General features: G+C 33.3%; 5 protein-coding genes across 8 annotated transcripts; 2 read left to right on the top strand and 3 right to left on the bottom strand.

The window, feature by feature from the left end:
* Positions 1-4,131: 4,131 nt before the first annotated feature.
* Positions 4,132-8,087, bottom strand: LOC148206750 (putative disease resistance protein At5g66900). The gene is made up of 5 exons (XM_088104670.1): positions 7,099-8,087; positions 6,141-6,541; positions 5,612-5,970; positions 5,162-5,370; positions 4,132-5,071 (listed from the first exon to the last, which is right to left on the bottom strand). Exons 1-5 carry the CDS (start codon positions 7,715-7,717, stop codon positions 4,245-4,247), a joined length of 2,415 nt encoding a protein of 804 aa, XP_087960796.1. The 5' UTR covers positions 7,718-8,087; the 3' UTR covers positions 4,132-4,244.
* A 20,864-nt stretch (positions 8,088-28,951) lies between these two features.
* Positions 28,952-32,885, bottom strand: LOC148206749 (putative disease resistance protein At5g66900). 3 transcript variants are annotated; one of them, XM_088104668.1, is made up of 6 exons: positions 32,639-32,885; positions 31,926-32,534; positions 30,965-31,365; positions 30,437-30,795; positions 29,989-30,197; positions 28,952-29,898 (listed from the first exon to the last, which is right to left on the bottom strand). In XM_088104668.1, the coding sequence occupies exons 2-6, from the start codon at positions 32,530-32,532 to the stop codon at positions 29,072-29,074; spliced, it is 2,403 nt and encodes an 800-aa protein (XP_087960794.1). In that variant the 5' UTR covers positions 32,533-32,534; positions 32,639-32,885; the 3' UTR covers positions 28,952-29,071. The 3 variants fall into 3 exon arrangements, with proteins under 3 accessions (XP_087960794.1, XP_087960795.1, XP_087960793.1); XM_088104669.1 differs by having other exon boundaries at positions 31,926-32,537; positions 32,713-32,885; XM_088104667.1 differs by having other exon boundaries at positions 32,713-32,885.
* Positions 32,886-43,893: 11,008 nt separating this feature from the next.
* On the top strand, positions 43,894-47,082 carry LOC148206748 (protein SKU5 SIMILAR 14-like). 2 transcript variants are annotated; one of them, XM_088104666.1, is made up of 9 exons: positions 43,894-44,051; positions 44,181-44,332; positions 44,424-44,533; positions 44,817-45,087; positions 45,187-45,283; positions 45,399-45,744; positions 45,995-46,363; positions 46,470-46,548; positions 46,654-47,082. In XM_088104666.1, the coding sequence occupies exons 2-9, from the start codon at positions 44,186-44,188 to the stop codon at positions 46,861-46,863; spliced, it is 1,629 nt and encodes a 542-aa protein (XP_087960792.1). In that variant the 5' UTR covers positions 43,894-44,051; positions 44,181-44,185; the 3' UTR covers positions 46,864-47,082. The 2 variants fall into 2 exon arrangements, with proteins under 2 accessions (XP_087960792.1, XP_087960791.1); XM_088104665.1 differs by lacking the exon at positions 43,894-44,051 and having other exon boundaries at positions 44,067-44,332.
* Positions 47,083-59,590: 12,508 nt separating this feature from the next.
* On the top strand, positions 59,591-63,678 carry LOC148206747 (L-ascorbate oxidase homolog). Its single transcript, XM_088114636.1, has 9 exons — positions 59,591-59,721; positions 59,944-60,094; positions 60,190-60,299; positions 60,390-60,660; positions 61,758-61,857; positions 62,000-62,351; positions 62,623-62,994; positions 63,075-63,153; positions 63,241-63,678. Exons 2-9 carry the CDS (start codon positions 59,951-59,953, stop codon positions 63,445-63,447), a joined length of 1,635 nt encoding a protein of 544 aa, XP_087970762.1. The 5' UTR covers positions 59,591-59,721; positions 59,944-59,950; the 3' UTR covers positions 63,448-63,678.
* Positions 63,679-67,925: 4,247 nt separating this feature from the next.
* On the bottom strand, positions 67,926-69,366 carry LOC148206746 (uncharacterized). The gene has a single exon (XM_088104664.1). The coding sequence runs from the start codon at positions 69,118-69,120 to the stop codon at positions 68,092-68,094; it is 1,029 nt and encodes a 342-aa protein (XP_087960790.1). The 5' UTR covers positions 69,121-69,366; the 3' UTR covers positions 67,926-68,091.
* Between the last annotated feature and the right edge of the window lie 2,723 nt (positions 69,367-72,089).

Below are 72,089 nucleotides of genomic sequence, written 5' to 3'. Positions count from 1 at the left end.
TTATTCTTTAGTTTATGAAGTCTTTTTATAATCCTTAAAGTAGCAGTTATTTGGATGATAAGAGATCATAATAGATTTCAGAATCCAATTGTATTTACTTATGTTATTTTTCAAATTAAGAAGTTAATGTGTATGATTGAGAATAAATCTAAGAAGCAAATATAAGTAATATTGTATCTAATTTCTTGTGCTGAAATTTTTCAATATTCAAATTAAGAAAAATAGGGTCGTTTCAATTATGGAGATAATATGACAAGTTCCATATGTCAATTGGCTTAAGGTGAATATTAATGGTGTAGACATGGGTTGTCTTGGTTTGACTTCATGGTATACTTAGAGGAAGTTGGAGTGAATGTGAGGATAGTTTTTCAGTTATTTTTAAGGTACAAACTTCTATTTATACTAAATTTATGGGGACCATTTTTTATTTGAAGCATGCTTGGAGGGATGATTTTCAAATGTTTTGGTAGGAGAATAATTCTTCTTTAGTATGACATGTTTTTTTTGTAAATATGCGAATTTCAAAGTTTTCATATAATTTGTTTATATTTCATTAAATGTAATTTTTATCATGGGTTTTGTATGGTTCCATGCTTTCTATTCTTTTATTTTACTTTCTTTTCAATAAATTTTCATATGATGATATGTCAAAGTTTATGGCTATGTCTAACATCTATTTTGAAGTAATATAAAATCTTGTCTTTTTTATTATCTTTGATTCTTACTTTTTGTTTCATATAGGATTTTTTTTTTCGCTAAGGGTGTGTTTAGTTGGAGGTAATTGGGGGAGAGTGATTGGGGGAGAGTGATTGAGTGGATTTGAGGGGATTTGAGGGTGATTTTTTTGTGTGTTTATTTGAGTGGATTTAAAGGTAATTGAGAGTGAATTTTGGGTTGAAGTTTGTGAGAATTAGTGTAGGATTTGATTGATATGACGATTTTAAAAAATTAGTTTAATTGGTAGAAATTGAAGATTACCAAAATGTCCCTAGGTATTAAAGTAATATAAAATTATATTTGTTAATGTTATATTTAATTGTAAAAATGTTTATTAAAAGTTAAAAATTTGGAATAATTATTAAAAATAATTTAAAAAATATAATTAAATTATACTTGATTGAAATTAATTTTTTATTAATATAATCGTGTTACAATTTTTTGTTTTATTTTATTTTGTTGAATATTTTAGATTATTTAAAGAATAAATGTGTACACTTTTTTATGGAAATTTTGAATCATGCAACAGTGGTTATGGAAAAATTTAAAATGTCAGGGGCACATGAGTAATTGATCCTACTGTCCCTCCAAATCTTCTCAGCCGGGCGGGTGATCAAAAAGAACTCCATCCCGCAAATCAGTCACGTTCCTTCCGCGCAAATACAGTTAAGTGAACACCCAATACATTGCTTTTCATCGCTTTCCAATATTAGTAAACAGTAAATACCCTCCAAGTGAACACACCCTAAAACAATTTCCATCATATTTTAATCGTTTCACTAGTTTGATATTTGAAAAAAATATATATATTTTTGAGGTATTTTTCATTTTATCATACTCTTAATCATGTACTTTTCTTCTTTGTACGATTTTATTTAATGAAATATCAAATGGTTTTTAAAACACACATCTTGTCACTTATATATTTTTTAATATTTTTATTTGTTGTACAGTGTTTTGATGATTTTTTATATAACTATTTTATTTTATAACTCATTCTCATAAGACTAATTATACTACTACAATTATAAAATGATATTTTATTTGCTATAATATAATAATTTATAATGTGATGTTATTATCATGAATTTTGTTCATCGTCATCAAAAGATTATAATTCAAAAGACAAAACAATATGTCCAAATTTTAAATATTATTAGTTTAATATTTTTTTCATAGGATTTCTTTCAAGTAGTATTATAATATTTGTTAGTGTAAAAAAAGATTTCATTAAAATTTAGAAAAAATAAATAAATAGACGTTTAAAATATTTTTAAATTTAAATATTTGTTCTAAATATATTTATAACTTCATCATTTTTATTTTATTAATAATGGTAAAATTAATAGATATTTTAATTGTCATGAAATTTTAATTATGTGTAATTATATAATTTATTTTATATAATTGTTTGACTCTTATTTAATTGTTATTTGATATTCTGTCTTAAAATTTACATAATTATAATTTTTAAAAAATTTTAATATTAAAGAAATGAAAATATACCTTTTAACATTTAATCTATTGTAATATTATATTTTATTTGCTATAATATTTTTAAAAGTAATTAATTGATATTAAAACATAAAGTAGAATATGGATATAGTGATAATGGTGATAAGACAAAAAGAAATTTGTACATATAAAATATAAATGAAAATAAATATTTACATGAGGAATAGGATGAGATATTGAAAATAAAGAATTCACAAGTTGAGAGTGAAAGAGATAATTAAAAAATTAGACGTTATTTGTAATAAAGTCTTGTTTTAATAAAAATCATATTAATTTATATTTAATTAATTAATTTTGAACAATTATTTTCATTTGAAAGCAAAACAATATTAATTTTAACACAAGAAAATAAAATATGTATGAAATTTCAACGGAAAAATTGTTTTAAAATATTCATAAATTACAATTTAAAAAAAAAACAGTATATCTTTTAAGATTAATTTTTTCAAATTTATTCTATTATATACATCTAAAATTGCAATTACTTTGTATCAGAAAAAAAAAGTGTAAATAATTTTTATTTTCAAACATGCTTTTAATATAAATATGAAAATAACATAATCAGACAAAACTGTATTAAAAATGAATAAATCATACTAGAACATCAGCAGTAATATATTCAAAAGAATAAAACTTATCTAAAATCAGTTCCAAGTTAATATATTTTATAAATGAACAATTTAAAGATTTATTTAATTTTAATTAGTTTTAAGATTAAGTTATTGGTAAGATTTTTGGCAAATAACCATTAAATTATTAATATTATGATAATCTTAAAATTTATGTAATTATTATTTAATTTTTCTAAAAATAAAGACAACAAACACAAAATTAAAATATTAGAAGGGATCAATTTAAGGAAGTGTTTTGTCAGACTTAAATGCTCAATTATCAATCTTACTTTAAGTGCTTATGATGACTCTAAACTACAAATATAACATATCTTACTTTAAGTGTATATTGTCAGCAAAAAAAATCAAAGATGCATTTTTTTTCAAAATTATCGAAATAGAATGATTTTAAAAAATATATGAAAATAAACAAGTTGTGTTAGTTTAATTTTATTGTGAAGAAGTCATATAAGTTTGATACCAATATGTGGTGATATAAATGGAGTGAAAAATTATGTCAAACTGGCATAATTTTTTTAAATTGAAATTATATCACTTGTTTATTTTCATTTTTTTTTAAATTTGACCATTTTTTTAATGTTAAGAAAAATATTACACAATTTTAATACTTTTACCGTATATTGTTGTATATTGTTTTATTAGCCATGACATAGTCTCCTATTTACTTAAACGCTTTCATCATACTTTACTTAAATGAGACAATATTATTTTTGGTTAAAGTATATTGTCTTGCTTAAATAAGACATTACAAATTTAATGTACTAAAAGGGCCACAATATAAGTTTATTCACAACTCATATTATTATCCAATTATATTGAAGTCTTTTATTTCGGTAAAGTTGTCCAACAAAGTTGATATCTCACTATAAAATGAAGATAAATCATTTAGATACTCATGTTCAATAAATATTTTTCTTTGATAAAGACCACTATAAAAAGGAAAGGTCATGGCTAACATACTTGTTCTAAAAAAATGTTTTTGTTCGAGATAGAAATATTCCAATAAAAAAGATTACTTAAAAGTGATAAATATTTGTTGAAATATTTTATATATTTATAAAATATTTATGACTGCTATTTGATATTTTGATATACATATTTTTTTTTACGGAATTAAAGAGTTTATACCAATTTGTTATCATTACTATTAATTAAGAAAGAAAATTTTCCTACAAATATTTTTTGACATCTAATTCTGTAGCATTTTGTTATAGATTCCATCACAAATATATAAGGGACTAATGCTTTTCACACACAAAAAAGGATAATGAGAGAATAAATGACATTTCCAATATTACAACAATAAAAGAAAATTAATTATAATCACTCCAAAATGGGAGAAAACCAGAATGCTTGTAAAACAAAGTATTGAAATGCAAGTTATAAAAGAGGATCTAGTTTGAAATCAGTTAGGACTACCTCTAGCTTTAGATCACTAAACATGGATCTGATAGGTTCCCATAATGCAGCCCTCTCTTCATCGCATACTACCACTCTTAAGCTCTCAAGGTCCTTCACTGAGTATGGCAATTCAGACAATCTGTTGCAACCTCTGCAATTCAACCTTTCTAAACTACCCAGCTCCCCTATGTTTTCTGGTAACATCCTAAGACTTACACAGTCAGAAATGTCAAGAAAGTTCAGTTTATGAAGGCTTGTGATGCTGTCTGGCAACTCTTCTAATTTCGTACAAGAAGTAAGCCTCAATGATTCCAAATTCACCAACTTTCCAATTCCTGTAGGAAGTTTTGAAAGTTTATGGCAGTTTGTGATGCTTAGCTTCTTTAGGGAAACAGTATCGGAGAGTCCAGCCGGCAATTCCTCCATATCACAGTAATCAATGTTCATCTCCTTCAAATTTGGAAGCACATCAGAAACTTTGATGGTGCTGTTTTTGAAGGCTTCGTTCACATTGCACATAAAGAAAGAGAACTTGTGCAGATTCTTCAGTGGCACTCCAGTCTTGCTAAGGAAAGGAATTGAAACCTTCTCTAACCTGATTCTTTTGAGATCAGAAAGATAATCAAGCAGCTCTAAATTCTCCAACTCAGCACGATTGACGTCATAATTCGTTATTGTCAGGACTTTTAATTTATTCATTTTCTTCATGAACGGTGGTAGAGAGCGCTTTTTTTCTCTAAGGTTCATCACTAGAACCTTGACCTCATTTGGCTGCAAGTTGCACCACTCTGAAGTGAATTCTTCATCTGCAAAATCAGACTCAATAATTAGTGTTTGAGAACTCTGTCAGCATGTGTGCATACCATATGTGCACCGAGATAGAAAGATGAACATACCAGTTGATATGGATAATGAGTGGGCTGCAATGTGATACTCATTCTGTGTAGTCCACCATTTGGGGATATTGTTCCCTCTGAGGTCAATTATTAGCCTATGCTTCTTCTCAGTCGGCAAATTTCTTGTTTGATGGATGGCTAGGTCCCGAAGAAGACCATGCTGCGTAACATAGTGGTAATTGTAGTCAACTGTTCCACTCGTAGTATTCCTGATCAATGAAAATAAATCAATCTCTCATTAGTCAATGCACAGCAAACAGCACAAACAATATTCTATTCATCTAGTAGAAGTAAATTTTGTAACAGTTTATAGGAGAAAGCGCCAATAGGATCATGGTTTCTATCTAGAGAATAACTCAAATATCAAATATTTTTTCAAGATGACTTGGAATGACTTTGTATGGTTTAATGCATGGATGTTCTCCAATGAGAAGCAGTAATTCGCCATACCTTGTGACAACAAGATCAGCCACGTTCCTTTTGACGAGGTCATGGATATTCTCCATTGCAATGTCATCGTCTTCATCACGCTGTTCTGCATAAATATCAACAAGTGCTGCTGCGGGTATCTTCTGTGCTTCAGGAAATAAGCTCAGGTCCATAAAACTCTCAGCAAGCTTAGCATCCAAGTCATCAAAGCTTTTTTGGAGGCAAGTAAGAAGCCCATCGCTATTAGAACTATAAGAAAGAACAGATTGACCCCTCGACAATGTCCTCGCCCTGTTGTGCCAAACCACTGGTTCTTCAAGACTTAAAGATTTTCCGGTTACTATAAGTGCCAAGGGAGAACCACTGCACCCTTTTGCTATCTGCAATTTATTTGATATGTTCAATGAAATCAGAAATTGCTCCTAAAACATTTAGCATTGTTTTGCTATTACCATTACTGGAAGGTGAAAACTTTTTTAGACAAGCATTCCGTAGTTACTATTTCACACACCACATTTGTAATACCATAATTGAGCAACAAAGAGTATACCTTCTTCACAATAGTATCCGGAATCTTAAAGCTGGTCTGGTCCAGGGATGCATGGTGGCGAAATAAGTTTAAAGCATCAGCTTCATTCAGTGATTTCAACACGTATGGCTGCCCAAATCCTTTAATTGTGAATCTTGATGTCACTAAAATCTTGTAGTTTGGGATCTGAAACACGAATTTCTCAACTAGAGATGCTGACTCTGGCAAAACACCGTCCAAGACCAACAATATGGGGTTTTTTCCAATCTGTTTTAGCAAATTTTCCAATCGATCAACTGCACCCTCATCACTTTGAAACTGTGGCTTCTCGTAACCATTGTGTTCAAACAGTCTCTCCACTATGGTGCTCAACTTGGGCACTTCCGCTAAGGAGATGAAGAATATGTTGTCCTTGAATTCACCTAAACAAATTTCAACATGTTTAGAGCTCTGGATAATCATTCTGAAGTTACTATTCCTTAGACATGTTTACAAGTGAAAATATGACCTTCACAGAAAATAAGATCTAGCTTCTTAGGCCAATTATTTTGGACATCATCAAGAACATATAAAGTACTTTCATTTCTCAACTACTTAAATCATTTTATTCTCTCCACATTCACACAGATATTCCCCTAATGGATTAAGTGTTCTTGTATTTTCATCAAGTTCAATGTTTCTGCCTCAAAATGGGTAAAATGTCCCTTAGATGAAACTGTAACGGCTTTCCAAATACAGCCTAAAACCCATTTGTTGCATTCTGACATCAAAACATTTACTTGAAGCTAATAGATTGCGTACTATGACTAAAAGTGGCAACCTCACTAGATTCGGTAGTCAATAGTATCCAGTAACTAGTAATGAAGTTAAATAACCACCTAATGGTTTGAGATCAATAGAACCAAAAAGACCATCAAACTACCTTTTCAAATAATACGAATACGAGAAGTGAAAGATGATGAGATAGACACATTCATACCTTTAACTTCCTCATCAGAACAAAACTTCTTGGCCAACGTTGACTTTCCCGAACCTCCTGTTCCAGTTACTGTGAGCACTGACCCCACATGATGATTATTCAGCAACTTGAACTTCAACGCCCTCAAATGAACATCCAGCCCAACAGTGAAAGCTGGGGGTTCAGGTGGAGAGCACAAGCCTGCAATCCTTCTCGGAACATTCTCCACAAGCTTCTCGTGAATCTGATGCAGCAGCATCTGGTTCTCCAGCACAATGACATTTATATTTCCTTGCATATCCAATTGAAAGTACAGAGTAATAGAATCGATCAAGTCTTGAAGTTTCTCTTGGGAACTGGCCTTATAACAGCAATTCCACCAATCAACTTTGGAGCACTCAATAACAAGCTCCTTCCCCTTCTCCATCTCATCGATCAGCTTCTGCGTTTCTGTAGCTGGTTTATCCAATCGCTTGTTAAGACCATCTATCTCCCTAGCCATCGGTTCTACTTTTTTGAGGATAGAATGCAAATTTTCCAGGGTGGCTCTGAACTTCACTGCCCTGTCTTTCATTGCAATAACAGTGCTCAGCAGTTCATCAAGCACTCGTCCAACAACAGCATCCAGAATCATAGCCATGACTACTGCACACAGAAACTAATTAACTAAAAACACCCAAAACCTGAAACTTTGATCTAAGTTCTAACACTGGTATGTAAGCCAAACAAACTCAATAATAAGGTACCGGAATTAAGAAAATAGAAAAAGTGTGGTGAAATAATAAAGAATGCCAACAATAATGCTCCGAAGTTTTTTTTTTCTTTCTTTCTAAGACGCTGTTACGTTGGAGAACCCGGTACCAGATATTTTTGTTCACATCAAAATTCTCTTGGATTTATAGGATTTATGTTTTCTTTCTTTTGACGAGGCCCTTTCCCTCTAAACCGTGTTTCGTGTTGACATGGCTTTGACATCAGTGAGATCAAGAATCTATAACTTGAGCAAGTTGAGGTTCACGCACTCTTGAATGTTCACATTGATATAAGGTAGTCAAGAAATTGTTTAAATAGTCGTGCTTCTTATAAATAAATAATTAGAGAAATGGTGGTATTATTGTAGTAAAATTTAGTGAGAACATTGAAGACAATTTGGCACAGGCAAAGACTTTTATGAATCCTGACTTCGACTAAGTTGACAAAATCACTCCCTCAATTACTAAGTCAAGTATTCTAGAGACAACTCGCTTAATAATGAAAGGATTTCGTTTTGTTCGACAGTTCAAAACTAATAACATCTCACCTTTCATTCTTTTCAATTTAACCATTTTTAATATATTATTCTTTTCAATTAAGCATCCTTTTTCTTGAATAGGTCTCACCGAAATATCACATGTTTATATTTTGTCAATAATATATTTTATTAAGTAAAAAAAAATAAATAAAATGTAAAAACCAAGAGATTTTTTTTTTTTATATATTTTATGTGACATCAGTTGACATAAAAAATAAGATTATTTGTAGTGACTAATTAATAATATAAAGATAACCAGTTAATCTTATTTGTAGTGACTAATTAGTTTACATAAGCATTTACATGTCGTCAGTGTTTATGTGATATGAAAACTTGTGTATCTTGACCCAATCCCATTATGGGTGTAAGTAGCTACGAGTATACAGATTGAATTGTTTCCACCATGGAAATACCAAAATATTATAGTTTTATAAACTCGAGAATTTTGCATGATTTAATTAAGAATTTTGCATCACTTTATTGAGAATGTTGATACCCACACGTTCAAACAGGAAGCACGTATTTGGAACGAGGATAATTTGAAAAAAAGAAGATAAAATGAAGTTGAAGGGAAAAAAAAAATTGGAGAAGTGGTTGTTTGGATTAAAAAAAAGGATAAAACTCGATAAAAAAAATTTATGAAATTTTGTAAATAATTTATATATATATATATATATATATATATATATATATATATATATTATTTGTGTGATTTTCTTTTTTTTTTACTCTTTTTGTTTAAATTGTTATTAAAGAATTTATGTTTTACGAAAAAATTATTAAAGGTATTATTTAAAATCAATTCATCTTTTTGATTTGTTAAGGACAGTAACCACCTCTGACAATTTTATTTTATTTTCTTTTTAATAAATTTTTATATAATGACAAATTATTTATGAATGTTTAGGTATAAACATAACGAGGTGTCATGATGATGCCTAACATTAGGTTATTTGGAAGTAATATAAAACCTGCCTTTTTTTACTGTCTTTGATTCTTTCTTTTTCTTTCATTTGAGATTTTTTTTTTTCGCTAAAACCATTTCCATCATATTTTAATTGATTCACTAGTTTGATATTTGAAAAAAAAAATTCAAGATATTTTCCATTCTATCATACACATTTTTTTTTTCTTTATACGATTTTATTTAATAATGTACCAAATAGTTTGTAAAGCACACATCTTATCATTTATACTTTTTTTAATATTTTTATTTATTGTATAGTGTTTTGATGATTTTTTATATAATTTTTTTTATTTTATAACTCATTCTCAAACTAATTATACTATTACAATTGTAGAATGATATTTCATTTACTATAATATAATAATGTAACGTTATTATCATGAATTTTGTTTATCACCACTCAAGATAGATGGTATTTCAAAGGATGAAAAATATGTCTAAATCTGAATTATTATTAGTTTAATATTTTTTTCTGTATATGATTTTGTTCAAGTAATATTATAATATTTGTTAGTGTAAGAAAAAGAGATTTCATTAAAATTTAGACAAAGAAAGAAAGGAAATAAACATTTAAAATATTTTTAAGCTTGAATATTTGTTTCAAATATATTTTATAAATTTATATTTTTATTTTATTAATGTTTGTAAAATTAATAGATATTTTAGTTGTCATAAAACTTTATTTATATATAATTATATAATATTTTATATAATTGTTTGACTCTTATTATTGTTATTTGTTATTCTGTCTTAAAACTTACACAATTATAATTTTTTTAATTGATTAATATTAAAGAAATGAAATACACCTTTTAACATTTAATCTATGATAATATTATATTTTATTTGCTATAACTTTTTCAAAAATAATTAATTGATATTAAAATCTAGAGGAGAATATGGATATAGTGATAATGGAGATAAGACAAAAAGAAATTTGTGCACATAAAATATAAATGAAAATAAATATTTACATGAGGAATGTGAGGAGATATTGAAAATAAATAATTCACAAGTTGAGAGTGAAAGATATACTGGATGTTTGGGATAATTATAAAATTAGACGATATTTTTAATGAAATTGTTGGATTTAGTTATGAAATACCAACAGCATTAAATTTTGAGTGATTTAGCTATTGTTGTGTCACGTTTGATGACATATGTACTGTACTGTAGGATACTTAATTCCCCACAGGTCAATCAACAGCCCGACAACAGTCGATCACCAATAGCCCGACAACAGTCGATCACTGTACTATGGGACACCCAATCCCCCAAAGGTCGACCAATAGCCCGACGACAGTCGATCACAGAGCAAGGTCGACCGCTTGGTCCTCGACAACCAACATCGCGACAATTAACAATCACACGACACACGACATGTCGCCTAGCCATGTCGACACACAGTATGTCCGACATACAGGACGCAATGTCATAGAAGGCAGCTACAAATAAGCAGTTACACATGTTACACATAATTAGCTAACCAACACCATGAATCACGGAGGTAGTTGACTCGGTATCAATACACAATCTGGCAGTTATAACTCCTAGGCAGTCAGTTTCGATAACTGACCGGATTGCCAGGTAACGGTTTATTATTACTGTTTTAAATACACAGAGCATCTAGGAAAAAAAGGTACGTTTTTCCCCTAAGAAGAGAGATATTCTTATTTTCAGATAGATATTCTCATTTTTCAGACAACACCCTTGTTGACTTGAGCGTCGGAGTACTTTTGCAGGTACCCAGCCCACCTTGTTCAAAGGAGACAGAAAAAAGGTAACACAGTGAAAGCAGCACAGAGAAACAGCGCAGAGCAAGTTTGTTAGGTTCGTATCTCGTTCTCCACATCCCTACAGAAACATTTTGGCGCCCACCGTGGGGCCGAGATTACTATCCCAACAACGACCACCGGAGCTATGGAAAATTCAGATACGCACGATTTGATCAGGCAACTGCAAGCGCAAGTTGAGGCACAGGCACAAACCATGCAGGAGATTCAGCGCAAGCATGCAGAGGAAATGGCGGCATTGAGGGCGCAGATCCCAACACCAGAGTTATCTGCTTCAAACAGGCAGGAGGATAACGAAGCGAGCCATCATGGGGGACCCTCCGAACGTGTTGTTGGAGGAAGGAGGGGGCCTACTCCTGCGCGCCTCACCAACCTGCTTCCATTCACGGAAGCCATCATGCAAGCGAATATGCCGGACAAGCCTCCCCCAACTCTGGAACGCTATAATGGATCTGAAGATCCTGATGACCATCTACGCAATTTTATCGATACCATGGCATTCTACACAGACAGCGATCCGGTTATATGCAGAGCTTTCTCTTTATCCCTTAAGGGTGAAGCTTTGGAATGGTTCCATAAACTTCCCCGCAATTCCGTAGATTGCTTCGCAACCATAGAATCCTTATTCCGAAAACAGTACGCAGCCAATCAAAAGCCGGCAATGACTGCTACGGAGCTCGTCCATACCAGGCAGGAGAAGGATGAGACTTTGAAAGCTTTTATGCAGCGATATATAGAAACGGCCAGGCGAGTGCCGGATATTACTCCCACTTTCATCATCAGCAATTTGTCATCCTGCTTAAGGCCGGGGGAGTTCTCGGAACAGTTATATGCTGATCCCCCATCATCCATGGAAGAATTGCAATCCACTGTGGCCAAATTCATTCGCATTGAAGACCACCGTAATGCCAATTCCAGAAAGAAGCACCACCAAGATATCCCCAACCAGGAAACTAAAACAACGAAGCGACCCCCCCAACGACTACAGACCGGACCGAGCACCTCGGAAGGAGTCGGGGTGGATATCTAAATATGATCACTACACGACCCTCAACGCCCCCAGGGCGAGGGTACTGGAAGAGGCCTTACACACCGAACTTCTCACAGCGCGGCGAAAGACCACCCCAAAGAACGCCGATAGGAGCAAATCTTGTCGGTTCCACATGAACCAGGGTCACGACACGGAAGAGTGCAATACGGTAAAAGACGAGTTAGAACGGCTCGTCCGTGCGGGTTATCTCCAGAGTTACATCAAGGAGAGAGTTACCGCAAGAGCAACAACTCCTCGTCGAAGGGACCCTCCCAGGCGAAGTCCCCGGCGATCTCCCCCTAGAGATGATCGACACCGCAGGCGATCACGCAGTCCGCCTCGACGCATAGAGAGGGAACGCTCAGTCCGGGGCCGCATCGACACTATATCTGGTGGTTTCGCTGGAGGAGGCGTGTCGTCTTCAGCGAGGAAACGACATTTGAGACAGCTGAAATCGGTCCATATGGTCGAACGACAGGCTCGGTCGATCCCGGACATCACGTTCACGAATGCTGACTTCCACGCTCCAGACCCTGATCTTGATGATCCTATGGTCATCACGGCTAACATAGCTCGGTATGATGTCAGCAAGGTCCTCGTTGATCAAGGAAGCTCGGTCAACATTTTATATTGGTCCACTTTTTCAGAAAATGGACCTATCCGAGGATCTCATCGCCCCATTTAATGAGCAGATTGTCGGATTCTCAGGAGAGCGAGTAGACACCAGGGGATACCTTGATTTGCGAACTCGACTCGGAACCAGTCGGGAGGCACCTGAACTTCGAGTTCGATTCTTGCTGGTCGAGGCGAACGCATCATAACAACGCCTTGCTAGGGCGTCCCTGTCTGAACGCATTTGGAGCAATTGTGTCTACTCCCCACCTCGCCATGAAGTTCCCAACAAATCATGGTACTATTTGTACGGTGAGGGCCGACCAGCGAACGGCCCGACAGTGTTATGTGGCGGGGTTAAAGGTCACCCCTTTTATTCCAACAAAGAGAACAAAAGTAATCGACACAGCAGTAGTCGACCTAGACCCCCGAACCAATGTGGACGAGCGCCTTCATCCGCAAGGCGAAGTCAAGCTCCTATCCCTGACGAGTGACACGTCTAAAACCACCAGCATCGGCAAGGATCTCACCTCAAACGAGGAGCAGGCCCTAAGTCAGATACTGCGAAACAATGCAGACTTATTTGCATGGACAGCCGCCGACATGCCAGGAATTCACCCAGGAGTTATGTCCCACAAATTGTCCATCTTCAGGGAGGCGCGACCAGTCGCCCAGAAGAAGCGTAGGTTCGGAGAAGAAAAGCGTCAAGCCATTCAAGTTGAGATCGACAAGCTGATAAATGCCCGATTCATCAGAGAGTTAACATATACCACATGGCTGTCGAATGTGGTTATGGTCAAGAAGTCAAACGGTCAGTGGCGGATGTGTGTCGATTTCACTGATCTCAACAAGGCATGCCCCAAAGACTCATACCCCTTGCCCAGCATCGACCGCCTTGTAGATGGAGCTTCTGGTCATGTCATTTTCAGTTTTCTGGACGCTTACTCGGGGTACAACCAGATCCCAATGTACCACCCCGATCAAAGCAAGACAGCCTTTATCACTGAACGCGCCAATTACTGCTATGAAGTAATGCCGTTTGGATTAAAAAATGCCGGAGCCACTTATCAACGCCTCATGGATAAGGTCTTCCATCATCAGATAGGGCGTTGCATGGATGTGTATGTGGACGACATGGTAATTCGCAGCAATTCTATAGACCAGCACCTGCAAGATTTGAAGGAGGTCTTCGGGCAACTCAGACGATACAGCATGCGCCTCAACCCTTCCAAATGTACTTTCGGCGTCCCAGCCGGAAAATTCTTAGGATTCTTGCTCACACGTCGAGGCATTGAAGCCAACCCCGACAAATGCAGGGCGGTACTCGACATGACGGCTCCGAAGACCCTAAGAGAGGTACAGCGTCTTGTGGGTCGCCTAACCGCCCTGTCACGGTTTATTCCAAAGCTGGCCGAAACACATCAAACCCATCCTGAAGAATTTGAAGAAGGGTTCCACTCAACATTGGGACGAGGATTGTGAGACTGCATTCAACACTGTCAAGCGCATCCTCACTAGTCCTCCAATTATGGCTCGACCAGACGAGGGATTCGACTTACAGCTATATATCTCAGCTTCCCAGCATGCTGTCAGTGCTGCCCTGATACAAGAAGCACCCTCCTTCAAGTTGATCTACTTCATCAGCCGTACACTGCAGGGGGCGGAGGAACGATATTCTCGAATCGAGAAGCTCGCCTTGGCCCTTCTCAACGCCTCTCGACGACTTCGCCCGTACCTCCAGAGCCATCAGGTGGTAGTCCGTACGGATCATCCCATAGCCAAGATCCTCCGCAAGCCAGATTTGGCAGGGAGAATGGTTGCCTGGTCCGTGGAACTATCCGAATTCGGACTCCGTTACGAGCCACGCGGATCCATCAAGGGTCAGCATCTGGCAGATTTCGCAGCTGACCTCACATCTACACCGGCCGCCTCCCCTACCACATGGCTACTCAGTGTCGATGGTTCCTCCGACAAGAGGGGAGGTGGAGCCGGGATCGTTCTAGAAGGCCCCGACGGTGTGGTCGTAGAGCAAGCCATCATATTTAAATTCCCTGCCAGCAACAACCAAGCCGAATACGAAGCCTTGGTTGCAGGCTTATCTTTAGCCCGAGAATTCTCAGTCGATCATTTAGAGTGTCGGATGGACTCAAAGTTAGTAGTCAGCCACGTCAACGGCACCTATCAAGTCAAGGATAACCAACTGCTGCGATACTTCCACAAGGTTCAAACCTTACTACAGGGCTTCGTCACAGTTAATATCATCCATGTACCCAGGGAACAAAACGCAAGGGCTGATCTATTGTCTAAGTTAACTCATTCTAAGGAGCGAGCACAGCTATCATCTGTTATTAGAATGACCCTCGACCATCCTGGGGTGGAAACTTTAGCCACCGATGTGTCGGCGCCCGTAACCGACTGGCGACAGAAAGTCAAAGATCTTATGGAGCAGCAGGACAAAGGAGGTAGCATTACGGCAGCCGACTCCAAGAGAATCGCGCGTTTTGTATGTATAGGCGACGACCTATACCGTCGTGGTTTTAGCTATCCTCTATTGAAGTGTATATCTGCGGAAGAGGCAGACTATGTGATACGTGAACTACACACCGGGATATGTGGATTTCACTCTGGCAAGCGGACCTTGAGAGGCCGTGTTCTCCGTGCTGGATATTACTGGCCCACTCTCGACCACGACTGTGAGACATTCGTCAAGAAATGCATCTCCTGTCAAGCACATGGCCACGATATCCGTGCACCTCCCGAAGACTTGCACAATATTGTCTCTCCTTGGCCATTCGCCCAGTGGGGTCTCGACATAGTGGGACCACTGCCAGTCGCCAAAGCACAAAACAAATTTCTCCTCGTGGCGGTCGACTACTTCACAAAATGGATCGAGGCGGAGCCATTATCCATCATCAGTGCACAACGAGTGCAGAAATTCATTTGGCGCCTGATCTGTCGGTTCGGTCTCCCTAAAAAGATCATTACCGACAACGGTCGCCAATTTATTGAACGCAAGTTAGAGGATTTTCTCAGCAGTTTGGGCATTAAGCATGTCACGTCATCAGTCGAACACCCTCAAACAAACGGCCAAGCCGAGGCCGCGAATAAAGCCATCCTGACAGAATTAAAGAAGCGACTCGGCGAAGCCAAGAGTTTATGGGTATAGGAGCTGCCAGAGGTCCTGTGGGCATACAGATGCACACCCCACGGATCTACAGGTGACACGCCATTCAACTTAACATACGGCACCGATGCCATGCTCCCGGTCGAGATAGGCGAACCCTCATTAAGACGACAAATCACTGATATGTCACTTAATGAAGAGCAATTACGGACAAACCTCGACGTACTTCCTGAACGTCGAGAGGTTGCCACCATCCGCGCAGAGGCCCAGAAACGCATACTATCTCGACGATACAACACAAAAGTCAAGCCCAGAGCCTTCAAAAGCGGCGATCTGGTATGGCGAAAGCGGGGAGAGGCTCGGAAAAATCGAGCCCATGGCAAGCTTGCAGCTAACTGGGAAGGACCCTTTCGGGTCACAGAAGACATGTCGAACGGTGCATATCGCCTCCAACAGCTTGATGGACACCCAGTTCCCAATACCTGGAACGCCACTCATCTTAAATATTATTTTAGCTAATATCCGTTTATTGTTCATTTCTTTTCACAACTCTATCAAGTTCAGTTATCAAATAAAGATTACATTCCATCATGCTTATTGTCTTAATTCATTTATCAATGTTATGATGTCGAGTCCCAAGGCTGTCGTACAGGACACTTCCACCTACAAAGGATTTAAGAGCAGACCCATTAATCGATGTTCGCCCTTGAACATCCAACACATGTGGAACACACTCCCATTAATCGATGTTCGCCCTTGAACATCCAACACATGTGGAACACACTCCCATTAATCGATGTTCGCCCTTGAACATCCAACACACGTGGAATACACTCCCATTACTCGATGTTCGCCCTTGAACATCCCAACACACGTGGAATACACTCCCATTACTCGATGTTCGCCCTTGAACATTCAACACATGTGGAATACACTCCCATTAATCGATGTTCGCCCTTTGAACATCCCACACACGTGGAATACACTCCCATTAGTCGATGTTCATCCTTGAACATCCAATATCTGGTAGAGGTTCACCCTCGATACACCCAGTATTTTCTTCACTCAACCATCGTTCTCAACTGTCACACGACATGCTATCAACACACTCGACACTCACACTTAGCCATCACTACAGCAAATACATTGCAGAATCAGCTAAGTTAAAAAGCAAACCGCAAAGTCACCAAACATACAAGTCGAGCATTCATAAAATTATCAAAGTTTAGCATTCATAGTCGTCAACCAAATATTCAAGTATGTATCTACAGACCTTTCCTACATCCTAATCTATTACAATCTTAGACGAGTCGCCTTCAGCTAGCATCAGCATTCTCCTTGGCGGGCTCGTCTAATTCCATCGCTCCTTCGGGCTCGTTGTTGACGGCCACCTCTTCATCCTCTTCCCCCCTCCAGGACAGCATCCTCTGGTATTTCTTTCAAAGGCTTCAGGTGGCCTTCATGCACGTCCTTACGGACGTCAAATTGAACCTCCTTTGGTGGATACTTGAAGCAAGTGCCCGACTTGCCTCAAGGCTTTCCTGAAGCCCTTCTTATGTTCATCCATAACCGCATCTTCAGCTCCTCAATCAACTCCTTATGATCAAAGACTTCTACCTTCAGCGCGTTCCTCTCTCGGGCCACTATCAGCATGGAATTCTTTGCTTGATTCCAGGTCCCGCGCCATCTGCTCGCGTTCTTGTTGGAAGGCCACATCAGCTTCCTTCAAACGTACCTCGCCCTCCTTCAAACGTTCTTCCATACGCTTCTGCCTGGCCTCACAGCCAGCATGGACCTCGCCCTAGCTCTTTCAGTTGGGCACGCACCTTTTTCTAACTCAGACCGCATCTGACCCCTATCCGAAGCATACGCCAGATGCCCAAGCCAGCGCTTGGGCTCGTGTATTCATCTCCAGCAAGCTGTCAGCAATTTGTTGCTCGCTCATGTTCTCGATCACCTTCTTCTCTGAAGCGTCCAGGTTGAGGTCCCACTCTATGACCCGGCATGAAGGCGCGATCCCATATACCCAGCGGAAGGGGACGTTCAGTATCTTCAACCACCTCCTTACTTTTCTTTGACGCCTCGCGATTAGGGTCGACTGTCTTGGCTTTCCTTTTGCGCACAAGGGGCACCTCAGCTGTGTTGTCTCCCCAACCGACGCCACTGCGACTGGAGGTGGACCAGATGGTGGTACCTGGGAGCGTTGTTGCTCAACAGACGACCCTGGCCGATTACCTTCATCCCTCTCCGCTATCAATGCTCTGAAACCAAACTGATACCCCTACCTTTCCTTCCCATTATCTCTGCAAACACAAACATCCACCCTACACTGGTCAGCAACAACATAATAATTTACAAAGTAGTGGGTAAAGACACATACCAAACACCCTCGCCCCCGCGTCATCGAACTCGAGGCAATCTATAATCTGACGTGAAGAGAAGGGGCGGGGGCAACGAGGTCAACACACTCAAAGCCTCCAACTCTTCAATCGTCATCTTATCCTCCGGCCACGAGGTAAATTTCAGAGGCTCCTGTGTCCAATATAAGGGAAATCTGGGATTCCCCTCACCATCAAAAAAGAACCGTCGACCAGCATCGGTGATCGACACCTTAAAAAATTTTTCCTTAAAACCCCTATACGATTGCAGGTAAAGCTCTAAAATTGCGTTACCTGGTTCTGAAATCAGTGATACCCACCCCTTCGTCGCAAGCGGGCGACATCTAAAGAAGTACAAAAACAAGCCTACAGTAGGCCTAATTCCTAACACCCCACAAACACTCCGAAGGCCTGTACATATCCCCAACTATTGGGATGCAGTTGGCTAGGTGCAACATTCAAGGTTCGCAAAACATCTATTTGGAAAGTGCGTGAACGACAATCTTACATACAAATCGTAGAATAACGCAGCATAACAGTAAAAAAATTCATCAGCAGCATTCTCCCTCCCATGACAAACCCTCTCATCCTCCCGACACGCTACCAACTTCACACAAGTCTGATATCCTAGGGTCCTCAACACACAACTATCCTCAATCCAATCCATAAGGATGGCCCTACTCCCAAATTGACTCCTCAGTTCCTTTACCTCACGCGCCGCCCAGGCGTATTCATCTCCGCTAATCAGAGATATCAGGCGTCCCCCTGGACCCTCACCACATACGTTTCCATATACGAAGGCTCTCTCCCCATACGGTACTGTAGTAATTGCGGCACATTCCACCGTAGATGACGGCCCCGGCGTTTCACCCCCAGTATCCCGCCCCCTCCCTTCCATGATCAATAGTAAGTACACTAAGACGAAAGAGATTCTAGGGTTACCTGGTTGTTTCTCGTAGTAGCGAAGGCAACGAAATTGACGAAGAAACAATCTCGTTCGCAGTATACACTCTCAGTATTTGCTCTTCTGCCAAAGTGAATAAACCTCTTTTGAGTCGTGTTGAAGAAGCCAAACCGTTTAATTATCAGATGCCGTAGGATTATTTTTAATCTAACGGCTCCTAGTTGGCGTCCCCTCCTTTCCCTAAAGGAGCGGGAAAACCCTAAATTTCGTAACGCCGCGCACAGCTGTCATCCACATCTCCTCGTTTCTTCCACGTCTCCTCGTTTCCTCCACGTCACCTAGATTCTTCCGACAATACTCAAAAGCCCTTCGTAACTCGGTCCCCCCATTTACTCGGACTTGGGGGGCATGTACTGTAGGATACTTAATTCCCCACAGGTCAATCAACAGCCCGACAACAGTCGATCACCAATAGCCCGACAACAGTCGATCACTGTACTATGGGACACCCAATCCCCCAAAGGTCGACCAATAGCCCGACGACAGTCGATCACAGAGCAAGGTCGACCGCTTGGTCCTCGACAACCAACATCGCGACAATTAACAATCACACGACACACGACATGTCGCCTAGCCATGTCGACACACAGTATGTCCGACATACAGGACGCAATGTCATAGAAGGCAGCTACAAATAAGCAGTTACACATGTTACACATAATTAGCTAACCAACACCATGAATCACGGAGGTAGTTGACTCGGTATCAATACACAATCTGGCAGTTATAACTCCTAGGCAGTCAGTTTCGATAACTGACCGGATTGCCAGGTAACGGTTTATTATTACTGTTTTAAATACACAGAGCATCTAGGAAAAAAGGTACGTTTTTCCCCTAAGAAGAGAGATATTCTTATTTTCAGATAGATATTCTCATTTTTCAGACAACACCCTTGTTGACTTGAGCGTCGGAGTACTTTTGCAGGTACCCAGCCCACCTTGTTCAAAGGAGACAGAAAAAAGGTAACACAGTGAAAGCAGCACAGAGAAACAGCGCAGAGCAAGTTTGTTAGGTTCGTATCTCGTTCTCCACATCCCTACAGAAACATGTACATTTTGAAATTAAAATTTTTCTTGAAGCTCAGATCAAGGGTTACTCAGAAAATTAGGGTTTTCTATGAAGAATATTTATGATTACTTTAATCTAATTAATGAAATCACGATTAGGATTATTTACTTCCAAAAAAGTGGTGTGGTTGCGGTGAAGTTTCTAAAACTGGACCAAAATGGCCAGTTTGATTGGATTGGCTAGTTTATATATAATGCTTTGATTAGTGTTTACTTCTCTGTTAAAAGAGTTGATAATGTCATTGAAGATGCCAACAAGGTCTACCTTCCCTGGTTTGGAGACATTTTCTCTGAATGCATAGTCTAAATCCTTTCATTTATAGGCATTAAATATAGTATTTGGTTATATTTTCTGGGTTCAGATTGCTGTTGAATGCGCTACATATTTGATTCTTTACTATTGTTAAATCAAACATGCAATACTTTACGATTAAAGTATTTAAATTAAAAATAGGGACTGCAGCCAAATTAAAAACATGATAGAATAAACTAAAAATAGTGCAATAATAGCAACTGCATAGGTGGCGATCAAGTACTGATACAATTTAAGGAATCATAACATAAAAAAACACCATTGAAATAAAACCTAAACATTTTTTTCTTTCTCTCCCCATGCAGGTACTGTAGTAAAAATAATAATCAAAACTCAAACCGCAATTTCCTGAGGCGTGTAGATCACTGTCCTTAAGGACTTATCCGCGGTGTATTGCGCAAGCCCCCCAGGATACAACAGGAACTTCTCAGAATTTCTGAGGATCTCAGAACTAGCAAGGAACTCTAAACAGAGTATAAGAATAAACCCAGAATAATTTTAGAAAAGGAAAAGAAGAAAAGAAAAGGAGAGAAGACTGACTTGGGATGGATTTGGAATGGGAAAAAACTCTCTATTTATAGAGTTAGGAAAGAATAAAATCAATAAAAAGCTATTAAATATTTTACCGTTGGAGCACTTAATAAAATGAATATGAACGTTGTTGGCAATTAAAGTTTTGACCGTTGTAATCCAACGTTTTCTTTTGCAATAATCTAATATTATTACAACAATCCCCCACTTATTGCAAAAGAAAAAAGATAAGAAACTTTTATTCTGGGTATCATAGGATGTAATGCATCAGAGGGTATAGCAAGCTATATGAACCAGTCTTAGATTTAGAAACTTAACACACAATGTAGTTGGTATAGCAAGCTATATGAACCAAAGACATTTGACGTGTGTTAGAGGTTTATCAATCACAATATACCCCCACAATCCTTGCTGTTATCGCTGTGTTGCGCTTAATAGGCCATGCGCGTGCCCGGTATTCATGAGTGCTCTAGAGATCATGCCAAGATCTCATACAAGCGGCCCCACTCGACACTCATATAGGTGATTTCATCAAGTGTATGCTGCAAATCATACACCACCCATAAGGGATATGAAAATCATTAAAACTTTGTTTAAGACAAAATTCTATCACCGTATAGAATTTTAATGACAAAGTTTAACCTCTCAATAATGCAGTCTCTAGCACTTTCACACACACAATAGGAATGGACATAATTGATTAAAATCAATTTAGTGCTATCAGAACTAACAAGTGACTTGTTTTTACCCATATGAACCTTATTCATGGGATCTCCAATCACAAAGGTTGGGTTACCATCACTTGTTTGTTTGCTAGTGGCTTAAGTCCCATTCCCCTCGATGTTTCTAATATCATTTGTCTTACCAAGGGTTTTGTCATAGGATCTGTTAGATTCCGTTCTGACTTCACATAGTCAATGGAAATAATTCCACTCTTTAGCAGCTACTTCACCAAATTGTGTCTCAATTGAATATGTCTATTCTTTCCATTGTAATTTTTGTTTTTTAGTTATAGCTATTGCCGATTGACAATCACAGTGTATTGACACAGATGGGGTTGGTTTCATTCCTAGTGGAATGTTTGCTAAGAAGTTTTTCAACCACTCAGCCTCACTACCAGCCATCTCAAGAGCGACAAACTCAGATTCCATTGTTAATCTTGCAATAATTGTTTGTCTGGCCGATCTCCATGTAATCGTACCACCCCCAAGTGTGAATAAATAACCACTAGTGGATTTTGTCTCATCTGAATCAGAGATCCAGTTAGCATCATTGTACCCTTCTAGTACAGCGGGAAATCCACTATATTCAATGGCATAATCCATTGAACCTCTTAAGTATCTCATAAGCCTAGCAAGTGCATCCCAATGTTCCTGATTTGGACATTGAGTGTACCTACTTAGTCTACCTACTGCATAAGCAATATCAGGTCTAGAAAAGCTCATCAAGTGCAGTAAGCTCCCAATTATCTGGGCATACTAAGGCTGAGATAATGATTCTCCTCTATTTTTTTTTTCATTAACTTAGAATTAGCATAATAAGGGGTACTCACTGGTGAGGTCATAAAACCTAAACTTCTTAAGAAGTTTCTCAATATATTATTCTTGGGATAGTAATATACTATCTCCCTTCCTTATGATTCTAATACCTAAAATCACATTGGCTTCACCCATGTCTTTCATTTCAAATTTTGATCCTAGAAACAATTTAGTTCTAGCGACAATTTCATTCTCAATATGAGACTATTCAATCATCGTTCATCGACATCTAAAGTCTCATTCAAAATTCAAAAATACTATATGCTCAATGGGTTCTACTCAAACAATAAATAACAAATAATAAATATCATTCCAAAATAATAGATCATTTATTACTATAACCCATCATTAAAATCAAATTCCCATTTAATTTAAAACCCATTAATTTTCTTTTTGAATCAAATTAATTTCTCTTTTAAATTAATTTGATTTTCAAACAATTACTAAATAATTAATAATAATTTTTCTTCTCTCACTTTACAATTTATTTTCATTAATTAAAACAATAGATTATGAGTTCTCCAGACCCAAACCTGCACCCAAGCCCAACTAGACACTCTGGGTTTGCAGTTCAAGTATTTGAACCAATCACAGTCCTCCGTGCCAGACTCTGGGCCTACAGCCCAATTAAAATTCTTATTATAAATTTTGGAATTAATTTCCAAATCTGTTCCTCAAAGATTTTTACGGTCCAATTAACCCAGCCCAGATCAAGTCAGGCCCATGAAAGATTCCTCGGCCAACCACCGTAACATCCATGCCGCACCGACCAGCACTTCCATTGCCGTCGCTCGTGCAACCACCACCACGGGATAATCCAAAACTTCGAGAACCAGAACTTCAAGGCGAGAATCAAACTCAACAAAGGACCACAAAATGCTACGAACAGAGGTAGAAGAAAGCCCCAAATCACAGCTCGGAATCCTAATCCCCAAACACGAGATCTAAAATTCTCAAAAATGGAACCCAAAACTCGATGTTGTCGCTGTTTTCACCCACATCGCAGCGCCATCAATAATCCCTCCAGGTTGGTTGCTCGCGAGAAAGAGAGAGAAAGAAGTTGGAGTTTTAAACGCTCGTGGAAACACCACCGTTGCAGGACACCCTTGCCGCGACCTCGCCGCCAACGTTGAGTTGCCGCGGTGAAGAAAAAGAACATAAGCCTCGAGCTTCTAGGTTTCGCGTGATGAAGAAAAATGAAAGAACAGGATGATGGCATCTCTGTGGCCCTTCGAAGGAGATAAGGGCTGGACCCTTAATTGGGTCCCATAGGTTCAGGCCCAATTGGAAACAGAACGAGAAAGGAAAGAAAACTCTGGCTTTATGAAACAATTTAGGGTGTTGCTCCCTCCACCTCCACAGCCTTCTCCCTCCACCTCCCCAATTATCTTTAATTCCAATTATATCCTTAAAGTTAAATTTTTTTATTTTTATTATTTTATTATTTTAATATTTTAATATTTAAATATAAACTAATATAAATATACATTATTAAAATACATTAAAAAGATATTCAAAAATAATAAATCAAAATATTAAAATATCTAATAAAATAATAACATAAACATAAAATTAAAACAAAGCTTAAACGGATGACATCCTTCAACGGATGTCAACATCCGTTTAAGGCGAAACGGATTCGTTTTCATTTTACGTTTTAGGGTTAAAGGATTATTGGAAGGATTATTGGAAGGGTTTAGGGTTTAGGGTTTAGGATTATTGGAAGGATTATGACTACGTACCTGGAGAGGAACCACGACAAGCACATTACACCACAAACGCACTGCACCACGTACTGCATCGAAAGCAAGAGGAAGATTGCTTGATAATTCTTTTCACGATCACTGAGCTTTGCAGAAAAATATTTTACTCATACAAGGAACTACGTAGGTTATCAGTGAAATATGTTATAAATGAGTAAAATTAAAAAACAATAATTCTAAAAATAAAATTTTACTGAGGGGCAAAATAGTAAAGGGGAGATGGAGGGAGAAGGTTGTGGTGGTGGAGGGAGCAACACCCAACAATTTATTTGGTCATTGATTAGGGATTTTGAAAGCTCTAATTCCAATTAATCCCTCATTAAAGAATCTCCAAAACCCTAATTTTAATTTTAATTGCAATTAAACGAAACCTTACTGTTACTATATTTCTAAAACACAAACTTTTAATCTCTCTTGATATAGAATTCAATTACGTGAATTCTTATAGCATTTCATTCTGTGATTTATTATAGAATTCTATTATGTAGAATTCAATTACTTAGAATTCAATTGCTTGAATTTCAAATGGATGATAACGCATGGATGATAACGCACAAGAAACAATACAATTTATTTATAATTACATGATCAACCCAAAAATTCATAAATCATTCTACCACACCAAAATATTCAATCATGATATTAAACATTCAATTAAATTAATCACCATTTAAATGCAAAGATAGTTTTTCATAATCATAAGAAGATACTCAAGAAAATGTTCACATTCATCATAAAGTAAAGAAAAGTAAGCTTCCCATACCTTTTTTTACTTTTCACAGTAACGAGATTGAAATATAAGTCCTTAAGATTGTAGTAAAAATAATAATCAAAACTCAAACCGCAATTTCCTGAGGCGTGTAGATCACTGTCCTTAAGGACTTATCCGCGGTGTATTGCGCAAGCCTCCCAGGATACAACAGGAACTTCTCAGAATTTATGAGGATCTCAGAACTAGCAAGGAACTCTAAACAGAGTATAAGAATAAACCCAGAATAATTTTAGAAAAGGAAAAGAAGAAAAGAAAAGGAGAGAAGACTGACTTGGGATGGATTTGGAATGGGGAAAAACTCTCTATTTAAAGAGTTAGGAAAGAATAAAATCAATAAAAAGCCATTAAATATTTTACCGTTGGAACACTTAATAAAATGAATATGAACGTTGTTGGCAATTAAAGTTTTGACCGTTATAATCCAACGTTTTCTTTTGCAATAATCTAACATTATTACAACAGGTACAGGTCCTGTGAGGATGTTTCCAATTAAATGTATAAATTACATTAGAATAAACTATTATTATCGAGCCAATTAACAAGGCTAAGGTCACTTCCTCCGAAAGCAAAACGCAAAGAAAGATAATGCATTATGTACTCATACAAAAGTAGAAGTTTTCCAACTCCTCGCCAGTTTCGTACCATCTAACATCAGAGCAACCATAGGCTTTTCAAACCATTCGTTCCAGCACTTAAAACTGACATTTCATGTTCAATCACTTAAGAAAATATAACCAAAAGCACATGAGATCATTTCTGGTCTGCACAGTTTATATGACGTCTTTGACAGCAAGCACACCAAGTCCCACAACCACACCAATTTGATGGAAATAAAGAATCCTAATCATAATTTCGTTAATTCGGTTGAAGTAACTGTAAAGATTAAAGTAAAAAACCCATTTCATTAATTCGATTGAAGTACAAAGCATAAAAGATTGAAATAAAGATCCGCAAAGATTGAAATAAGGAACTCTAATCACGATTTCCTTCATTTCGATTGAAGTAAATAACCCTTTAAAATCCTAATTTGAGTTTAGTTAAAACAAATTAACTTTCAATTTCAGAAAAACATATAAAAGATTTACACACGTCATCACATATAGCACACTTTAACCAGATCATACAAAAATTAAGTTGGTACTTGATAACTAAATCTAACCGTTTATTGATTAAAATGAAGCAAAAGTGAAACTAAAACAAAAAAACGCATGATAGTTTACGGACAAAAAATATAATTAACCCAAAAATATTAATTTTAACACAAGAAAATAAAACATTTATAAAATTTCAACGAATAATTGTTTAAAAATATTCATAAATTACAATTTAAAAAACAGTATATTTTTTATGATTTCTTTTTACAAATTTCTTCTATTATATCAACAAAATTGCAGTTACTTTGTATCAGAAAAAAAAAGTGTAAATATATATTTTTTCTTAATATAAATATGAAAATAACATAATCAGACAAAACTGTATTAAAAATGAATAAATCATACATGAACATCAGTAGTAATACGTTAAAAAGAATAAACTAGACTTATCTAAAATCAGTTTCAAGTTAATATATTTTATAAATAAACAATTTAAAGATTTATTTAATTTTAATTACTTTTAAGATTAAATTATTGGTAAGATTTTTGGCAAATAACCATTAACTCATTAAATTATATGATGATCTTAGAATTTATTTAAATATTATTTAATTTTTCTAAAAATAGAGACAACAAACACAAAATTAAAATATTAGAAGGGATCAATTTAAGAGAGTGATTTGCCAAACTTCAATGATCAACAATCAATCTCGTTCTAAGTACTTATTATGACTTAAACTACAAATAGAACATATCTTATTTAAAGTATATATTGTTAGCAAAAACACCAAAATGGTGTAAACTTTTTTTTCAAAATTATCGAAATAGAATGATTTCAAAAAAAATTATAAAAATAAACAAGTTTTGTTAATTTGATACTATGTTATTGTGAAGAAAATCATATCAGTTTGACCCAATTCAATATAATGATATAAATTAAGTCAAAATTCTTATCAAATTGACATATTATATTTTTTTTTTAAATTTGATAATATTTTTTCAGTTGGTACATTTTAGCAATGTGTACTGAGTTTTAGTAAACAATAATATCCTTATATATTATGGATTATAAGTTTTAAAGTCAAGGGTATTTGAATAATTTTCATTCTTAAAACTAAAAAAAACAAAAAACCTTCAAACCCTTACCCACCTCTCTCATTTCTCTTAACCCTTTCTTTTTCATCTCTTACTCCAATATACATTTTCTCCGTCATCCCTATTATAGCTCCAAGGGAAAAAATTAAAAATACTAATTAAAAGAGTTATAAAAAGATTTATAAGTTAGAAGTTAATTAAAAGCAACCCGCAACAATCGAATCTAAGAAAAAGATGAAAACAACTAAAATAAAAAGAATTCGAAAAACAATGAAAAATTTCGTTCCAATTTAATTGAATCTAGTACAAAAAAGATGGTACAAAAAGAATACATGGATTTGGAACTATATTTCGTTTCAAATTGCCAGTATGTTAGTTATTTTTAAGTATTTTTTATGATATTTTGCCTCAACCTATCCATGAATATAAGAAATAGCGAGAATTCTTGATTTCTCTTAATATCTCTCTCAATTCGAAAATCCAAGACTTGAATTGATGTCCTTTTATCGAATCCTCCTAATTGCATTGATTTTCCGAAAGATTGCACTTCAATTAGAATTATGTGGGTGAGAGAGAGTATGGAGATGAGAGAGAAACAAATTGGATAAGTGAGAAATGTGGATTAGGATTAGACGAGTAAGTTAAAATAATCGACATATACAATGATACCTTTTCTCCTTCATCCCTACTATATGTCGATTACTTTAACTTACTTTTCTTTTTTTATCCTCTTGATTGCATTGCCAAACTATACCCAACTACAAAAATGGACATTATAAAGCTAGTTGAAGTCAGCTTGGTCACCTCTATCATCTTATCACCAGGACTTGTGATTCAGCTTGACAACTTCGTTAATCCTATGCTACCTCTACAATTTATGAAACTTTATTGTCCTTTTGAGTAAATATAAGAAATTTTAGACATTGGATAAGTTTAAATTAATTATATAAATAAATATAAATATTATTTTATAAATATTTTTTGTACGATTAAATTATAAAATTTACTTTTTAAAATGAAATCATAACTTATTCTAATTAAGTTTAATAACTTATCGTATTATATATGGTTAGATTATTGTCAAACCATCAACAGATATTTAATTGTAGAATATATTAAAAAAATTATATCAACTATATATAGGTTCAAATTATAATTATATAATATATAATTAAATGAAAACCACACTTTAAAAATTTATTTTATGAAATTAAAATTGATCACTATGTAAAGGTAGTCATTAGTCAATGTTTATCTCTTCCAAATTGCACACTTGTCTGAAACTGGAACGGTGCTATTGTGGAATACTTCACATCAGATTGTACAATTTTAATTTGTTATTATCAGAATTGGGCTTAATTTTTCTTGATCCTCAAAAAAGCAATTCGTCATACACATTACTTCCCAATGAATAGCTTACTTCTGTATTATTCAATAATCTCATTCGCTAGAATGTTCAAGCAATGAGCTGCAGGATATTTTTTATAGTATATCGTTCAATTACAATTCATACTCAAAAATTATGTGATCACTCAAAAAATGTAGAGAAAACAACAAAAGCTCCTAATAATTTTGAAGTACACAGATTTGGTTCTCGGAATATAATATACATGCCTCCAAATAATGCGATTGTGTTGTCAAAACCAAGTACCAGAATGCAAGTTATAAAAGAGGATCTAGTTTGAAATCGGTTAGGACTACCTCTAGCTTTAGATCACTAAACATGGATCTGATAGGTTCCCATAATGCAGCCCTCTCTTCATCGCATACTACCACTCTTAAGCTCTCAAGGTCCTTCACTGAGTATGGCAATTCAGACAATCTGTTGCAACCTCTGCAATTCAACCTTTCTAAACTACCCAGCTCCCCTATGTTTTCTGGTAACATCCTAAGACTTACACAGTCAGAAATGTCAAGAAAGTTCAGTTTATGAAGGCTTGTGATGCTGTCTGGCAACTCTTCTAATTTCGTACAAGAAGTAAGCCTCAATGATTCCAAATTCACCAACTTTCCAATTCCTGTAGGAAGTTTTGAAAGTTTATGGCAGTTTGTGATGCTTAGCTTCTTTAGGGAAACAGTATCGGAGAGTCCAGCCGGCAATTCCTCCATATCACAGTAATCAATGTTCATCTCCTTCAAATTTGGAAGCACATCAGAAACTTTGATGGTGCTGTTTTTGAAGGCTTCGTTCACATTGCACATAAAGAAAGAGAACTTGTGCAGATTCTTCAGTGGCACTCCAGTCTTGCTAAGGAAAGGAATTGAAACCTTCTCTAACCTGATTCTTTTGAGATCAGAAAGATAATCAAGCAGCTCTAAATTCTCCAACTCAGCACGATTGACGTCATAATTCGTTATTGTCAGGACTTTTAATTTATTCATTTTCTTCATGAACGGTGGTAGAGAGCGCTTTTTTTCTCTAAGGTTCATCACTAGAACCTTGACCTCATTTGGCTGCAAGTTGCACCACTCTGAAGTGAATTCTTCATCTGCAAAATCAGACTCAATAATTAGTGTTTGAGAACTCTGTCAGCATGTGTGCATACCATATGTGCACCGAGATAGAAAGATGAACATACCAGTTGATATGGATAATGAGTGGGCTGCAATGTGATACTCATTCTGTGTAGTCCACCATTTGGGGATATTGTTCCCTCTGAGGTCAATTATTAGCCTATGCTTCTTCTCAGTCGGCAAATTTCTTGTTTGATGGATGGCTAGGTCCCGAAGAAGACCATGCTGCGTAACATAGTGGTAATTGTAGTCAACTGTTCCACTCGTAGTATTCCTGATCAATGAAAATAAATCAATCGCTCATTAGTCAATGCACAGTAAACAGCACAAACAATATTCTCTTCATCTAGCAGAAGTAAATTTTGTAACAGTTATAGGAGAAAGCGCCAATAGGATAATGGTTTCTATCTAGAGAATAACTCAAATATCAAATCTTTTTCAAGATGACTTGGAATGACTTTGTATGGTTTAATGCATGGATGCTCTCCAATGAGAAGCAGTAATTCGCCATACCTTGTGACAACAAGATCAGCCACGTTCCTTTTGACGAGGTCATGGATATTCTCCATTGCAATGTCATCGTCTTCATCACGCTGTTCTGCATAAATATCAACAAGTGCTGCTGCGGGTATCTTCTGTGCTTCAGGAAATAAGCTCAGGTCCATAAAACTCTCAGCAAGCTTAGCATCCAAGTCATCAAAGCTTTTTTGGAGGCAAGTAAGAAGCCCATCGCTACTAGAACTATAATAAAGAACAGAGTGACCCCTCGACAATATCCTCGCCCTGTTGTGCCAAACCACTGGTTCTTCAAGACTTAAAGATTTTCCAGTTACTATAAGTGCCAAGGGAGAACCACTGCACCCTTTTGCTATCTGCAATTTATTTGATATGTTCAATGAAATCAGAGATTGCTACTAAAACATTTAGCATTATTTTGCTATTACCATTACTGGAAGGTGAAAACTTTTTAGACAAGCATTCCGTAGTTATGATTTTACACACCACATTTGCAATACTATAATTGAGCAATAGAGAGTATACCTTCTGCACAATAGTATCGGGAATATTAGAGCTGGTCTGGTCCAGGGATGCAGAGTGGCGAAATAAGTGTAAAGCATCAGCTTCATTCAGTGATTTCAACAAGTATGGCTGCCCAAATCCTTTAATTGTGAATCTTGATGTCACTAAAATCTTGTAGTTTGGGATCTGAAACACGAATTTCTCAACTACGGATGCTGACTCTGGCAAAACACCGTCCAGGACCAATAATATGGGTTTTTTTCCAATCTGTTTTAGCAAATTTTCCAATCGATAAACTGCACCCTCATCACTTTGAAACTGTGGCTTCTCGTAACCATTGTGTTCAAACAGTCTCTCCACTATGGTGCTCAACTTGGGCGATTCCACTAAGGAGATGAAGAATATGTTGTCCTTGAATTTACCTAAACAAATTTCAACATGTTTAGAGCTCTGGATATTCATTCTAAAGTTACTATTCCTCACACAAGTTTACAAAACAAGTGAAAATATGACCTTCACAGAAAATAAAATCTAGCTTCTTAGGCCAATTATTTTGGACATCATCAAGAACATATAAAGTACTTTCATTTCTCAACTACTTAAATCATTTTATTCTCTCCACATTCACACAGATATTCCCCTAATGGATTAAGTGTTCTTGTATTTTCATCAAGTTCAATGTTTCTGCCTCAAAATGGGTAAAAGGTCCCTTTGATAAAACTGTAACGGCTTTCCAAATACAGCCTAAAACCCATTTGTTGCATTCTGATATCAAAACATTCACTTGTAGTTAATAGCTTGCGTACTATGACTAAAAGTGTCAACCTCACTAGATTCGGTAGCAATAGTATCCAGTAACTAGTAATGAAGTTAAATAACCACCTAATGGTTTGAGATCAATAGGACCAAAAAGACCCTCAAACAACTTTTCAAACAATACGAATGCGAGAAGTGAAAGATGATCAGATAGACACATTCATACCATTAACTTCCTCATCAGAACAAAACTTCTTGGCCAACGTTGACTTTCCCGAACCTCCTGCTCCAGTTACCGTGAGCACCGACCCCTCATGATGATTCTCCAGCAACTTGAACTTCAACGCCCCCAAATGAACATCCAGCCCAACAGTGAAAGCTGGGGGTTCAGGTGGAGAGCACAAGCCTGCAATCCTTCTCGGAACACTCTCCACAAGCTTCTTCAGCAGCTGCTGGTTCTCCAATACAATGACATTTATATTTCCTTGCATATCCAATTGAAAGTACCGAGTAATAGAATCGATCACGTCTTGAAGTTTCTCTTGGGAACTGGCCTTATAACAGCAATTCCACCAATCAACTTTGGAGCACTCAATAACAAGCTCCTTCCCCTTCTCCATCTCATCGATCAGCTTCTGCGTTTCTGTAGCTGGTTTATCCAATCGCTTGTTAAGACCATCTATCTCCCTAGCCATCGGTTCTACTTTTTTGAGGATAGAATGCAAATTTTCCAGGGTGGCTCTGAACTTCACTGCCCTGTCTTTCATTGCAATAACAGTGCTCAGCAGTTCATCAAGCACTTGTCCAATAACAGCATCCAGAACCATAGCCATGACTACTGCACACAGAAACTAATTAACTAAAAACACCCAAAACCAGAAACTTTGATCTAAGTTCTAACACTGGTATGTAAACCAAACAAACTCAATGATAAGGTACCGGAATTAAGAAAATAGAAAAAGTGTGGTGAAATAACAAAGAATGCCAACAATAATGCTCCGAAGAATTTTTACTTTTTTTTCTCTTTCCTTCTAAGATGCTGTTTCGTTGAAGAACCAGGTACCAGATATTTTTGTTCACATCAAAATTCTGCCCTTTCCCTCCAAACCGTGTTTCGTGTTAAGCAGAAGTTTCCTACAAAGCTTTTAGTTGACATGACTTTGGGATGAGTGAGATCAACTGGCTATGACTTAGCAAGTTGAGGTTCACGCACTCTTTAATGTTCACATGGACATACAGTAAGAAATTGTCTAAATAATCGTGCTTATTATAAATAAATAATTAGAGAAACAATACTGATATTTACACACAAAATTTTTATATTTATTTGAAACTATTTTTAAATTTTTTTTATTCATTTTTTCCTTGAAAAAATGTAAAATTTTATCTTTTATGATTATTTTATAGTATATTTTCTGTAAAATAAATATAAAAATACGTCACATTATCATTATTATTTAAAAAAATGGTAGTATTCTTGAGCTAAAATTTGCATAACATTGAAGACAATTTAACACTAGCAAAGATTTTTAGAATAAATTTAAAAAAAAAATGTAAAAATTAATATAAAATTTGACATTATAACAAATAAAAGAAATTATTTAATTAATAGAAATTAAAAATTGTCAAAATATTTTTAATTATTAAAATAATATGAAATTATAATTATTAATATTATATTTATGGATAAAAATATTTATAAAAAGAAAAAATTAAAAATTGATTATTATAATTAATTTTAAAAATTTAAGAAAATTATAATTTAATAAAATGAAAAAAAAAATTAATATAATTATTTTTTAATATAATTTATTATTAAGTGGAAGGCTGGTACAAGCAACAACATTACCCTTCGTTGCCATTATATGTTCTTTTGGTCTAATACTCCTCCTTTCATAACTTTCCCACAATAATTACAAACACTGGTATTTAAATTTGATTCATCCATCGGGTGACAATGTTTCCAACCCGAGTCACTTTTATGAGATGTTCTTGGACTATCTGATCATTAGCCATTATTGTTGTTGGAAAATAAGTATATTTTTTTTGCAAAATAATTATAGTGAAAGTAGAGAACTAGAAAAAAGAATAACAAAATTGAAAAAGAAAAGGCAAAAGGGTGGCTGGTGGCAGTCACAGTAGTGGTTGTTGGTGGGCAAAGGCAAAAGGGAGAGGAGAAATTGTTTTAGATTAAATAAAATTTCACTGCAGCTGCTTGTGGATGCAGTAACGTAGGATAAAAGGAGTTTTGTATATTATGTTAGATTAAATAATTTTTTAGTAGGTTTGGACCAAATTTTTACCTTATTTTAATAACATTCATATAAAACTATGAATGCAATTAGGTTTTTTAGGCTAGTTATTACTTTTTTCTCGCACGTTTCTCTTTCATCTGCTGTTCTTTTTCTTCAAGCCTCAACTATCTATTTCTTCTCTTTCCTTTTGTTAAGTTATTTTTTATTTCCATTTCCTTCTTTATTTGAACTTTGTATCTCATTTTTGTGTGTGTGAATATATAGAGGCAAATTTATGTACTAGGCTACGCCAGCGTATTGTTATTGTTAAAAAATCACAAATAAAACATATACGGAACCGACACGAATCGAATACGGATGCGCCTGTGAAACATTATTACAGTATTTTTATATAATATTTCAAACGTTATATTACCTCCACACGTTTAATACGTATATCCATTTATTAAGAGCAATAGAAAGAAAAATAAAGGTATTAATTAGTGTGTCCTACTTTTTACCAAAACAAATGAAAGTTACTTCTTAAGTGGTCCTATTTTATACATATTATTACTCGCTTTTTTTCTTTTCAATTTAACCATTTTAATATATTATTCTTTCAATTAAGCATCCTTTTCTTGAATAGGTCTCACAAAAACATCACATGTTTATTGGTCAATAATATATTTATTAAGTCAAAAAATAAATAAAATGTAAAATCTAAGAGAAGAATATGTTTATATTTGGTTAACAATATATTTATTAAAGTTTTTTTTTTTCATCTTAGATGTTTTTGGCATATATTGTTGGTCCTTCAAACTTCTTTCATCCTTTTAGTATTAGCTGAACCTCCTACATTTTAACATTTTATGGTAATGCTAGTAAGAAGGAAGGTTAAACTTAAATTAAAATAACATTTATAGGAGTGACTTACATTGACCTTTATTTGAGTGGATCTTTATTATGGGTCTATTGACCCAATGATCATTTTACCTCTGAAAGCTATTTTTGGCTAAGAGGAGATTCACTGGGGAGACACAAAACACCTATTAGAAAGTGGTTTTTAAGCCTAACTAAATTGACCATGTGGGACTTCCAACAACACCAATAACATATGAGTTCAACCATATAAAGGATTCACATCACTCTTTATCTAAAATCTTAAGACAATAAGTTAAGGATATTTTATTTTTATATAGTGCCCTACTATTTCATTTATATCCAATATGGGACTTAGATTCACACTTGAATTCCCAACAAGATGTCTAATTCACATTTACTTAATTCATTCTCTTAATGTCAAATTATCTCTATTATTAAAATAGAAATTTATTTATATTATTATTATTGATCATAATACTTAATTTATTTATATGTATCTAATATATATATATATATATATATATATATATATATATATATATATATATATTTCCTGTTTTTCTCTACATATGAAGAAAAAAAGTTTAAAGAAAATATGACATTCCATTTTATTTTCTTTTTTCCACTTTCATTTTAAACCAGTGTTCCCGTGATTATGTCCTTGGAAACAAACAGGGCTAAAATAAAACCCAAAGGATATATAAATATGTGACTTATTTTAGTAATTAATATATAATGAAAGAAAAATTCAACAAACAAAACTGTTTTTTAATAAGGATCGCGATATGTTGATAACGCAAATTTGACAACATTTTGGCAACGACACATGTCAGTGTTGTATTGGGCCATTTTGAAATTTTTTTTAAAGAAATCTGATTTGAAAAAGGGATCAGGGTTTTAGATTTCATTATTCCGAAAGTACCTTTCTTCGTTCAACACTATCTCCTCTCTCAATTTTAGGGTTTTCAGTTTCATTTGAACTTCTCTCTCCATTTTGTGCATTTCTCTCTCGACGTTCAGCAATCTCTCTCGACGCTCGGCAATCTCCGTCGTCGCTGGCCTCGTTCGAAGTCTCTCTTTTTTTGTCGAGTTCGTGATTTCGACGACCGATCTCCGTCGTTGGTTTGTTCAAAGTGTCTCCTTCGATGTTGATTGTGTCGAAGTTCTGAGCTTTTTTTGTGCAATGGGTTCGTCCGCTGACATAGGTTCTTCGAACAAGGTATGCACTTTTTTCCTTTTTCGTATTCGTATTTTGGGGTTGAGCTTTTGCTTTTGGCTTTTGGTGATCATTTTGGTGGTTTTTGTTGGTTATTTGTAACCAATTTTTTTTTTTTGTAGTTGTTTGTTCGCATTCATTGAAAACCAAGTGCTTTGTTACTTTGAATGAAATTTTGAGTGAGTTTGTAGAACTCCGTACACAGTCCCAAACTTGACTGATTTATGTAATTTGTGATTAGTGCAATATTGGTATATGTTAAAGTATGGATAGTTGTAAATGTATCAGAAGAATTTTATTGAATGTTAATAAAGATATTGGTTAATTGATTGTTATATTCATTTCAATTGTCCTTTTGTAGTATTATTTAAGATTCATCCTTTGTGATTGTTATAACAAATGTCCAGTTCTGTCACCCCTATGTGAAGGGAAGACCCACTAAGGGTGTTTATAGGTTGACAAGTGAGGTCCTGCACCATTGACATAGGACAGATGCACTTGTAATCGATTACTGGGACCCTGTAATCGCTTACCAGGGAAAAAAATCCTCTTTTGTACTGAAAGTTGACAAGAACTACCCAAGCCTGGCTTAAGCACTCCTTAAGGTTATTTTGGAGTCCTTTTGACTGTGTTTTGAAGGTTTTATGGATGGATCATTATTGGAATACTTCAAGTTGGAATACTTCAATATTAAACAAATAAAAAAGGAATACTGAAGGGTATTGAGTAATGAAAAATTATAACAATATTAAAAACCACATACATTAATAGGAAAACGTAACAGCAGTTCATCAAACCACAAGTTTTGAAATTAAAAAGTACATAACGGTATTAGAAAACGTACATAACAGTTCATCATACATTGGTGCACTAAACACCACTCATGACCGTTAAACTCACTCACCCATCTAAAATAACAAACATGAAACAATAACTTGAAATGAAACTCATTTAGGAAGCTTAAAAAAACGCTGTTTTTTGAAAATTAATTGCACCTAGTGCAGTTGTTCAAAAAATAGGAGTTAACAGTCATTCGAAAGCTCTTTGAGTCTAAATGCCAACAAAACAAGAACCAACTTGTTCGAAGTTCTATGGAGAAAGTTAAGAGCAAAACAAGCAGCAAAGGTCAGAAAAATAGAGTTGGGGAGTGTTGTTCATCCAGCTGGGGAGTATAGTTGAAGTTTCTGTACAAATGACCATTTTTCCTCTAGTAATCGATTACCAGGGCAGAAATTGGCTAGAAATGCTTATGGAGCACATCTAACTTACATGAAAGCACCTAAATGACATTTTTTTCTCAACAATTCAATGACCTAACATGTTTATTGGTGCACTAAAGACCACTCATGACCATTAAACTCACTCACCCATCTAAAATAGCAAACATGAAACAATAACTTAAAAGTAAACTCATTTAGAAAGCTTAGAAAAACTTTTTTTTTTGTGAAATTAACTGCACCTAGTAGAGTGGTCTAAAAATTATGAGTTAGTAGTCATTTGAAAGCTCTTTGAGTCTAGATTCCAACAAAACAAGAATCAACTTATTTGGAGTTTAGTGAAGAAAGTTAAGAACAAAACAAGTAGCAAATGTCAGAAAAACAGAGTTGGGGAGTGTTGTTCATCCAGGTGGGGAGTATAGTTAAAGTTTCTGTACAAATGACCATTTTTTCTCTGGTAATCGATTACAAGACTCCTATAATCGATTACCAGGGAGAAAATTGGCCATAAATGCTTATGGAGCTCATCTAACTTACGTGAAAGCACCTAAATGACATTTTTTCTCAACAATTCAATGACCTAACATGTTCCTGCACACGCACACACTGGACACATGCACTTGTAATCGCTTACAGAGAGGTTGTAATCGATTACCAGGTTAAAATTGCAGTTTTGTACTGAAAGTTGATTTGCGCTACCCAAATGTGCCAACTGCGCTCCCCATGATTGTTTTTTGTTTGTTATGAGTGTCTTTGTAAGATATTGTCAATGGAGGACCCTTGTTGGTCATGGTTGATGGTTTCCACAACTTGTAGTGTGAAGTTTGGTAAGTCTTCTGTGTAGGGAAGACCCATCCTGGGTGGTCTTAGCAACGCAGGTAAGGTCCTACACCATACACACTGGAGACATGCACTTGTAATCGCTTACAGAAAGGCTGTAATCGATTATTAGGTTAAATTTGCAGTTTTGTACTGAAAGTTTATCTGTGCTACCCAGGTGTGGCAACTGCACTCCCCATGATTGTTTTTTTGTTTGTTATGAGTGTGTTTTTAAGATTTTATGAATGAAGGACCCTTGTTGGTCATAGTTGATGGTTTCCACAACTTGTAATGTGAAGTTTGGTAATGAATCAATGGTGTGTGCGAAAAAGCCCAAACCTCGGTGACACCAATCTCGACGGTGTATGCGAAAAAGCCCAAACCTTGGGAGAAATACCGCCAACCACAATGGGAGACAAAAGCCAAAGACTTACACAACCACGGAAATGCCGCCAACGACAATGCACGCCAAAATCAACAAAATTCCAGAATGAGGGATATACACTGCCAACGAGCCCACGATCACACCATCAAAAAAAGGGAAATGGGTAAAGAGGGAGACGAAATCCTCGACAATGACCAAATGACCTAAGAAACGAAGTAAGAAGAGTCGAACTCAAACTCAAAGGGGAGAGAGAAACAACATTTCAATGGTGGACAGAGAATGAAGAAAAGCAAGGAATGAAGAAGACCGAAACGGTGGAGAGAGATAGATGTTTCAATGGTGGAGAGAGATGAAAGCTTCAATGGTGGAGAGAGAGTTGAGAAAACCAAGTTACGAAAAAGAATGAATCTGAAAAAAAAAACCGCCAAAAAGAGTTTCTATCCAAATTCTTTTTAAAATTGTCCTTCTAAACAAATTTTACTTTTTTAAAAAATCCTTTTAAAACCAACCAATGAAACAATGTCACGTGAAGTTGTCAAAATGTTGACAAAATATATTATTAAAGAAACGTTTTCCTTTTAATAAATGCATATCAAATAAGTATTCGTATTTTATGTATTTCCTTTGAATTCAGCATTTTGGTCACAGAATCAAAGTACGTACGTCGGAACCCCCTCAACCATGCATGTGTTTAGGATCTGTCATCATGTTTTGTTCTCTTTATTTTTCAAATTTCTAGAAAACATGCCCTTAAGCAAATAATTTATACCAGAAAGTTGGTCTTAATACTTTTTATATAAAGAATCTTTATATTTAAAATTTTTCATTTATATTTTATCCCATTTAAACCATTATGAAGACAAAGTTTTAGTATCATTGATGAATTTTTTTATAAAAGACTTATTAAAAAAATATAACACTAATAATTAATATTATCTCTAATTTAACATTTTAAGATAATAAATTTATGTGTTTTTTTTTAATTTTTTATTTTTTTATGTCTAAGTAGTAGTGTCGTTAACATGGGTTGAAACCCGTGAGCCAACTTGGCTCATCACGAGTTTGAGCCGGGTTGGGTTGGAAAAAAATGCAAAAATTTTGATGCGAGCTAATTTTGACCCGGCTCACTAAGAACCCGGCTCACACGAGTTAAACTCGTGGTGGGTCGGGTTGGCTCACCAACCCACCTATTTTTTTTAATGAAATTAAATTAATTAAATTAATTATTCAAATTCTATTTTTTTTATTAAAATCAAATTAATTAAATTAATTATTCAAAATGCACAAATAAAACCCTAAGAGCATAATACTGTGGATTTATCCATTCAAGATTCTAATTTTATAGATGGATAATATTATAAATTGGATAATTCAGGAATATATCATTTGTTTTATGTTGTTTTTAAACATATCTACAAGTATAACAGTTTTATCTTGTGCTATATATTTTTGTTAACGGCTATATGTAGTTTCTTGATCAAACGATTGTGTATGTCACATTAAACTAAATTGGCAAAATTTTATCCTTGATAGCTTAGAATATATATAATAATATATTTCTTTTGTTTCATTTTTTTTATATCAATTGGTCCAATTATTAATGTTTCAATTTGATCGACCAAAGTAACATGTTATAAAAATCTGAGAAGAAGATGGTGAAAAAAAATGTGGGTCGGGTTGGGTTGGGTCTGATTACCCGTTTTGACAACTCTACTGAGCAGTGTGAAACTTAAATTTATAATAAAATTTCCCACAATGACAAAAAGTGAACACAAATAATGTATGGCCTTCTATTTTATTTATGTATTTATGTTGTAGGAACTTAAATACGTTAAATAAGTGAATAAGATATAAATAGAAAGAATACGAATTTATTGACTCCTAAAATTTTGAATTTAAAATAGTTTTAATTTTTCATATAAATTTACGAAATAACCTAAGTTCTAGAATATTCTGCTATTCCTAAACTCACCATAGAAAGAAGGACAAAAGAAACATATGCATTCCTCGTCCTCACTGTCACTCAATAGTGAAAAAGCTAATTAATTATCTTCCATTCTACCCACCCTCGTTAGGCTGTCGTTTTCACCGCAAATGACGCTTTCCATGTGTTTTTCTTATTGTACTACCGAATTCCTACACCTCATGTGCTACTACATGCTCTATTTAATATACAACTTTTCTTTATCCTCACTATTTTTTTTTCCTCTTTTCTTCTTCATTCTTTCACATATTTATAATATGAAAACCAGAAGGATATTTTTACATACATAAATCTTTTATATTTATGTAATATTATATATTTTTATTTTATTTTGTTTTCTTTAAAAATATATAAAAATTTAATTTTTATGATATTTTATTAATGCAATATATGTTAAATGAATATAAATATATGTCACCTTATTATTACTTTATGAAAATACAAAGAAAAATTCTAAAATAAATGAAAAAAAATTGCTTAATTGTTTACCAAGAAAAAAAGTATAGTACGATTTACTAAAAAATAGTATGATAAAATTTTCTTTTTCTTTTATTTTTATCAAATATTTTAATTTTCACCAAGTTATACCTTTCTTTTTCTATTTTTTTTATTTCTTTTCTTTTTACCATACACATATCCTACGAGCATCAAGCGTAAGAATTCATTGACACAAATATTTTATCTTAATAACTAATATTAAGTTTGAGTCGTTAATACTTTAAGTCTCGAGAAAAAGAATTACTACTTAGGCTTGTGATAGTCATCATGTTATAATATTGATTTTAGCAACACTATTAACATAATAGAAAAGATAGGTAAAGTTATATATACTTATATATCATATTAATTATTTTCATTTATCTTTTTTTTCTTATTTTCATGTCGTGTAGTACTCTAAAATTGAAAGAGTCAACTTTTGATTGACTGTTCCCCTCTAAGGCATACTAAAACTTCTTAATACGCGTGGTTTGATGTTTGAATTTCTTAATTATGTTATGCGATTCTAGCCTTAAGGAGAGGAGATACTACATTACTCTAAAAATAGACGAATCCAGTGAGAGGAATACCTCCTGATTGATTATAAAATAATAATTTTATCAACAAATTCTTCTAACTTGAAAATTGGTCTGACAAAAGATATTATAACCTCTACAAAATAATGAATGTTCGTATTGAGAAATATTCACCTTTAAAGGTATATTATATTATAATTTTAAAAAGCTATAAGAGTTTGTAGAAATATAATTATTTTTAAGATCTTCTGAAGAGGAATTTCCATAATTAAAGTTTGTAGCTTAAGTTTTAATGAATCTATAGAATTTGAAAGTACATCGTTAACTTTTAAAAATTAACGATAACAGACATAAATAATAATAATTAATTGTAAGATCTGGATCAATAAAAATAAAACCAACAGTTTGTTTTCAATACTTTACTGTAAGATTACAAATTAAAATGTATTCATTTCTCAAAGATAAAACTAGAGCCGTCAATTTTGGTCCATTCTAAAGGGCTGGGTTATGATTCACATGAATTTGGATAAAAAAAATCCCACAAGGTTAAAAAGCTGAAAAATTTTAAATGGTAAAAGAAATCTATAAAAGTCATTTGAATGAGTTTATCATGGATTTTTCTTTTAAATATGAAAAAAATATTAACTTTTAAAATATATTATTAGATTTTTAGTTTATAGCAATCCATCTTAACTTTTAATTTAAATATGTTTGTTTCAAACTTCAGTTAGATTGTCTCATGTCGACCTTCAATTTTAACAGGATTAACTAATCTCGACCTTCGACCCACGATCATGATCTAATTGAGTTTTTCTCAACCTTTAACTAAGAATGAGATCAAATTTAGATAACGATAAACTCCATCGAATTCGGCCAAATTTTGGTTGGATTTGACTTAATAGAATTCAATTGAATTTTTGTCTAAGTCAACTCGGCCAAATTCCTGTTGTGGCTAACTTAGTTGAATTTTTCCAAATTTTTATTAAATTTTTGCCAGGACTAATTAGACAATCTTGGTTAGACCTACCCATATAGACTATTAGTTTAGACCAACTCGTCTCAATAATTGTTAAGAATTATTTTTCATCATTATTTATTATCTATTAATCTAATTCATTAGGTTAAGGGGAAAACATGTAAGAAGAAATATTAGGGTACTTATAGCAACTCATATTCACTTAATAGTATTATTAATTTAAATAATTTTATATTAGTGTTATTTTGCAAATAAATGTGCATGAGATTAAAAATATATAAGTAAAATGCGTAAATGAAATGGGTTAAAGAGCATTGATAAGCACCTCCACAAAGGAAGACACTTATTTAAGTTATAAAATGTATTTTAAACATATATGCCTGAATTTTAGTCTTAATTTTTTTTTTCTTTACATACATTACTTAAAAATAATATGATGAAAAAATAATTACAAAATTTATATAACGAAAAATATAAGTACGAACACAATCTAACCAACGAAACAAACCCACATTCAAACAATGGACTGAACGACAACAACGAACTCCCCTACCAAGGCAAGAAACCCATAACAAAACAATGGAGCCATAATGCGAGCAGGGAAACAGAAGACATACTCAAACAAGTGAAGCTACAAGGCATCACTGCTAGGTTTTTTACAATGAAAGTTCACCCTGTACCAAATGCATTTCAAATGTTCGAAACTACGCTGGAAAAAATAACTCCCCCGTCAATAATAAAAAAATAATTGAAAATTAATTTTAAAACAATCAATAGACTGTGTCGTAAAAAATATGGGTTAAAATATGATTTTTATTTTTTTTACATTGCACTTAAACCCATCTGTCCCTTTTATTTTTTGGATGAGCAAACCCCTCTGGAGACATATGAACTTCACATGGAACAATTATGAACTACGATAAATGCAACTATCAAATAACTCAAAGAAATAAAAAAAATAGCCTTGATCGGTGAGAGTATGGTACCCTTTCACAAGGAATTAGTCTTCCTCTTTATTGGCGTATGGGTCAGTAGGTGAAGTGTAAAAGCAATTCAACAATTTGCATATCTACTATACACAAAAATCACTTTATTTTTAAGCCGCAGTTTGAAAATTAAAGAACTTCAACTACAAAAAAACTCTCTTTAAATATCAAAATATATCATTCGCTAAACCCGGAACAATCATTTAATTGAAATGGTGAGAATGCTACATCTGCAACTGAAAAGCAAAACAAAATTGATATGATCAGTGGCGAAATTTCAGGAGGCCATTGGTCAAAAAAATGCTAGTGGTGCCCAAATAAAGCTCGTTTCACTTTAATAATGATGTATGTTTTTCTGTCAGAATTAAGAATTGTATATTATAATTTACATATATAAAATTCGCACAGTATAGCTTTAGCCTGAAGGAACTTCAACTTATGGAACCGCGTTAACACCGCAGAAAATGGATGATGAATTTGTTACCTTAACACCAAACACGATCCCATTTTTTAATTATATTATGTTACCAATGTTCCTTCTATATAGATATAAATATATCACATGTAATAAATGGCCTCTGCAGAGCTAAGCCTCCAAGCCTTACTGAGTTTCACTGTTGAAGAGAAAACAACAGAAGTGGTACTTTTCAATAACTCGAAAGTGATGCTTCATGTTTAGTTCCTTGTTTCTTTCATTATTTTCTTCCTACTCTTGAGTGAAACATAAGTGTTCTTTTCTGTTGTCATATGATGTTCTGTTTGTGGACAGACGCAATGGGAAGCACTTGTTTGCTCCATCTGTTGCGTGGTGTTGTTCTGGCTCTGCTGAGTGTGTGTCTTGTACAAGGAGAAGATTCGTATAAATATTACACGTGGACCGTGACATATGGAACTCTTTCTCCCCTAGGTAGTCCTCAGCAGGTGGGTAATATAAGATGCTTTCATTGATTAAGATATGTTTGGATAATCTGGTTGAAGCCGAGTCTAAAGTTTTAGTTCTTGAATTTCCAAGGTCATTCTGATCAATGGTCAGTTTCCGGGTCCTCAATTGGATTTGGTAACCAATGACAATGTTGTGCTCAACCTTGTCAACAAGTTGGATGAACCATTTCTACTTACATGGTGAGTTTCCTTTTTCTGTTTTTTCATGTCTCGTTCATACTGTAACTGAATTTTGAATGAAGTGATATTTTCATTTCATCAACTAGATGTGTAAAATTTTTAGCTACAAGAAATGCATTGTTAAAATAAATTTAGACAAATTACAATGTTTTAGTCAATTCTAGAAAGAATAACAAGAGGTTCCAAGTTTCCTGAGACATCTGACAGAAATGCTGAACTTGGTAGCATGCTTGTTTAGGCATTTTGTTTGAGAAAATGGGATGACATTGTTGTTGTAAAACAGGAATGGCATCAAACAAAGGAAAAACTCATGGCAAGATGGGGTCTTGGGAACCAACTGCCCTGTTTCTCCAAACTCAAATTACACGTACAAGTTTCAGGCCAAGGATCAGATTGGAACCTTCACATACTTTCCATCAACTTCACTGCATAAAGCAGCTGGAGGATTTGGAGGACTCAATGTCTACCACAGATCTGTCATCCCAGTTCCTTATCCGTACCCTGATGGAGATTTCACTTTACTCATCGGTGATTGGTACAAGACCAACCACAAGGTATCTTCAACTTGTGCCTTTGCATTATTCTCATGCGTTGTGCTTCCTTGCAAATTTGCCACCTTACATTCTCAACGTTTTGTTTTTTGATATTTGCAGGCATTAAGGGAGACTTTGGATTCTGGAAAATCTCTTGCCTTTCCCGATGGTCTTCTTATCAATGGCCAGGCTCATACTACCGTAAATGGTGACCAGGGTCAGTCTTTTCAAAAAGAATACGGTTCAACCTTATGCAGATTCCAAGTGATTAATTTCAACTTTGTCAAAATTGTATCTCCAAACACTATTCACGCTTTAGCCTTTAATTTCAGGAAAGACCTACATGTTTAGGATCTCAAACGTGGGCATGTCAACATCAATAAACTTCAGAATTCAGGGTCATACCCTGAAGCTAGTTGAGATCGAAGGATCACACATTGTCCAGAACGTATACGACACTCTTGATGTGCACGTTGGGCAATCAGCTACTGTGTTGGTAACCTTAAATCAGCCTCCAAAGGACTACTACATTGTTGCATCAACAAGATTTTCCAGAAAAATTTTCACAGCAACGGCAGTCTTACATTATTCAAACTCTAATTCCCCAGCTTCGGGACCCCTGCCTAGTCCCCCCATTCACCAATATCACTGGTCTGTGAAGCAAGCCAGAACTTACAGGTTGATATAAACCTCTAACCAAAATCAACAAGCCTATAGTTTTAGTTGCTTGAATTTAATTTCTACACATCCATGGTACAAAAGGTTTTCATACTAATAACTAATTACAAGTTATGTTACATATAATCATTATTGCTGCAATAATCGGTAAAATTATCGTATACAATAAAGTTAAACTCTCCATAGCAATCATGCATGTACTATTATTAACTCTTTTTTGTATCTGCTAAAATGTTAATTGCTGGTGCAGATGGAATCTGACAGCAAATGCTGCTAGGCCTAACCCACAAGGGTCGTACCATTACGGAAAAATAACTCCTACAAAGACAATTGTATTGTCCAATTCAGCTTCTTTGATAAATGGAAAACTGCGGTATACTGTGAACAGGGTTTCCTACGTTAACCCTGACACCCCTCTCAAGCTTGCTGATTACTTCAACATTCCCGGAATCTACAGTGTTGGCTCACTCCAAAGCCTTCCTTCTGATAACACTCCCTTATCCGTAGCAACCTCCGTAGTGCCAACTTCTCTCCACGACTTCATTGAGGTCGTTTTTCAGAACAACGAAAACACCATGCAATCTTGGCATCTTGATGGTTATGACTTCTGGGTGGTGGGGTATGTCAGCTTGAATCTTTTTTTAGTATTGTAGAAGCAATCATCTTTACTTAGAATTAGCTTAAGGAAAAGTATTAATTAATGGTGTTGGTTGCAACAATGACAGTTATGGCTTTGGTCAGTGGACGCCAGCCAAGAGAAGAACCTATAATCTAGTTGATGCCCTGACCAGACACACTGCACAGGTAACATAAACAAGTGTATAGTTTTATTTATGAGTGAACGAAAAGGCCTCTTAAAAATAGGTACTTAGATATTTTCTGATGTTATGAGATGGTGATTTAATGTAGGTGTATCCAAAGGGTTGGACAAGCATATTGGTGTCGTTGGACAACCAAGGAATGTGGAATCTGAGGTCTGCAATGTGGGAAAGGCAGTATCTTGGGCAACAGTTATATCTCAGGGTTTGGACTTCTGAACGCAGCCTTCATAATGAATATGATATTCCCAACAATGTGTTGCTTTGTGGCAAAGCTGTCGGACATAACAACGATCCCTAGTATCACAATCTTCACCCGTTAATCTTATGTTGTCCTTTTCTAGTCATGAGGGTTTGACTACCAATTATATCTTTTATCAAACTTTCACTGCTCATTCTCGTATATGAATTTTACCGATTAGTTTCTTAGTTCATGGTAATAACCATTAATTTAGTAGTGTTCTCTTTCGTAATGAAAATTTAAACTCATAAAGTTATATAAATAATTCCTTTTCCATTCCACTATGTACAGAATTCTTAAAGTATCAAATATTCATCAATTCAGTTTAATAAACATGAACACATCTAGGTTTTTTAAATAGATATAAACAGACATGTAACTTTAAGACATAAAATATGAATGTGATGGTAATAAAAATATTTTTATTAAATTGATTACTTGTTAAATAAACTGATTCGACAAGTTTTAAAATAATAAATGAACTAAAATACAATGTTTTGAGGTACATAATTTTATTACAATGAGGAATAAATAAATTTAGATAAAAGTGGCAAATGGAAACCCTAGGATTATTGGGCCGAAGAAAATGTTGAGAATGGGATATGCAGTGTTGCAAGAGGGTTACTCCCTACACCACTCTACATGGCTCCTTGCACCACCACATTTTTTAAAAATTTTAAAACTATCATTTATATTTTAAAATATCTTACACCCTCATATTTTTTCTTCAACAGATGTCGATATTCGTTGAAGAAAAAATAATTCAACGGTATGTCACATCCGTTAACAGATATGTCAAATCCATTAATGATATGTCACATCCGATCAAGTTTTTTTTTAGTTTTTCGTTTATTAATTTAATATTTTTTATATTATTAAGTAAACAGATGTATTTTTTATTTTTTTTAGTTTATTAATTTATTATATTTTAAATTAATATATAAATATTATTTAATTTTCTTAAACTTTTTATATAATTATATAAAATTAATTTTATTTCATTTAATAAAATAATTATTATTAGATTAATTTATATATTATTATTTAATTAATTATTATAATATTTTTATATTATTATTAAACGGATGTGCCGCATGTGGTCATCGTAGTTTTTTTTCTTAGTTTATTAATTTATATATTTTAAATTAATCTATAAATATTATTTAGTTTTATTTTAAATTTATTCTATAATTATATAAATTAATTTTATTTTATTTAATAAAATAATTATTATTACTTTAATTTATATATTATTATTTAATAAATTATTATAATATATAAATATTATAAATGAAACGAATGTGACCACATCGTAGGTTTTTTTCTTTTTTAGTTTATTAATTTATATATTTTAAATTAATATATAAATATTATTTAATTAAATTAATAATAATTATTTAATTAAATAAAATAAAATTAATTTTCGTAATATGTTATAAAAAAATAAAAAATTAAAGTAATTTATAAATTAATTAAAATATAATTGTAACATCCCAAAATACAGTAATTACCATAATCAAGATTAATTACATTAAAACAGTAAAACAGTGCAGTCTTTACAATAATGGATCAAGGTTTCAAAGCCGAATGGCTTATATACAGAAAATACCACTTACGAAACGGAAATAAGGAAAGTCTAGAACGAACGGTTTTACAAAATATTTAACCGAACGTCAAAAAATAAAATCTAACATTTACAATTCTAACATAACGAGCGTTCTAAGGCTCAGCTTTTACTTCCACTTCGACCAAATTCTCTTCTTCAATAACGTCTTCCAGAGTGGCCTCGCCTTCTGCTCACATCCACATGGATGATCATTGCAAGACAGGACGAACGTACATAGACAGTAGACAACACAAGGAAAAACGAAAGGGTAAGCTTATATAATTTAAGATATACATCAACACATACAGTGAACATACCATTCCACACAATCACATAGTTTAACATATAACATCATATAACATTGTATAAATATATATATATATAAGACGACCGTCCGGACTGTATGAAACCGTGTAGCTACAGGCGTCCTCGCACCCGAGTGATGTAGTAGCCGGGATATACCTAATCAGCTGTCACTCGAGGTTAGTCCGTTCTTACGTCGCCCATGTTAACTTATGGACTAAGGACCTCCTGCCATTCCCACACATGAACTACTCTCCTCTACGTGAAGATGAGTGTCACGGAATATCAGGATGGACCAAGCCTGGCGTAGCTCATCCACAGTCATACTTTACCAAATTTAATATTCAAATATATATATAAGAGACGTTCCTCCATGGAACGCTCGTTCAAATCCCATACTCGTAGAATCACTCAATATAGTGTTCACATGTTAATATCTTATAATTTATCATCATTCTCATCTTTAACTTTAAGAGAATAGAAGGACGAACGTTCAGTCCTTTGAAGAATTAAGGACGAACGTCCAAATAAAGTACTGGATGGACGACCGTGACTCTCTGTTTGGTCACTTAAATGAAGTGACTCCATTGAAGGCATAATGATACTTAGAAAATTTTCATAATAAAGAAGATCTTGGACCAGATTCAATGTACCAAGTATGGTCAATAATACTTAGAATTTTCTTTGTAAAATTTTATATATAAAGAAACGATGCCAGTATTTGAACGAACGTAAGAGGATGAATACTGTAATATTTGAACGAACGCTATTTACATTCGTTAAGGAATCAAAGATAAGGACGAGCGTTCAATCTAAGACCGAACACCTCATTAAAACGAACCCTTAGGTAGATGACCAAGAATCAATCATGACGAACGCTTAGAATAAGTCCGAGCGCTCTTTAGGACGAACGCTTGATTTAACACCAAGCGCTATTTAGGACGAACGCTTGGTTTAAGACCGAGCATTGTTTAGAACGAACGTTCGGTATAAGACCGAACGTTACCTATTTTAAAGTGTAATGTATTTATATACAGTTGAGCTGAAACGAACGCTCAGACATTTAATTGGGGACGCTCGTTCTCAAACCGAATTCTTCCCAAATGAAAGAATTCTACTCTACGTCTTTTTCAGGGAAAAACCGAACGGTATAAGACCGTACGATTGACGAACGTAATTTATCATAGGGAGAGTTTATCATATCCAGATTTTCCAACTTTCTTAACTTTAACATTTTTCATACGATTCATACTTTATAAATTCATATCCACATTAATTTACATACTATACAGATTTCATTACAATAATAAATCCAACTATACTATAGTCATACACCTTTCATACGAATCCAATTCAACATGCATTTCAACCAACAGAAGACATATTCAAACAGCACAACAGGGTTCGTTCATGCAGATCCAGAATAGCACATATACATATATTTCATACAGACAACCCATATAATGCCTTCATATAATCATACAAGTATAAATTAAACATATAAGCTTCCCTTACCCGGATCAATATGCGAAACGTCCTAAAGTAGGGTATGGTACGTCCTCTAACAGTGTTCTACTCCAAGTCCACTTACTGACTTCCACTTAATCTATACATCAGAATAAATCATAACTCAGATTTCACCCATGCATGAACCCAGAATCTGATTTCGCAAGAAACCAAATGGACGAACAACTGGAGGAGAGGACTTACCAGCTTAGATCCTAAGTCTGTTCGGTCCAAAATAACGTCAGCGTCTCCGAGAACGTTCCTACGGTTCTGAAATGTGATTGGAGGAGAGGCGTGAGATTTACAGTAGAGAGAAGTTGGATGTTTTTAGAGAGAGGCTGGAGAAAATGAAAGGTTAGGTTCTGAGGAAGAAGATGAGTGATGCAGGTGAGTGGAAGGGTTTTTCGAAAAATCATTTTGTTCAATCCAAGTTCGTTAGGATGAACGTCTCCCAAGCCGACACCTGCCCACTCACTCTGACTTCAGAATCTTCCAAAGTGACAAGTGGCGCTCGTGCATGCAGCGTTTAGTGCGTTTTTAATGAATCCTAGTGTGTGGCGCGGTGCTTTAATGAAAGCAGCTAGGTGACTCAGCAGTGAAATTGATTGTGATTTGACATGTATTTCAGAGTTAATTATTTAGGGTCTCACAATAATATTTAAAAAACTAAAAGAAATACTTAAGCGGACGTGGTCACATTCGTCAATGGATGTAGCACATTCGTTGAATATAATCAATTAAAAAATTGGGTATGAGGTGGTGAAACGGATGCCGTTTTATATCAATGATAAATTGAATATAAAATAGTGCAGGAACAATCTGTGGTATTGAAGTTTAGTGACCTTCACTGTTCCCGCTCTCAATTTTGCTAATTTCTCCTCCAACTTTTTTTCCTTTCCTTTTATCAATTTTTTTATTGAAAACATTTTTCACTATATTATTAGGAGGTCGAGAGTTCGCAGTATATATCGAAAGACGTAATTCCCTTTTATGTTATATCACAAAATATAACAGAAACAAACATTAATTTTGATCCATGTCAAGTTTTTATTTTAAACTATTTTTATTTGAAAAAATTGGTCGTCAACTTTGTACTGATGTTGCAACTAATGCCACACTTTCTACATTATTTGTGTTTTTGTTGATATGCTAAGTAGTTAGAAGCAATGGGTCGATCCACATAGATCTCTTTTCCCATAGGTTTGGCGTGAAAACGTTGGCTGTCAATAAAATTAAATGAAAAAATTAAGAAAATATTAAAAAATTGTTTTTTTTTATTTTCAATAAATTTTAAAATTCGTTCATTTTTTAACAGATTTTGAATTCAGTTGACTTTATCGGATTTTAAAATTTATTGAAAAAAATAAAAAATCATCTCTAATTTTATGATTTTTTTAATTTTTATTTTTTTACATTTTTTGTTTTCAATTTTTTCAAATATTGCTTGTTTTAGTTTAATAAAATATATTTAAAAAATTAAAATATTTGTATATATTAAATAATAAATTAAATTAAATATTTATAAAATTTTAAAGTAAAAAACAAAAATTTTAAAAATATGTTACAAAATATTTTAATTAATTTTTTTTAATTCTTTAATTTAAAAAAAAAGAAAAATATAGATCAGAATAGTAAATAACACGAGTCACGTGATTAAACAACAAATCAGTATGTCATGTAAACCTCTATCTAACGTCCTTGACCTCATTCAATGGTGAGGGTCAATGCGAGCAATTTCAAAAAGTAAAAAAATATAATTGAAAAAAAAAACAAGAGACTTATTTAAGATTCTCAACCCAAATAGGGAATACCGAAATAATTAAACATAAGTTAAATATTTAATCAATTTTAAATTTTAAAAAAATGTATTATACGTATTTAGAAATTTGTTAACATATTTATGATTTTTAAATTTTAAATTTTTATATTTCTAGTTTTTAATTTTTAATTTTATATTTTAGTTTAATAAAATATATTTTAAAATAATAAAATATTAACATATATTATGAGTGTATATTTATGTTCTTATTTAACTTTTAATATTGGATTTTTAATTAATTTTTGTACTTTAATAGAATATTTTAATTAAGATTTATTATAATTTGGTTTATTTAGCATGAGATATAAAAACATATTTAAAATATATTTTTAGTGGCATAAATGTTTTTTAGATATTTTGATGTATGTTACCACAACAATAGCTAAGTTGAGCTCATTCAAATGTGGAAATAAATTAGTTAAAGTTTCATGACACCTTAAAGATAAATTCAAAAATGACAAATAGTCAAGATTATAAGAAGTCAATCGAAGCATAACATGAAAAAGTAAAGGAATTTGGCTAAGTTAAGAAAAGGAAACAAATAACAAAAAATGAATCTTACAGTTTTCTCTAATTTTTCTACTAAAAGGACTTTGTTAATTGATAAATGTTTATAATTAAATATAATTTTAGGAAAATATATCTTAAGATATTTTATTTGATATTGTTAAATAATTACTTTAGTTAACTATATCAATAAATATCAAAAGTTAATATTTACCAAATCTTTTTTAATCTAGCATATATCTTCTAAAATGTTTTTAGATCTCCATAACAAGCAAATATATCTTGAAGATATTGGATTATTTAGAAGATAATCAGAGGCGATTATATTATTCCTAGGAGTGTTAGGCCTTCAGGATTTATTTTGCAGTAATTTCTTAAATAGATTATGTGGTTAGATGAATAGATTTGTTTATTCTTTTTTATTCTTAGTGTGATTTATTTTTATTTATGTGTTTTACTTTTTAATCAAGTAGAAGTAGTGATTTTTACATTATAGCAAGTTAACATGGTGTTAAATCTACATAACATATCAATCATATTCATCAGCTTTTATTTTTAATTGAGAATTTACTTAGATTAAATTTATAAACTTTTATGTGATTGAATGAGTTTTTGTCAATAATTGAGAATGTACTTTGATTAGTGGTAAAAAGTTTAACAAAAATTTGTAAGACCCATAAAAAAAAAAATATATATATATATATATATATATATATATATATATTATAGTAGTAAATTTTAGTATTTTATTAGTAATAATAATTTTAATGGATAGAAAATTGTAAATTTTGGATATAAAATTATAGTAATTTTAGAAGGAGAGGTTCAAATTTTTGGTAACTTATTTAGTAAACATTTTTTAAATGGAATAGTAAAAAGTAAATAGTAAATAGTAAAAAGTAAATAGTAAAAATAAATTTTCAGCATTAAGATTCCTTAGCATGGAAGAAAGTAGTAGGTAGAAATTAGGATCAGATTTGGTGAGAAAATGATTGAAATATTATTTTTAAATAATATTAAAATAATAAATAATATTAAAATATTAATGAATAGTAAATTTTTTTTACTATAAATAGCCATGGGAGGGAAGGGTATTTTGCACCAAGAGAAGAGAAATCAAGTGAGAGAAAGTTAGAGAGAAATTTTTAGTTGCAAGAAGGGTAGAGGTTCTGAAAGGTTTCGGAGAAATAAATTCAGAGCAAGAGACGTCTGGAATAGAGGTAGGGGAGCTAACCTTTCTATGTTTTTTTTATGATTTAATAGTTCTATGCTTTTATATTATGATTTAGTATTATTTTATTACTATTCATATATTGAAATTCTGTGTGAATATTGTTAATGTTTACTGTATGTTTATCTATGTTGAAATCCGGTATAAATATTATATGCTGTTGTTTTGAATCTGTAAATAAGAAATTTGTTAAAAACTAGTTGAGGAACACTTTGGCTAAGGAAAGACTTGGTACTTAAGTTGTCCATTGTGACGCACCTCTCTTTCCTGGAAGTCTACTCGACAAGTTTTTAACTTAAATCCTATTGAACAGATTGAGTACTGTTAAATTATTATGCAATATATTGAGTTTGTGTGATTTATGCGATGATTGTATTTTATTATATTGCATTTGAATTTATGCATCTGAACATGTTATGAGTATTATGGGGAGATTTTGTAGGGGTATAATGTGAGTTGAGGAATATGAGTATGGCATGAGTCTCGTGGAGAGATTCAGTAATATTATGGTATTTGTGTATATGTTGATGTTGAGGGTCCCGTAGTTGGAGGTTATCCTGATACTCTAATAATCATCTAGTCTCAAGTAGAGAGGGATGAATTATGTGGTGAGAGGAGCAGGAGGTCCTGGTCTATGTGCCGGTTTTGGACATAGTGAGGGGATTAACCTTGTGAATGGTATGAAGTATTTTGGAAGTGTATTTGTAAAAAGAAGTAGAAGTCATTACAAGTGCATAACCTCCCGTGACCGCTCATCAACGTATCATCCGGATGAGTGTCTATTGGGTATTGGGGTGTCTATTGGGTATTGTGAGACGAGTATCTAATAGGAATTGTGGTATGAGGGTGTCGAACATAATTATTATATGATGTTTATATCAAGGTAATTATACATGTTTTATAAATGATTTGTTGCATGTTAGCTCACCCTACTTGTTTGTGTTTGTTTTGTTTGGGTATGTGCGATGATCGTATAATTCGTTATACGGGAGCAGATGAAGGAATGTCGTCTGATCCAGTGCCAATGAAGAGAGAGACAGAAGAATAAGTTAGAAGAATTCGAATTATATTTATGAGTTTATAATTGAAATCTGAGTTTAAAACATGTGTAGACATATATTAACTATGAATTTATAAGTGTGAGATTACGGGATATTACCGTAAATGTAATGTTACAATATATAAATTATGAATTATCCAGCGTGAGATATTGGGATGTTACAAAATTAATGAAGAATGTACTTTTGTTAATTAGCTTCTTACTTGATATAAGAGGTGAAAGAATATAAATGATTCTGCATAATAATATTTAATTAAGAATACGAAATTCTTACTTTTAATTGAGAATGTAAGTGAGAATGCCAACAAATTAATTTAGAATTTATCTTGATTAATTTGAAAATCTAACACAACAATTAATTGAACAATAATCTTAATCTGAATTCTATTTTGAAAAAGTAATGTAATCAACTTATTTTCTTTATATTTGTTTTTATTTTTTAAATCTTTTTTCAAATTTATTCCTTCCTATCTTTTGTTATTTTGTTCTCTAATCTTTTATTGATCTTTATCTTTTTTATTGTTATGCTTCACTAATCTTTTTTATTAAAATTAATTTGTTAAGAATCAATTAGGAGACGACTTAAGATTAAATTTAGTAGTATTAATTTGATCGTGTCATTATCAATATTGAATTATTTTTAAATATTAAAATTAAATTAAATAATTATGTATTTATAAATTAAAATAAAATTTAGGAAAATATGTTAAACAGATTTGAAAATTCGTTATCATATTCTTTTAAATTTTGTTTTTAAATTTATAAACTAATAAATATTTAATTTAATATTGTAATATAATTTAATATATATTAAAATGTTAATATTTTATAATATATTTTATTAAATTAAAATAAATAATTTAAAAAAAAACTAAAAACAAAGATGTTGAAGAAAAGAATTTAAAAGAATAAAAAATTTATTAATGAATTTGGAAATCCATTAGGAGTGTCGACGAATTTTTAAATATGTTAAGTGTTTTGATGGATTTCAAAATTCTTTAAAGGTTTCTTATGAATTCTTTAGTAGGTTGTAAAATTCCTTGAGACCTTCAATAAATTTTAAAATTTGTAAAAGCTTTCAATGAATTTTGATATCCCTTGACATTTTTAATGAATTTTGAAATCTACTACTTGTAATGGATTTCAACAAATGTACACTAAGACAAATATAAAAAGATGATGAAATTTGGTGAAGCTTCACAGTTTTAGGTTTTAAATTTGAAATATATGAGTTTGTTAGGAGAGAAAAAGTTAAAATAATAATATTATAACCAAAAATATTAGGAGACAATTTGAAATGTATGAGTTTGTTAGGAGACAATTTCTTTTTTATAAATAAAATTCAATTCATTCACAAAAATAATAATATTATGACCAAAATTAAGTGAAAGATGTTTTAGTCAAACTTCATGAAAAAAATACAATGAGTTTAATTAAAATATGTTCAACAAAAGCTAGTTTAAAAATATTGATTGAAAGTTACTTAGTTGATACTAGAAAAAAAATTCTTTACTTAAAATTAAGTTAAGATTCTTTGATTGGGGATAAATAAAAAGTTGTTCAATTAAGATTCAGTTGAGCATCTCGATCAATAAAATGCAATGTTCCAATAGACTTTGTTGACTTGAATGGATTTAGGGGAGAGTGATTGAGGAGATTTGAGAGGATTTGAAGGTAAATTTTGTTGTTGTTTATTTGAGTGAATTTGGAAGTAAATATTTTTAATCTGTCACGTCAATCAAATCCTACGCTAATTCTCATCAACTTTACTTCCAAATTCACTCTCACTTAGCTCCAAATCCACTCAAATAAACAACAAAAAAATTCTTTCCCAAATCTATTCAAGTGAACAAGGCCATAATGTTGGTGATTTAATCGAAGCCATGTTGACAATATCCTTGAGTGAAGCCAAGTTAAGGAGTTCTGAGGTTTAACAAATGATGCTTACCAAAATTGAGAGAATAATATCTTAATTAATGCCATTATGTCATGAAAATTTAAGTGTGCACTTTCTTTTTCTTATATTTAGAAAAAATCTTCTGTTTTTTTCTCATCTACAAGGTTTTAAAAATCAATAATTTTATTTAAAAAATAGTTTTTTATATCTCTAAAAAGTAAACTTAATTATTTATCATATGAAAAAAATGGATAAATTATTATTATTTATCTATTAAGTATTTATCATGTGATCTATTGAGTTTCAAAAATAGTAGATGAATCATTAATTCTCTATAAAAGTAAATGTAGAAATTTATTCTAATCCATCATCATTATTATTATTATTATTTTACAATGGCTAGGTTTGATAAAATTATTTGTGAATAAGCTAAATAAGTATTGATATATGGATTATTTTCTCAACCTTTTAAAGGTTGTACAAAACCATTAATAGATAGCTTATTATTTGTTAAGAGTGAATAAAAGAGTAGAGAAAAGAGGGTTAATAAACATGTTTAAGACACTGCCTTTAAATAAAACTAGGTGACGTCTCATTACAAAAGTTAACAAAAAATATAATTTTGATCTCTTAATATTTTTTGAAGGTTTTCTAAATAAATAAAATTATATCACTTTTAGTCTTAATAGTGATAATTTATATTTAATAGTGATTATAAATTGTTAGAAAACGTATTTTAAGGAGTACAGACTCTTTCAAAATTTGAAGAAAAAAAAGGATTAAAAATAGAGGATTAAACGAAACTAAAAAGGAAAATAGATGACCCAGAAGCTAAATACTTGTATATGCCAAGCTCGTTCTTGAAAACTTAAATAATAAAGGTACTGTAATTCCATTCATTTTTCCCTTTTCCCAGGAAATCAGATCTTGGATCTATTCCATATTATTATTAACTCTACTTAACTTGCTTGACATGAACATGAGTGAAGTTTCTAGAGTTGACTTAATCATTTATGATCAGTTGACTTCTATTTATTAATTGCAAGAGGTACAGTGTTCATCTCCTACAATAAAACTCTGACAATTACTAATCATTCAGTATTTTTTTTCTTCTCAAAAATAATTAATTTGATCAAGGTTTTATGAGTTTTTGGTACACATGCACCTAAGACTCAATCTACGAAGACAAATTGCACAATATTTCACGTCATGACTACATGAAAAGCTTGATAGATACATCCTCGAATTTGACAGGGTGGCAATATGAACATGATGCAGAATTAAACATGATCCAACAAATATGTATTCTAAACTTGTACGGGTTCATATTTATATTTGTGGTGAGTTTTTTTATTAAGGTTGGTTTAATTATGATTTAAAAATAAATAATTATATTTTAACTTTAAGTTAATCGGTTTTGGAATTCATCTATTTTGATTTTGTTCAAATTATTCAGTTTGATATGTTGCTGTTTAATTTGTCAGATACTGCTTGAGTTTAATGACTTATATTTGAGACGTTTGATTGATTATTTAGTCTCGAGATTTCTTACTAGTTTGATGATTGATTATCTAAATTATAATTAACTTAATGCTAATTGTCCGGATTATAGTTGACAGAGTGATTATATTTGTTTAAGATAGAAAAGATCGGAATGTAAATAGTCTTTGGGTATGACACTTTGTAATCTCATGAAAATCACCTTTTGCTAGTTTTGATGTTACCCATAATAACCACACACAATTGGTCTTAGAATTGAGGGAATTTTTATATGGGATTTTTAAGCAAGAATTGTTCCCAAAACTGTTGAAGTTCAGATCCATATATGGATTCAATTTTCCCCATCATTCTATTATATTCACTCAACGTCGCGTTTTACGAGCTCATGTGCACACAGTTATGGCGGGAATGTGAGCTTCCGGAATACAAGTTAGGAAACAAGATGCAAGTTGACTGAATGAAAAATAAAAGTTCCAACATAGATCCATACTCTTCGATCGGATTGTCATCAAATTTTCTTTACTTCCTTATGTTAAGAAAAGATACACACTCAAATATTTTCTTAAAGTTTTATTATTCGTTTGATAATTAAAGACTTTAAACAGACTTACGATATTATGAGAATAAAAATAAAATTTGAAGATAAAATATCAATTATCTTAAAAGTAAAATCTGCTTAATCCATCATAAAATAATATTATACCTATAAATCAAAAATCATAACTACATATCCCTATTTTATCTCTATCAAATCCAATTACTATACCAAAAACTAATAAAATAAGATTTAAACAAAAATTATTAAAAAAACCTTAACGTGGATTGGATTTCTAAAATTAAAACTATACTCAACAAAATATTCAAGTGATTCATATTTTTATCTACTTAATCAAATGATATGAAAATTCAATTCAAATTGAAGAAACAAGAACAGGATAAATGATATAAAATAGATTTGGATACAATACGAGGATAGTAGAAGTTACTCTATTAATTAATGAGCATCCGCTCTTTGATGCGCCGCAGCCGGTGGATCTTTTCTTCCGGCCACCACGGACAGAAGCTTAGCACAAAAGCCAACTCATCTTGCTTTCACATTTTCACACGGAAACCATTTGAATAACCTATACCAAAATGAAAAGCAATAATATATATTATTTTTCTTTAACGCGGTGGTCTTGCTTGTTTCAAGAAATTCTAGTCAACTTCGTAACATGGGCTTTTCACAATATTAAACTATTATCTTGAGAAAGTTATGTGAGTTGTGCCAATTAAAGAGAACAATGTGCATGTACAAATTGGTGCTATATGTTGCGTACACAGCTCCTGTGCTTCACACTCTGGCACATCTTCCATACCATCTTCAATTCCGCACTTCTCTCTGTATATATATATATATATATTAGGTAGCGTGACTAACTCTATTCTCCATCTTCATATCAGTTCATCATCTTGGTTTCCTCTTGTGTAAGAGGAGCTTAGATTTCTGGTATGCTTTCAAAATTTCTTCTGAACTCCTAATGCATTCCTTTCTTACGTAGTTTCTTAACACATGCAATATATACTGTAAAGTATATCATTTTCCTAACATAGATACAACATATTGATGTTTCGTTTTGTTGATTGATTATTTTAACTGTCGAGATCAAAACGATTTGTACTCCGATGGAATGTGAATTTTGAAAACTAAATGATATTCCAAATTTGACAGCGCCAAGATGAAGCAGCGCATTCTTTCCTCGTTTTTTCTTGGAGTTTTGGCTTGCTGGGGTGCTCTCTCAGTTATTGCAGAAGACAGATATTTGTACTTCACATGGGAAATTACAAACGGAACAATTTATCCTCTAGGTTTTCCACAACCGGTTGGTTATTTTTCCATGAGTATTAAAATCTCATTTTTTCATATGTTGTTGTAAAAGTGTACATGAATATGATATTTATTTGCTTTTATTACCAGGGCATTCTTATCAATGGTCAATTTCCGGGCCCTACAATTGAAGCCATCACCAATGACAATATCGTTGTGAATGTGATCAACAAGCTGGATGAAAAATTCCTGATTACATGGTTAGTGATTTTTTCCCACTATTTTTAATTACTTTATAAACTGAGTGCATAAGCATCAAGCTTTGATTCCTTCGGTGTAATGCAAAACAGGAGTGGTATAAAACAAAGAAGAACATCATGGCAAGATGGAGTTTTGGGAACCAACTGTCCAATTCCTCCAAACTCAAACTGGACATACAAGTTCCAAGTAAAAGATCAAGTGGGAACCTACACATATTTCCCATCAACCAAAATCCATAAAGCTGCTGGTGGTTTTGGGGGCTTTAACGTTGCGCAAAGATCTGTCATATCCATACCATATCCTGCCCCTGATGGAGAATTCACCCTGCTCATTGGAGATTGGTACAAGTTGAACCACAGAGTAAGCGAATAATCACTTTCCTAAATTGCTTTCTATCACTTCAATTTTTTTTTTATTATACTTCAAAATTGTCCCTAAATAATCTTTCTATTTTTCCGTTCTTAATGTAATTAACTTAGTTATAAATATAAAAAAGCCTTTCTACAATAGCTTTTAACCACTAATTTAGTCTTCTAAACTAACTAATAAATAAGACAAGTTTTTATATTAATATATATATATATATATATATATATATATATATATATATATATATATATATATATATATATTGGTAATAATCTGATAACGATATTTAATAATACTGATATAATAAATTTAATAAATAATAAACTTTGTTAATAAATTTTGTTTTTAATATCATATTAAAAATTATACTTTTTTACATTATGTATAGATAAAAAGATGAATTTAGAAAATAAAAATGAGTAAATTTGAAGGAAAAAAAAATGACTGTAAGATTGTTTAGATTTGATTTGTTTGCTGAGAAATGAAAAGAAAGTTTATTGAAGATACGGTGGTTTGATTGATGTGTATATTGTTATTTATATTTTTCTATTAATATTATTATTTTTTACTATTTATATTTTTATTATTAAAATATAAATGTATTTATAATATTTTTATTATAAATTGTAATACTTAATATTATTAATGTTATTATTATTATGTATAAACTTTTCCTGCATTTATTAGCATACGAGGAAAGAAAGTTTACCAAAATATGACAATCCATTTTACCTTGTTTTTTCTAATTTTATCTCAAATTTATACTTATGTGATTTTATCAATAAAATCTAGAAGAATTTAGTCCAATTCAATATTATAAAATTAATTTTTAAAATAAAATTATATTTATTATATATAATAAATTTATTTTATTTTTAGTTAATGTAACATCTTAACTAATAATTTAATTTTTTTATATAAATAATATAAATTAATCGATAAACTAGTACAGTTTTTCACTACAGAACTTATTTTTACCAACAATGTATAAACCATTAAACTTGTATGCTGATATGATTAATTAATGATCCAAAAAGTTTTGAGATTTGAAATGCAAAGATAATATATAGTATAATCTTGATTTTCAGGAGTTAAGAAGACAATTGGACTCTGGGAAAAATCTTCCTGATCCCGATTCTCTTCTCATAAACGGCCAAAAGAATGCTGCGGTATTCACTGGGTTACCTGGTAACCATTTCCATCAACAAACACCACGTTATTTTATTTCACATCCTATGGCTATGAAATAGAGATAGTTTTCAATTTCCATCTAATCTAGAACCATCCATGGTTATTATTAATTTTGGGGAAAAAATAAAATTATTTTCAGGGAAGACATACAAGTTGAGGGTGTCCAATGTTGGGTTATCAACCTCGTTTAACTTCAGGATTCAGGGGCATGACTTGAAGCTCATCGAAGTTGAAGGTGCACATACAATCATGGACTCCTACAACTCCCTTGATGTTCATGTGGGCCAATCTCTTACTGTTTTGGTCACACTCAATGGCTCAATTGCTGACTACGCCATTATTGCATCTACCCGTTTTACTGGGCCCAATCTTCTCACTACCACAGCAACTCTTCGCTATGCTGGCTCCAACACTAAGTCCCCAATTCCACTGCCCGAAGGCCCACCAACTGATGATGTACAATGGTCCATAAAGCAAGCTAGAACCATCAGGTACTGTATATTTTTTTTTTACAAAATTTATCTCCTCTAAAATAAATAAAAAAATGTTATGTAAAATAATACATGTGTTTATTTCGAGGAAAGAAAATTTAATTTGTAAGAAAAATACTTAAAATAGCTGAAATGTAAATACACCTTTTTTTTTCTCACATATATCACTTTCACCTTTTTTAAGAGGAAACATTTTACTTCATTATTTTCAGTGTTGCACTGTTTTCGATTGGGAATCTTCTGACTATGTTTTGTTTACTTTTGTTTAAAGACTGAATTTGACAGCAAACGCAGCTCGACCAAATCCTCAGGGCTCATTCCACTACGGAACCATCCCTGTTGTAAGGACACTTATATTGGCAAATTCCGAAGCCAAAATCGATGGAAAGCTACGATATGCAGTGAATGGAATTTCCCACGTCAATCCAAATACCCCATTGAAGCTTGCTGATTGGTATAACATCCCCGGTGTCTTTGATCTCAATACCATCAAAGATGTTCCTCCTCCTGAGGGCACCCTCGCCAAACTAGGCGCATCGGTCATAGGATTCACCCTCCATGACTTTGTAGAAATAGTCTTCCAGAACAACGAAAACTACATTCAGTCCTGGCACATGGATGGATCTAGCTTCTATGTTGTTGGGTAGGATATAACTAATTTTTACTCTTCTTAAACTTCATTTTCTTCATGACAAAATTGATTAACCAAATCTAAATATCTAGATTCGACAATGGCACGTGGACCCCTGATGCTAGAAAGACTTACAACTTGATTGATGGGATTAGTAGATACACTGTTCAGGTGAGGGTGTTAGTTATATTATTTTACGTTGAAGAGCAATAGAAATTTAGAGTATATATTTAATCGGTTGCATGTATGCAATGACAGGTGTATCCAAAGTCGTGGAGTGCCATAATGGTATCTTTGGACAATAAGGGTATGTGGAATTTGAGGTCTGCAATCTGGGAAAGAAGGTATTTGGGACAAGAATTGTATCTGAGGGTGTGGAGCAATGAGCAAAGTGTATACACCGAGACTCTCGTCCCTCCCAATGTACTGTATTGTGGCAAGGCTAAACACCTCCCCAAATCATAGGTCACAATGGGTTTATATATAATTTCATGTGATTATGAGCATAAGTTGTAACTTTGGATTTTCACTTTTCTTCATTCTTATCATTATTTTGCTTACGAGTTTCAGTTACGAGGGTGTGACTGTTCAAGAAAAATGTAAGAGAATGTAAGCCTTCACTCAATATGACGTCCATTGTATTAGATTATTATTTCTTCTAATCATAATAAAGAAACATAGTGTTTTTCCCTTGCTTCCTAATCCTCACGACTTTCGACTTCAATTATTACAAGATCAACCAATTCTTAATGAACAAGAAATTATCATAATCTTTTTATCAATAATAAAGAATTAATAAAACATATATAGTTAAATTCTATGTAAAATATCTCAATTAACTGCAGTGAAAAAACCATACGCAATCAGTTTATACTGTAGTGAAAAAGATTGGCATGAAGTCATAAAAAGGAACATCCAACCTTTAATGGGTAGCCCAGGCATACCACAGCAGAAACATTAATTGTCTTCCATGCTTGCCACCATGCAAGCAACTTTAAAACCAAAAAAAAAAAAAAAAAGATATCTCTGAATATTTTTAATGTATCTTGTAGATGGTCTCTTATGATTTCTTCGTTTTTCTATTTCTCATATTTCCTAATATATCATGATATGCATCACTGTTTAGTTATTATTTAGTGAGGCCAAGTGCTAGCTAGACCTTATGAACGGCATCGTCACATTGTAGTAGATCACCACACTCAGAAAATATTATTAAAGTATTCATTATCTTTTTCGTCTTCCTCAATTCCTATAACCCACAATTCCAACATTGCCTGCAAGTACCACGCGATGACCAGGGTACTTCTTTACAGTTTCCTTCGCAATGTTTGAGTGAAAAGGATTTCCGTGCAAAATATTAAAAAAAATATATTAAATGAATTTTCTTTATAACCCATTTTATATATTCTCTTTACAATCAATTTCGATCTATTTTTTAATATTTATAAAATTATTACTGTATTTTGAATTAAATCGATTCTGTTATAGTTATTTTATATTATATTTTAATATCATCATTTCACTGGTGTTTGTTCTGTCGACATTTTTAATGTAATCTTCTATTATTTGGTTATACATTTCGTACACTATTTTAGTAATTACCAAAATCATATCTGATTATAATTTTTTATTTTATTTGTATAATTGATTTCTTAAGTTTTAATCTTTTTGTTTTGCTATTCCATTTCTCAATCAAATTTAGATAGTTTTTTGTCAATAGTAAAAAAATAAATTAAAATGCTGTAGTAGGCCTAGGTTTGAACCGAAAACCTGACCTCATTGGAAAGTAGGATGGTCCAATAATAATAATTAGGTTTAATAGGTTCGGAAGTCCCTATATATGCGGATTCGTTTCAATTGGGTCCTTCAATTTTAGAAGTGATCAATTGAGTCCCCACCACCGACCTAATTTAATATTTTTAATAATTTCTAATTATATTTTCATTTATTAATATATTTAACAATTAAAAATGTTAAAAATTCATCTATACAGTTCAAACGGTACCACCTGGATGCCATCTATATTTAACGAAAATGCTATTATTGAATCAAATTGACCAAAATTAGGGACCCAATTGATCACTTCCAAAATTAGAGGACCCAATTGAAACGAACCCGCAAATATAAGGACCTCCGAACCTATTAAACCTAATAATTATTATTTGAATGTAAGGCTTGCATGGTATAATATTCGGAATGAAACCAATGACATATCACTAGTTAAAAAAAATAAAAAATCAGTTTTAAAATGTCTCTTTTTAAAACTTGATTTTAAAGTACGTAATACCAATGTAATGTTATTACGAATATATAACTCAAAATCCCTTCTTTAATTAACGCAACATCATTTCGTCATTCTCTGTCTTTCTCTTTTCTTCCTTCAAAATATTCATATCTTCACTTCTCTCCATCACATTCAAAGTGTTGTGCTTTTTTTGTTTGACTACCAATACTACCTTTTATACTCACCATGTTTTTTCCACATTTTTCTGACAATTTTGAATGTGCACATACAAACTTTTCTACATAATATAGACCATATTTATATATGTATGAACATATTTATTACTAAGAAAATGATGAATTAAGTTGTTACAATTATATTATGATTAGATAAGTATAAGAGAGACCTATTATAGAAGAATAAAAGACTAAAAATCCATATATATTTAAATTATTTGTTGTATTGATATGCATACATGGATATTCATCTAGTTAGGATAAGACTATTTTAGATAAAAATTAGTCCTTGTTTAAATAAATTTTGACTTTTTACAATGGTAATTCCAACAAATAGAAAGTCACTTTCTAATAACTTTTTATTATCTAAATAATTTTTTACACATACATTCATTTTTTTTCTTCTAATTTTTAATTTTTAAAAATATCTACGCAAAATCTTTTTTTCTTTAAATTGTATGAATTTCTATAAATAAAATTAATACCCACAAACATAACAAAAATGTATGACATAAGCAATAGTGAATGAAGTATTGCAACATAATAAATATTCCAGAATCTTGGTATTGTCTTTGGCGACTGGAACAACTAAAATGGAGAAGATCTATGATGCTCAGATGATTTCCATATGGACAGAAGTTACATGGTTTCTTGTTCAAATCAATGTTCTTCCTCGTCTAGAGCCATTTCTCGATACGATATTGCTTCCCTATTCTCAGATTTATGAATCACCTTATTCTTTGTATTTTAGTAAGTTATTTTCTTCTGTTGTATGATCATGAAAACTATTATTATTATTATTTATATTTTTTTATGATGTAAACTATCATTAATTGCATGTTTAATGGTAATGTTGGGTACAAACAAAGTTTCACATATGAAATACACATAGGTTTATATATATAAGATACATCATTTAATAAGAAGTCTTTTGAAGTGGTACCAAAAGCAAATATACGAGAACTTAATCCTTAAATATGCACACAATTTATCAGTTTTTTCTTTTTTATTATTTGAGAATCATCACAGAGGGACACTATAACTACGTTTTGGCAGTTCAGCTTTTAGTCTAACTTATCTTTATTTAAGCGTGGTTTGGACGTTCTGAGAGAAAGAGAGAGGTCAGCAACGAGTAGAAAAGTAGGGGGATGGTGATAGTTTGAATGGAGGAATGTCTTCACATAAACAAAACGAAAACAAATGTGTGGGAGCATATATATATATATATATATATATATCATAATTGATTATATTTTATAAATATAATTAATTATTAGTTTCAAAATATTTTATTTTTTTATTTTCTTTAATATATAATAAGAATAAATAATTATATAATAGTATTAAAAATAAATAAAATGATTATTTTTCAATCAAACAGTACAAGTTCTCTTTCCATTTGCTTTCTTCTTTTTGTTTCGCTTTCCCTTTTGTTTCTCCGAGTACAGTTATTGGCATACATGATAACAACACATTACTGATCGGATATATTTTCTGAAGGTTGAAGAGGTTCTGAATCTGCGAGTAGGTTCTGAATCTGTGGTAAAAACACGAAAGGTTAGTGAGTCGGCGTAATGATTTAGAATTACTTGTTTGCATGTGACTGAGTGACTGGTTCTTGTCACATAACGTGTGAGACACTCATAATAGGTTAGAATCGTTAGATAGGTTCGCATTACTGACTAGAATACCAAGAATCAAGATGAGTCGACAGCTAGTTCCAGAATCCAGACACAACATTGTGCGTGTGCGTTCGATAGATATTGTCAGTACTGGAAGAAGGAAATAAAATTTTGGACAATACCGGAGAAACAGAAGTCAGGCATAGCATAAGTGCTCACTGTTCTCTGTAAGGACACAGATGGATTCCTCCCATTACCAATTCCAAGATTCTCTAATGCTATTTCAGGAAACCCTTGCAAAAGCCTGGTTTTCCCTTAGATTCGTCGATTTCTCGTAACAAAACAAAGTTCTTGCATTTGCATATGCTACCCACTAGGACCACCACCACGCCTCCACCACCTCCTTCTAACACACACCAAAACAAAAACCCTAAACTTTTTAGTATACCAAGATCATATATTCTTCTACACACCAACTTTACTCTTTCTTATTGCCTTAGAAAATTGTTTTTCTTAAGAACCTCTCACCTTCCCGATTTATTGTCAGTAACAATCTACTCTACATTTTTGTATTCTCCTCCTTACAATTATCGATATACATACATACATACATATATACATATATTTTCGTTTATATTAGGTGAAGGAATTAAGACTCGGGGAAAAGTCGATTTGGAAGAAGCAAAACTACATTAACAAATCCAGAGACGTGGAAAGTAATATGAACCATTAAAAAATTCTCCATTCAGTTTTGAACTCTGGTCCTCGAAATAACCATAGATAACTTAGCCAAGCACACCATCAACCAAACTTACACAAAAACAAAATATAAAAAAGATAGAAGGCTAGTGAGAAAAGAACTGAAAAAGTGCTAGATCCATATTCATATACCACCCAAACCAAAGCAACCACAAAAGAACCAAACTCTTAAGATACAAAGTGATTAATTAGGAGCACTATGCTACTGTCTAACAGGAAAAGAAAATTTAAGCGGTGAACAAAATAGAGAGAAAAACAGTTATTTCTGTTACGGATATGCACCGGCGCCATTCGTTGTTGGAAGATCAGACCACGAAAAGGTTGGACCGTTCCAGTATCCGAATTCACCCCCAGCTACCGATGTTGTTTCCATAATGTTGTTGGACACAGAAGAGGAATAATTAGAAGCCATGTTCCCCATAAACACTTGTGACGAGTTATCACCGCAATAATTATTAGCCGATGATGACCTTAGCTTCTGGTAAATCTCTTGAATTCCACTGTTGTGATGTTCCCCAAGTAGGAACCCCCCATTTTGTTGCTGATCTTGATTGCTTCTCCCAAACAGACCAAGCGAAGGAACTTGCGCAACCGCATCATAGCCTAAGATTCGGTGATTCAGCAACGCATTTGAAACCAAGGGCTCAGTGCTCACCATGTGCCCAATCAGGGTCCCTTCTTCCTTGATGGACATGGGACTAGGGTTAGGGTTAGGGTTTTGATTCTGAGTAGCTCTCAGTAGAGCCAGAAGGTGAGTGTTTTGGGGGGAACCCCAAAGGATTTGGCTCGGTGGTGGAAGCTCGTGTTCAACTTCAAACCCACCGAAACCTGGTGATTTTCCAAGCTCAGATGCAACGGCTTTCATCTTGGTTGAGGCTGTCTTTGCCACTGAGTTCGCCACGCCGATATTTTTGTTTTTCCGGCAGCCTCCGCCGATGGGAACGTTGCGGAGAGCGCCACCTTTGGTCCAGTAGCGGCGGCACGTCTTGCAAAAGTGGCGAGGCTGAGTGAGGTTGTAGTTGTTGTAGTAGCAGAACTTGGTGTTGGATGAATCGCATCGCGGGCACCTGAGGTTTTGATTTTCCGATGTGGGAGTAGTGGTGGTGGTGGTAGGAGTAGTTGTTGTGGTGGTGGATGTGAGGGTAACATTATTAGTTGAGGAAGAAGGAAGAGAAGAGGGAGATGGTGCAGTTGGGAGTAGAACTCCTCCACCTCCTCCTCCTGCACCCCCTCCATTAATGGAGGGTTTTCTTTCTGGTGCTATGAGGCTAGCTCCACCCAACAGTTCTTGGATCATCTTCTTTATCTTGGTGGATCTACAACAATCCAAAAACGAAAAGCAAAAGGGTGGCGAGGCTTTTTGAGTTAGTGGAGAAAGAAAAGCGAAAGAAAGTGGGTTTGCTCTGCGTATGAGTGAGAGAGAATTAAAGAGTATATAGATTGGAGAGGAGTAGAAGTGTATGATGACACTCGCCTTTGGGAATTCAATTGGCCAGCTTCGTTGTTTTATGCTGCTAGTAGGACAGCTTCGTTGGCAGTCAGGTACTCTTGTTGCCAAAGAATATATAGAATTGGGGGCTCCCAATAATATATACATATTTATACACTCTATGCCAACTCTTTACACTCACAACAAATTTACCTTTCCTTAAATAAAATCATACCCATCAGTTTTAAATCTCAAGAAAAAAATACCTTATCAACTTTATTATGCAAAACATCTTCTCCGTAGACTTCACAAAATCAATTTCTACCAGAGAAAGATAACGTTCAGTTTCCACTTTCCATTTTGGGTGTTAGAAAATTTTGACTACAAGTGATAATATATAATAAACAATAGTTTTTTTCTTAAGCTAATTATTACTTTCGATCTTATATGATTCCAACTTCAGTTAGGAGAGGTTTATTAATGCACTGATCATTACTCGTTCTATCATACGTGCGGTCTTTGCTGAATCAATTATGAATTATGTAAGGGATGAAATCATTTTGTTTGTCCCACTTATGAGTAAACAGTACCAGTAAAGACACTTCGTTAATTTCTATGCATCCAAACAGTTTGAATTCCTTTTCTTTTTGCTCGCATATCAACAGAAACTTGCAGACAACGGATTTGAATTCGACTTCATTTTCCTATTACACGCAAATGGCTAAAACGTGCTTCTCTTTTATGGACTGGGCGTTTCGCTGCTGATGTGTTTTGCTTCCACGTATAAAGTTAACAACTACGAAAGTCTCTAGTTCCAAACTCATGTCCTATTGTGTTCAAAAAAATAATAAAAACTTTCGTTCGTTCTTAATTTGTGGGTAGTTAGCAGATGTTTTTCTTAAATGAATAAACGGGCTCGTGTATCGATAATAATATAATAGCAGAAGTGAAAAAGTAGAGGATGAAGGATATATTTTTTGTTCCCCCACTTTGGAAACAATGATATTCCGTAAATGCATTAAATGTGTAAATATTTGTTGTAGTTGCGTAGATTGAAGTGTTGTGATGGGATGAAAAGGAAAGATAGAGAGAAAAATTAGGGTAGTGATGAAGTATTGCAAAAGAGTGGTACTTGTTGGCGCTTATGGAGGAAGGGATTGAGGGTTTTATGTGGATGAAGATTCTTCTGCGTTCAAAAACGATGATTACAAGTTCAAGGTGAGGGCTAGTCACGTGGAAGTACGTGTAAAGCTGATTGTCCCTACAAGTATAGTAACTAAAAGAAAGAGCCACTGCGCGCCCGAAACTCATGGCTTCAATTCAGCCCTTCCCCACACTCACTCCCCCTGGCCAGAACAAACACATGTCCCATTGTCCTCTCTCTGCTACTCATCACACACCCAAATATTTAAACTTCATTCCTATACCCTATACTATACTACTTCACAGTTATATGCTCAACAACAAACAAAATAAGGATGCAATCAATTCATCCATTCTTTCATCACATGAATCTTTTCTCTATGGCTTATTGCAAGACCTCTATCTCCATTATGAATATACCCTCAGAGAACTCAACTCACCCTCAGAACTCGCGATCTTCAGATACCCCTTTTTTTTTATTTCATAAAAAGAACGAGAAAAGCATATGGAAATTGCATGAAATTCTAACATTGGAATATGAAAGCGTGTACGTTCATTGGCAGCTGCGTCTTGCAAATGATTCTGTTTATGTTTGTTATCACCGTTCTACTTTCTCTGGTCCACTCTACCTAACAAGACCAACAACAGTGCGCGATTCAGAGAATGTGAAGCGTTGCAGATATTGCATTCTTTATTTTAATTTTATACGTTATACTATTGCTTGTATACAACTTTATTTCTATCAATCCATTCACACATTTTAATTATCACTTTTAATTATGTATTAGATAATTAGAGAAAAAGGTTTGATTGTCTTTACTATTTTTTATAACCTTTCTATAGATTGATTTTTTGTAAAAATAAAATAAAAATGCATGTGAACTATATAAAAAGGTATTGCTATTTCTACATCGCATAAATTGCCCATTTTGAAAGATACTTTAATCTAGAAAAAAAAAAAGTAAATCGTCGTGGATAACTATAGGTGTAGATAGACCATTAGAAATACGAATGTAAGTATTATAGGTTTTTTTATGTGAAAAATGAAAAATAATAGATATTACAAAATGTTTGATATAAATGTTAATACTTCATAAAAAAAACTACGTAGCTAACAAGTGATGAAGGAGATAAATAGTTAATATGAAACTTAAATCATCACCACAAATTTGTATCTATGGAGATATAATACTATCTGTTGGAATCTGACGTACTAGTAGAGCCAATAATTTGTTAATAATAATTTCCTTAATTTTTCCGGTACTTTGATTTGTTTTTTTCATAATAATATTTATTTTCTTTGGGAAAGTCGAGATTCCATCCTATAATTTCATAGGTACGTCAATTTTGATCTTAGCCAAAAATAGGTATGTAAAATTTGTCTAGAGTCATATTGCTTCTACCACAACCAAACACAATTAGATGGAGACAGTTACTTGGTTGAATGGTGAATACTATATTCTGAAAATGAAAAACAAAAATACCATCAATTATAAAACTTTTTTTAAAACCGAGGAATAATGAATGATGATAAATTGCGCTAATTACTACTATTGAAGGAATTGGTGCCCTATTAACGGAAATTCGGTGCGCTTATATGTGCACCGTAATAGAGGTTTTATTGCAGAATAACTCCTTAATTCTGGTCTCAGTCTGATACGATTAGTTGAATTGATTGAAAGGTGTTGAGTTCG

The sequence above is a fragment of the Vigna umbellata genome, chromosome 1 (assembly GCF_029865625.1).
Source record: "Vigna umbellata cultivar VRB3 chromosome 1, Vumbellata_1.0, whole genome shotgun sequence".
Classification (NCBI taxonomy): domain Eukaryota; kingdom Viridiplantae; phylum Streptophyta; class Magnoliopsida; order Fabales; family Fabaceae; genus Vigna; species Vigna umbellata.
This window is presented reverse-complemented; position numbering and strand designations above follow the sequence as displayed.

What these genes read in the sequence shown, in the direction of transcription:
- LOC148206750 (XM_088104670.1), bottom strand. Translation starts at nt 7,717, where the DNA reads ATGGCTATGATTCTGGATGCTGTTGTTGGACGAGTGCTTGATGAACTG. An exon ending in CGGATACTATTGTGAAGAAG is followed by an intron (nt 5,971 to 6,140) that starts GTATACTCTTTG and finishes AATAAATTGCAG; the next exon opens with ATAGCAAAAGGGTGCAGTGG. An exon ending in GCTGATCTTGTTGTCACAAG is followed by an intron (nt 5,371 to 5,611) that starts GTATGGCGAATT and finishes TTCATTGATCAG; the next exon opens with GAATACTACGAGTGGAACAG.
- LOC148206749 (XM_088104668.1), bottom strand. Translation starts at nt 32,532, where the DNA reads ATGGCTATGGTTCTGGATGCTGTTATTGGACAAGTGCTTGATGAACTG. An exon ending in TTCTGATGAGGAAGTTAATG is followed by an intron (nt 31,366 to 31,925) that starts GTATGAATGTGT and finishes AAATTTGTTTAG; the next exon opens with GTAAATTCAAGGACAACATA. An exon ending in CCGATACTATTGTGCAGAAG is followed by an intron (nt 30,796 to 30,964) that starts GTATACTCTCTA and finishes AATAAATTGCAG; the next exon opens with ATAGCAAAAGGGTGCAGTGG.
- LOC148206748 (XM_088104665.1), top strand. Translation starts at nt 44,159, where the DNA reads ATGATGTTCTGTTTGTGGACAGACGCAATGGGAAGCACTTGTTTGCTC. An exon ending in GGTACAAGACCAACCACAAG is followed by an intron (nt 45,088 to 45,186) that starts GTATCTTCAACT and finishes TGATATTTGCAG; the next exon opens with GCATTAAGGGAGACTTTGGA. An exon ending in TATGACTTCTGGGTGGTGGG is followed by an intron (nt 46,364 to 46,469) that starts GTATGTCAGCTT and finishes CAACAATGACAG; the next exon opens with TTATGGCTTTGGTCAGTGGA.
- LOC148206747 (XM_088114636.1), top strand. Translation starts at nt 59,951, where the DNA reads ATGAAGCAGCGCATTCTTTCCTCGTTTTTTCTTGGAGTTTTGGCTTGC. An exon ending in GGTACAAGTTGAACCACAGA is followed by an intron (nt 60,661 to 61,757) that starts GTAAGCGAATAA and finishes CTTGATTTTCAG; the next exon opens with GAGTTAAGAAGACAATTGGA. An exon ending in TTAGTAGATACACTGTTCAG is followed by an intron (nt 63,154 to 63,240) that starts GTGAGGGTGTTA and finishes ATGCAATGACAG; the next exon opens with GTGTATCCAAAGTCGTGGAG.
- LOC148206746 (XM_088104664.1), bottom strand. Translation starts at nt 69,120, where the DNA reads ATGATCCAAGAACTGTTGGGTGGAGCTAGCCTCATAGCACCAGAAAGA.